Source organism: Patiria miniata, unplaced genomic scaffold, assembly GCF_015706575.1.
Source record: "Patiria miniata isolate m_02_andy unplaced genomic scaffold, ASM1570657v1 HiC_scaffold_29, whole genome shotgun sequence".
Classification (NCBI taxonomy): domain Eukaryota; kingdom Metazoa; phylum Echinodermata; class Asteroidea; order Valvatida; family Asterinidae; genus Patiria; species Patiria miniata.
The window spans coordinates 14,815,141-14,876,088 of NW_024037068.1; the positions used below are offsets into that span (position 1 = coordinate 14,815,141).

General features: G+C 40.0%; 3 protein-coding genes and 1 long non-coding RNA gene across 4 annotated transcripts; 3 read left to right on the forward strand and 1 right to left on the reverse strand.

Moving 5' to 3' along the window:
• The first annotated feature begins 12,986 nt into the window (after positions 1 to 12,986).
• On the forward strand, positions 12,987 to 14,511 carry LOC119736025. The gene is made up of 3 exons (XR_005272259.1): positions 12,987 to 13,012; positions 13,456 to 13,728; positions 14,368 to 14,511. It is a non-coding gene; the product is annotated as an uncharacterized LOC119736025 (long non-coding RNA).
• Positions 14,512 to 15,713: 1,202 nt separating this feature from the next.
• On the forward strand, positions 15,714 to 23,825 carry LOC119735201 (tyrosine-protein kinase receptor Tie-1-like). The gene is made up of 8 exons (XM_038208905.1): positions 15,714 to 15,907; positions 16,500 to 16,610; positions 18,375 to 18,562; positions 18,942 to 19,064; positions 21,427 to 21,538; positions 22,263 to 22,359; positions 23,082 to 23,181; positions 23,748 to 23,825. The coding sequence occupies exons 1-8, from the start codon at positions 15,766 to 15,768 to the stop codon at positions 23,823 to 23,825; spliced, it is 951 nt and encodes a 316-aa protein (XP_038064833.1). The 5' UTR covers positions 15,714 to 15,765.
• An 8,651-nt stretch (positions 23,826 to 32,476) lies between these two features.
• Positions 32,477 to 60,696, reverse strand: LOC119736185 (adhesion G protein-coupled receptor E3-like). Its single transcript, XM_038210211.1, has 15 exons — positions 60,162 to 60,696; positions 55,839 to 55,958; positions 54,440 to 54,627; positions 53,042 to 53,091; positions 49,431 to 49,536; positions 46,664 to 46,761; positions 40,753 to 40,846; positions 40,294 to 40,450; positions 38,472 to 38,541; positions 37,041 to 37,107; positions 36,028 to 36,113; positions 34,841 to 34,967; positions 34,445 to 34,486; positions 33,706 to 33,781; positions 32,477 to 32,744 (listed from the first exon to the last, which is right to left on the reverse strand). Exons 1-14 carry the CDS (start codon positions 60,235 to 60,237, stop codon positions 33,725 to 33,727), a joined length of 1,338 nt encoding a protein of 445 aa, XP_038066139.1. The 5' UTR covers positions 60,238 to 60,696; the 3' UTR covers positions 32,477 to 32,744; positions 33,706 to 33,724.
• On the forward strand, positions 42,866 to 45,958 carry LOC119736184 (alpha-amylase-like). Its single transcript, XM_038210210.1, has 3 exons — positions 42,866 to 43,065; positions 43,580 to 43,806; positions 44,426 to 45,958. Exons 1-3 carry the CDS (start codon positions 42,929 to 42,931, stop codon positions 45,610 to 45,612), a joined length of 1,551 nt encoding a protein of 516 aa, XP_038066138.1. The 5' UTR covers positions 42,866 to 42,928; the 3' UTR covers positions 45,613 to 45,958.
• Positions 60,697 to 60,948: the final 252 nt, after the last annotated feature.

Below are 60,948 nucleotides of genomic sequence, written 5' to 3' on the forward strand. Positions count from 1 at the left end.
TCCGGTACAAGACGACATTAGCGTTTACAGATAAGCGTTTAACTCTTTAAGTGTTAATCTGTGTTGAATGCTTGTTTACTCACTTTATGAGATATTTACCTTTTTCACGGAGCCAGGCTACAATGTTTGCCTAATCGATTGCCTTTATTTTTCTTTGGTAGAAGTGGTAGAAATTTCGCAAACGGAAGAAACAACATCGACCAATAAATGTTTAATTATAAAATCCATCATCATCACAGACAGTAGCGTCCGTTATCCACAGTTGAAATTCAGCAGAACTCTTTTAACTAACTATAAGGCCAAAAAAAAAATATTCGGTCTCTGGTCAGACCAAAGTTCCGGAATCGACCCTGCGACGCGGCTTTTTTTTTTTTGGCTTTTTTTTTTCTTCAAGCTTGGATTGTACAGACAAGGTGGGGTACTAGTACTAGTACATAAATCCAAAATGGCCGACAATTTTAGGACTTTCACATTGATTTGGTCATATTTCTTATACTCGATAGCTTTTTCAGGTACTTAAAACGACAATTGTAGTCCATTTACATTGATTTCATAATTATTCTAGTCCTACGTAACTTTCAAGATCCCCATGTTTCCCAAATTTGCTATATGCCGTATAATAATTTGCATAAATGCAATAATAAAATAGCATAAATTAAAATTAAAATTATGGCTGTCATGTGTGGACGTCACAATTGAATTTTCCTGATAATCCAAGTTCAGTTATTTAATACATAAATATCACACCACAGTGCATTTCTATAAGGCCCCTAAAAAAGGTCCAAAAATCCAAGTGGTGGAAATATGCCTAATTTGCATAAATTCAAAATGGCCACTTAAACCATGATTTTCATATTGATTTTGCCATAACTCTCGTCCTACATTGCTTCTTGGGGTACTTTAAACAACAATTTGTCCTTTTACATTGATTTCATAATTATGCAGTCCTGGGTACCTTTCTAGGTCCCTATGCATGTTTCCCAAATTTGCCAAATGCCGTATAATAATCTTCCCATACAAACGGACAAACCGCCAGCACCACCATCACTAATTGAGGTCATCAGATGTGGGTGTAAGAAGCGTTCTTTCGTTTTGGACGGTTAATCATGACGGTTCGTGACAGCTCGTCATGACGGTCGTCCTGGCAAATCACATTCCTCGCTAAAACGAAGGGGCGTGATCAATGGATCTTGGCCAATCAACTGGCTCCTCTGTACGGTAAACTTTGTTGTTCGGGAATAAAGACTTTAGATTATTATTCACATAATTATGGAACACACACACACACCTACCTGCCAGGGACTGCCACGTCGAATGCCATGGGCGTCGCCAGGATTTTTTTCTAGAGGGGGGTAATGCACATTTCGCCCCCCCCCCCCAAAAAAAATACCTGTACTTTTGCCAGCATATTCTCAATTTATCTTTTTTCGAGGGTGGGCATGGGGGCATTTACCCACCATTTTTTTGATGATAAAAAGTAGTAATTAAATAGTAAAGTCTGTCAGGGGCAAGTGTGGCCCATTGGACCATGGGCAGCGCCGGCATTTATCTCCGGTTTCAGAGAATATTTCTATTCCCCCTGGATGGGATGCTAGTCCATCGCAAGTTACTCCACAGCTAATGCCGGCACCCATTTATACTCCTGGTTGGAGAGAGGCAAGTGTGGATGAAGTCTGCCGTAGGACACAACATAATGGCCAGCAGCTGAATGCGAACCCCTGACCCTATGATCATGAGTCACAAACCCTAACCACACTACGGCACAAAAAAGGAATTTGATCACTGCTTGCTCAATTGGAAGTTGGTTGCTGCCTCGGCAAATAATATGGAAGACATAATCTAACTTTTGAAGCGCTTTTCTGGTGCTGCACATGGCTACCCGAAAATAAAAACGTCAAACTTCAATTTGGAGATTGACGGATCCTCTAAAGTCCTTGGAGTTAATGTAACACATGCCTGTCATCTAGAAATACACAAAATTATGGCTGTTTTGTCTTTGCACAGACGTAATAAAATTTTATTCTGAATTATCGAAAGAACGGTTCGTGGCTAGACTGTACGAATCATAATTTTCTGCATAAGCAATCAAAATTATGCTTATTTCTAAAAAAAAGAAAAAAAAAAGTTTGCTCTGTTATTTTTTGGTCCCATTTTAATAGTTTATAAAATTAGGCAGCTGCTGAACGGCAGAGGGAATTGCAACCACCCCCTCTAAATCTGATACTGTAGAAGGAGGCTTGTTGGAAATGAGAGGCTGCAATTATAGTCCATTTGTCTTTTGTTGTTCCTCGTTTCTACTCATGAATATTGATTTGTGAAGACAATTTTTTTTAAAGCCAGCCGTCCAGTCAAAGTATGAGAAGCAGAAAAAAGCTGCCTAATATGGGAGACGTGATCCACTTTTTTTGGTTCAAATTATGACTACTCAAAAACATAAGCAGTGTCGGTAGACTTCAATTTGGAATTTGACAGAGCCTCTGAGTCCCTGGAGTTTATGTACCATATGCTTATCATCTAAAAATACATGTTTTTTATTATGGCTTTCTCGTTTTTGCAGGCCGTAATAAAATGGTTGCTCTGAGCCAACGAAAGAATGGTTCGTGGCTACATTGTACGTTATGTTGAAACTAAACTGGTGAGGTACCATTGCAATCAGTTATGGCGAAAAAAAGAGAAGTGTATGAAATAAAAATAATTCTTGTTATTTCGCCCTAAGGTTGTGGTGCGTGTGTCCTTGGGCAAAGCACTTAATTTGCCACTCATTTGGCCCACCCAGGATTTTTTGTAGCGGGGGCAAAGCAAATTAATTATCCCCCAAAATCCTTGTATTCTCTCTAGCATATTCTCTATTGATCATTTTGTTTTTGGGTGGGCGGGGGACATTTTCCCACCCCACCCCCAGTGACACCCCTGCAGACGCCCATTTTGTTACATGTGTATTAAATTAATAGCAAATATGACTTAACCTAGGCAGGAGGCACATGTTGTGCAATGTTTAGAATTCTGAAAGAAAAGAATTGAGAAAAAATCCCTCTTCCATGCAGGCACAGATGAAGTCGCACAGAAAAATGGTCTCTCTTGTTCAACTGCTTGCACTGAAAACCGTGGCACTAGTTGTGTCAACTCGCCACCACCAGACATTGATCCTAAGGCTGCTGAAGATTATAGTCTGCCTCATAAGTGTTCATTCTAAGATACAATGATGTACGTGTAGATGACAACAATCAGACTAACATTGCATGCTAGCCAATATGGATGATAGGCCGCCAATATGAATCTTTGTGATATTTCTGTATTCGTAACTGAACTTGGATTATCAGGAAAAGTACAATTGTTTTCTCCCTTCACAGTAATCATATATGATAAGAAGTTAAGCTACGCTTTCATTTCATTTACTATTCCGTATTTTGTATTTTGAGTTGCATATTCGAAACTGATATTGTTAAGTGATTTAGGGAGAATCACTTAAATAATTGCGACTTTAAGTATGATTGTGTTTTTATTTAATTGACTTGCCACTTGTTCCTTTTTAGTTGTTAAGAATTAGTATTTAACTTTGTCATTCTGTTCTTCGATGGAGATTACTCAATATGTATCTTGCGCCTCTTAAATCAGACTCAATAAAAGTGCAAAACCTGATGAATAGTAACCCCCGCAACCCATTTTCAATGGCCTAAGTCCCAACATGGGTCCCAATTGTGCTGTAACTTCAACTTTACTTTACTTTATTTGAATTTATGCAAATTAATATAAGGCATCTATGCAAATTATTATACGGCATTTGGCAAAGTTTGGAAACATAGGGTCGAAAGGTACCCATGAATAGAATAATGATGAAATCAACGTAAAAGGACAAATTGTTGTTTAAAGTACCCCGCAAAATAATGTAGGACGAGACTTATGGCCAAATCAGTATGAAAATCATATAATAAGTGGCCATTTTGAATTTATCCAAATTAGGCATATTTCCACCACTTGGATTTTTTTTTTACTTTTTTTTCGGGACCATATAAAGATGCTCTGTGGTGTGATACATAACTGAACTAGAAGTTATTAGGGAAATTCAATTGTGGAATGTCCACACATAACAGCCATAATTTTAATTTTAATTTATTTGCAAATTAATACGGCATTTATGCAAATTATTATACGGCATTTGGCAAAGTTGGGAAACATAGGGATCTAGAAGGGTACCCAGGACTAGAATAATGATGAAATCAATGTAAAAGGACAAATTGTTGTTTAAAGTACCCCAAAAAGCAATGTAGGACGAGAGTTATGGCCAAATCAATTTGAAAATCATATAATTAGTGGCTATTTTGAATTTATGCAAATTAATCATATTTCCACCACTTGGATTTTTTTGTACTTTTTTTTTCGGGACCATATAGAGATGCTCTGTGGTGTGATATTTATGTATACATACATGTAACCGAGCAAGAAGTTATTAGGGAAAATTCAATTGTGATGTCAACACATGATAGCCATAATTTTAACTTTAATTTATGCAAATTAATATACGGCATTTATGCATTTTATTATACAGCATTTGGCAAATTTGGGAAACATAGGGATCTTGAAATTTACCTAGGACTAGAATAATGATGAAATCAATGTAAAAGGACTAAAATTGTTGTTTAAAGTTCCTCAAGAAGCTAATAGTATGAGAAATATGACCAAATCATTGTGAAAGTCCTAAAATATGCGGCAATTTTGGATTTATGCAAATTAGGCATATTTCCACCACTTGGATTTTTTTGGACTTTTAGTATGTCATTTTAGGGACCTTATGGAAATGCACTGTGGTGAAAAAAAATTCTGTTGCAATTTGTTTGAGGTCAAACCTTATATTGCCTGGACTATAAGTGACAGGGATAAAACACAACATTTATTGATGTTGAGGGATAGCTTCCAAGTTGAAGACCAAGACATGATTCTGTCTAAGTCACCCTGTAATGAGAATGCATCCTCAGGACAACCGATCCTGCGGAGATTTGTTTTTAATAATGAGCATTCAATGAAAACGTGCGCCTAAATGGGTACGAATCAATGCATACATTTCTGGACAACACGGATTAACCCCAGCAGCGTATCCAGCTTTTGATGTTCGGGGGGGGGGGGGGGGGGCAAACGCACATCCGCGCCAAAATGTAGACATGTTTTTTTCTCCGGACACTTGCCCTCCGTAAAATCCAAATCAAAAAGCAGGATGAGGGTAAGGGGGGGGGGGATGGGGCTGGTACCCATCTTTCAAATGGGGGCGCTCTTCAAAACTGACCATTATTATGCATACTACATATTAAGGGACATTAGCACGGCGCATTGTAATGGTTGTTGAGCGCGTTTTCTTTGGTGGGATTGATGTAAGAAGAAGTCTATTAAAATTTCTTGAAATTTTTGCTGACAAAAAAAATTGCGAAAAAAAATCCGCCGGGGGGGGGGGGCAAAGTGCCCCCCTGCCCCCACTGGATAGGCCACTGATTACCCCCCCCCCCCTCAAAACCACTCAGTCACAACATTCCCCTCCCTTGGAAAAAAAGGAGCTGTGTTTTATTTCAGAAAAATGTCTAAATGAATAAACCATGATCCAGTATGTTTTTTATCGTTAAAGGGAATATACAACATTTGCAAACATCGAAAAATAAAGCTACCAAGTTTTTGCGAAATACCTTAATAGGATGTTGGTAAATGACAGTCTAAAGCATCCTGTAAAATTATGGCACCTGGTATACTGTCATTTTCAAGAAAAGTGTTATTTTTGTATCAATTTCCAACGCTGATCGGCCGATCAGCGTTGGAAACAACTGGCTTTTTTTTCAAATACTGGCCCCAATTTACCATTGCACTTGTTTGCAATCGATTACAAACCTATGAACGGGTACGAGCCAGCTAGACTGGTTCCCTGACCTTACAATTCCCCAATGTATGTAAACTGCTCTGTTTCTTCTTATATGGAGTCAGGGAACCAGACTACAGGAAAATGATCGTTTTTCTTGGTTTTTATAGCATTTTCGAACCCAAAACCTCCAAAAATTCAGTGTAGCTATATTTGCTTTATATTTCCAAACCCCCAATTCCATCCATTTCTGAAAATTACAGCAAAAGCAAATGATGTATATTCCCTTTAAATTGATAAAATGGAAACAGTTTTGGAGGAAGTGCAATTTTCCTGATCTATACACTGCCAGTGGGTGAGTAGAAGGACTTTGTACGCTGGCTGTATGTCTTCTCCCCGGGTCCGCTTTCATTTCGGAAATAAATCATAGCTCAGTGAGTGCCTTCAATGTACAGTGATTCGTGTGTCGTTGACGTGTAGCTTTTGTATGGGTTTTGCAATGAGTATGAATGTACTACAGGAATAGACTCCACGATGCATTGTAACTCCGCGGATACACATCTTTGTACGCGTATTTTTTTTATGACTAAACATCAAGTTCTATGCAAGAGCACAACGACGTGTTTTTTTTTTTTATAAAAAATAGCCAGCCAGCTGCATCGACCTTTCCCCCTTGAAAAAGGTACTTGTATTTTCATGCCTGTTTTCGTGTTGGTCTAAAACATATAGATGATATCACACAAGGAAGTACTTGCGTTAATATTTCGCAATTCAAACACTTTTCTTTGGACAGTCAGACAGTAATCAGTATATCAATCCACTCATTCCAACAAACAAGTAACACAAACTTGTGGTAGCTCGAGTATCTTCGTTTGGTCATTGTACCTGCAAAGTACCTGCTGTTTTAATCTCGTGATAAATAGCTTAACGAGATCACGGAAGACACGGGATCATCCAAAATGGCAGCACCTCTCGCACGCTTCATGACTATTGCGTGTTATTGCTACCTACTTGCACAAGGTTAGAACACATTATAAGTGTATCTGTATTATCCCTGTAGGAAAAGAAATGCATTACGTGCTTTGTAAAGAGAGATTGGTTTTTCTTTTTCATAATACAGTGCGAGTCAAAAATGAAGTAACCGAGGGAGGGGGGGGGGGGAATAAAGATGAACATATTTAGTTAAAATAACATAGGAAAAACGTGCATGTTTTTGACTAATAACAGTGAAAATTCCACGTAATTTACATACTCTGTACAAAGTTTATTTCCATTTATTGGAAATAACACTTAATGCAGCTATTCATTACTGATACGCATTCTTTTATTGTATTTAAAGAGTATTCATCAATGCGCATTGATGACAACTCTTTAAATACAATAAAAGAAAAAAAAGCAATACTATATATATCTTCAATACCAAACACAAAATCGGACAAAACAAGTGTTTTAGTCTTCAATGACATTACATCTCATTTGAATTTGAATGCCCGTGTGCAATCTCTGGTTCTCACTCAGTTTGATAGCCTCAAAGCATTCAGCAGTCCACTCACAAGCTGTAAAATGGGTTCTTTTAGTTAAAAAAGGCATAAAGCCGAAGCAATGATCATTTGCGGTCATCACGTTTTAGATGAGTGGAAGACCATGCTCATTCACCACGTTCGTCATGTGCTTGTAATGTTTAACCCTCCGACGCAGAAACTAGCCCTTTTGGGGACCCAATTTGGTTAATTACCTTAATAAAAAAAAAAAAATTCAAACCAATTCTGCTGATCTTCCATCTAATCCTAGCCAGAGGCACCCACTACGGATATATGCAGTCACCTTTAGTGTGTGACCCCGGGTGAGGCATATCTGAGCCTGACAACCTGGGCTGCCCATATACACGTGCACAAAACAAAGTCACTTGCGGGTAGCCAAGTGCACGACTTGACCACAGACTATGTATACAACATCTGTTTCCTGTCAATGACCTCCTTATTTATAGTCTACAGACATGTCGAGATTGTATACATATAGATACAGTGTTGTGTAGCCTCAAACCAAGGCGTTAAATGTCTGGGTCCCCGGAGGGACCCCTTACTGTAAGTGTGTTAGTCAATGGGCCGTCTGCGTCGGAGGGTTAAATGATTTTCAGTGGTAGACATCATTGCCGGCCCGGCGCCCGGCCAATTAAACCGCTCTTCCGGGCCGGGCCGCACCTGCGAACTACAATGAAATATTCCCGCATGCATTGTCGGAGCATGCCATAAGAACAAACAGGCCTTTTTTTACTACCAATCTTATCAAATTTTTATTTTCAGCAACGACATGGTAACGTCAAAAATCAACTTTTCGATCGCAAGTTTCTTTGGAAAACATACGGCAATTTCGCCATGCATGATATGGACGGATCATCCAATGGGGTGCTTTTAATACCATTTTTTAAAGTTTTACATCGTTTCTCGAATATATTCTTTACAACAATTATATTGTGATGATGAGGACCTTTTTTTCTAACATGAAAATGTTTCGGACTTAATAAAGAGTATTTTGTATAATTTTGGAACGCTGGAAATGCTAGTAAATGTTTTTAAAAAGAACATGGTACACCCCTACAGTAAATGGTGTGATCCACATTGGTGACATGCACATTACACTGTGTACTGCAGCTAAGCACGTGCTTTTCATTGAAGAAATTTTCATGGAATATGCCTACACTGTACGTACCTTGCAGGGTGACCGTTTTAGCCGACTGTCGGCTAACTTTGACAGATTTTTTTGTTAAAAAAAAAAATTGACAGAAAATTGGACAGATTAGATTTTTGGAAAGATTTCTGACAGAATTCTGCAAAAATGGAGATTTGACAGAAAAACATAGCAAACGTGAAAAAAAAATGTACATTTATTTAAAAAAAAAAGCTTCAATCCTTTTAAACAAACCCTTGCATAATGCGAAAGGCCGGGAACAGGTGCTAAGGTTCACTGGGAACTGGAGTTTGTCATGCCGCAATCGCATTTTGCTTTGAATTTACGCAATTTCATAGCATGTGTATGTGACTATAGATTGCTAATAATATAATTTGAAACTTAATGAAGGCAATACTACAACATCTGCAGGTGATTTTAAGTGTTTATATTGTATTTCGAGTAATTCTGGGGCATTTGGCAGATTTGTGACGAATCTGACAGATTTTTAAATTGTATTTAGCAGAATTTGGCCACGACCTTACGGTCACCTTGGTACCTTGTTGGATAGCAAAATAGACGGTTGTCTGTTTTGGAGGATAAAAGTTGGTGAGATTTTCCAGGTTCAGCATACGCGAAGTTGGTAGTCTTTCAGTTGGAACATTTTCATGGAAAATGCCTTCATGTTCGTTCGAACGTTTCTGGAAAATGGTTATGTTTTTGAGGATAAAAGCTGAATTTCCAAGCGCCGCGAATTAAAGTTGTGTGTTTTTCAGTCATGCGACGGCCCGATCGACACACTGCACACCCAATTATACATTTTGCATCACACACTGCGATTACTTCCGAAAGTTCGGAGTACTTGAATATTGTGTCGCAAAATGCAAATGCGATTCAGGGGGGAAAAAAAGGTGGGGTAAGTTCAAACAACCCGCTTTTGTTCTCACTGGTTGCTTTACCCAGAGAAAAACGTGAAACCCCGGGGTTTTCTCCCTTAACCCTACTCCCGAGCAGGGGTAAATACATATCCCTGGGAAAAGCTATTTCCCAGGGATCGACACACTGCATACACTGCACAGACGAATTTCCCGGGGTATTCCCGGGGAATTCGTCTAGTGTAGCGAACAACAAGCCTCGGGTCACGATGTGTGGGCGATGTCATAATTTGTTGTTACATGTACATGTACATCACAAAGGTTTCGTTTACACGTTTTGTGTGGTGTACATATAGGTAGCAGACCAGTGAATAAACTTCCATAGACCCCATTGGTAAATGCTCCCACTTCAAATTGAAGCTTATTTTAATAACCTTTCATTTTCTTTTCAATTTTTGGGGGGTCAACTGATGACTTTTAGTAGAAATTTCCAGCCGAAAATGATCACCCCTATAAATAGTTCTGAAGCCCATCGCCATTTTGAAAAACGATGCTACTCCATGGCAAAATAGAGCGCTTTTAGGGTCCATATTACATCCAAATTACACAGAACTGCAAGCTCCCAGTCCTGTGTACAGCTTCCACCCATATTTTTTTTACAAACCCTCAAGTTCATGGCCCACAATACTCTCAAATACTGAAGATTTTCAGGGCATGCAAATCGTGTTTTGGTCGGTGTAGGCAATTTCGGGGCAACATTCAACCATAACAGTTGAACGTTCGAAGGAACATGGTCTTAATCATTGGAATTAGATTAACAAAAGTCGTCCATGCGAGTAATAATAATAATATGTTTAGAGGAGAATAAGCTCCGTATTTTATGCTTCGTATACTGTTTCTTGTATCTTGCAGTCTGCAATGGAAACAACATTACAATATCAGTGCAGTCTGGCGTAGCAGCTTTGCAAGGAGAAACAGCATCGATTGAGTGTAATTATACATTCCCTGATAGTTCGTACGCTTTAGTTGGCCTGTGGTGGACGAAAGGCACAGGGGACGGCTATTACGGCAGTTCATCCAACTTAGCTAGCTTCAACGCTGACACGGGATTTTATTCGTACCCTAATACTGGCTACAAGCATAGGATGTCTGTAGACACCCTCAACAAAAGGAGTGTTCTAACTATTTCGTCGTTGGAGTTCCCTCCTGATCAGGGCAGATATTGGTGTGCGGTTTCGTTTAAAACACGTGGAGTTCAAGCTGATTATAAGTATAGTTCAACGCTGTTGATAGTAGAGGGTATGTCAAGGAAGCATTCGAGTATTTTTTTTTCAGTATGGAACCAGACATTTCATCGACATTTTGGACAGATTTCCATATAGTCCTATGTACGACACTAGTTTTTCCCTGCATTGACTTTTCAGCCATCAGAAAGCGGTAACATGTCCTAAAAAGTGAAGTTTAGCAAGGAAAATATTGAAGCATTTAAGGAGAAAACACTACGAATTTTCAAACCAGTCTCTTTGGGTTTGTTCACAGGGTGTCGTCCTTATATGGAATTCTTTCCGAGATGTGACATTGTTCCTCTGAATCCGCTGATTTCCAAAAGCATCAACTTAACCTTGTATTACCCAAGACCATACAGCAGTTGAAAACGAAATCGTCTTCAATTTTTGAGACCCTTTGGGTGTAGAACGTTTTGTAAAACAATTGAAGTTCGTCAATTAATTACATTTTTAATCACAAATGTAGCATAATATATGTTACAAAAGGTGATATTTTATACATGTACAACGGCTATATGCTTGTTTATGTTCAACGCGCATGTTCACTGCACATGTGCACGCGTGCGTTTGAACAGGTGATGTGTACAAATTCTGACGCTGTCACCAAAACGAGCACATCTACTTCATCGCTCTTGAAATAAATGATAACTCGATTGCACAAACAAGATCCATTTTTCTTTTTTGCTAATGGCCTTTTTAAAGTGCCACCAAAGGTCTCCACCATGTCACTGTCTGACTCAAGCGGGGATTTAATCGCTGGAGATTCAGTGAGTGTTGATGAAGGTACATCCTACACCTTTACATGCCGAGCCCAGTCCAGACCAGCAGCTACCATCCAGTGGGATCTTGGTACCAGTACTTGGCCACAGAGTACGATCGGCCCGACCGTTGGAGAAGGGGACGGGTTGGTTAATGCTTCGAGTTCCTGGACATTCACTCCCGGCCGAGCCAACCACGCGCAGAGTGTGAAATGCCTGGCGAGCACGGCACATTCACACCAGCCATACCCCTCGGTTATGGTCACATTGGATTTACACGGTATGTCAGTCTTATCACCGTAGAGTATTTGATACTAAAAAAGGAAGTACAGTTCAACCCTCCACATATTCAGATTTTTTTATATCAGTTCCTAGTTGAAATGAAAACCGGTATCATTTAACAATTGTTGACAGCTGTGGTGTAATACATGGCACATTTAAACACCTAAAACGGATGCATGGCACCCACGACCAGAGCGTTAAAAGCCCGATATTACGTTGTTTACACGGTTACAGCCCGATAGTCCGAAGGTTCGGTGGTCCGAAGGTTCTTCAGTCCGAAGGGTCATTAGTCCGAAGGTTCGTTAGTCCGAAGGTTCAATAGTCCGAAGTTTTGATAATCCAAATAGGTCACTCAATAGGTCACTCAAGCTAGAAAACGTTTTTTAAGACTTATAAGATACCAGGAACACATGCAAACATCCATCATTCTATTGACTCAAAGTGTGGTAAGGAGTTGTAAGGGTACATACCATTCGCAAACTGAGACTCTCGGCTAGAGAAGTTTGAAACGTCCATTTGAATCGTGTCCGGGTCAATTCCTACTTTCAGGAAAACCAGGCAAGCCCAGCAGAGTTGAAATAACCGACCGGAGGGCAGATTCTCTGACTGTGAGGTGGGCAGCGGGCTATGATGGCGGAGAGGAGCAGTCTTTTCGCATCAGCTATCTCGAGGTATCCGGATACACTGAGATATTCTTCAAGGAGGATGTAACAGGCGGCAAGAGCACTTATAAAGTGGCAGGTCTGGATGCATACACAGAGTACGAGATCAGGGTGTATGCCAAGAACGTCGTAGGTCAGAACGATGATTATGGTCGGGTAGTGGGTCGCACACTCCGTAAGTATTTTGTGAAAACAAAATGCTATTATATTATTTTGCGTTTGTTTAATGGGAAATGTTTGACGCACTGGTGTACTTTACTATAGGTCAGCTCATACCTGTTTACCTGTGTCAGATGAGCAGGGATGGGGAAAAATAGAGACAACGATTAAGTTATGCTATTATTAAAAGCTCAGTTCGGATCTAAAAATTCTCCTCTCAACGTCATTTTTTAACACTATATATCAGTTGTTCCTAAACTGGAGAATATAAACCGATAATTTGGCGCGTTCTTTATGTTTTCAAGACAATGTCCTTAATTAATAGAGAAAGCCAAAGTTCATTTTTCATTTCAATTACGTAAAATCAAGATGGAGAATTAAATTACTCTATATGATTCTTTCTATTTTTTCTGTTCACATGGTACCATGCTCTCCCTACTTATCCGTGTCTTCTGTACATCAGCGGCAATTCCTAATCCTGAATCAGGTAAATTATACAACATCAACATCTTTCAGAAATTTTTCTTCCTGAATTAAGACTACATTCGGGTTGAATTATTTTGATATTGGTGTTGGCTTATTTTCATTCAACTCTTGGCCCTCGGGACAAATTGCAACAATGATACAATATGAAAACATTACAAAAAATACACAACAATATAGTCCAATGAGACTTGAGGTTTGCATGGTGGAAAAAAATGAGAGGTTTGCTGTAATTAATATAGTCCAAAATAAAAACAAAATTATGTTATAGTTATGGTCCAGTCAAAATAACGAAATATAAAACAAAAATTGCACACATTAAGTTAGATTAATTAATAAAATTAATATAATTGACCTTAAAAGATGGCACAGCCCGCAGGAATAAGGAATAGGATATTGCTCTTAAATATTATAGGTGAATGAATTCTATCAATCACTTGTTTCCAGGAATCGTTGTAGAGTTCAGTGTCGATTTCGGCACCGTGACAATTGAAGGGTTGAAAGTGGCTAATGGATGCATCCAGTTGGAGGTGATACGCGAAGGCAGCGCAGCCTGGCAGGAGTGTGGGCAGTGTATCGAGTCAGACCAGACGGTGAAGCTCTCTGAATGGTGTGCTTCGCCACAGGAGCGAAGAAGACGAGCTGTAGGAGACTTTATAGGTGTCCGTGCCAGACTTTGCATAGATGGCTTGTGCAGTGACGTAGCACCTGCCAAACAAGGTAAACTGTAGTGCAAGGGCAAAACAATGTGATGGAGTAAAAGAAAGAAGATAAATCCAGTTTGAGCACAAACAGCTGAGAAAATACAAGATGATATGCTATAACGTTTTTGTACAGGTTGCTATTTTTGTATGAAATACCTAACAATGCGTCCTTTTATGTAGTATCGAGCAAAAGTTCAAGGTTATGATATCAAATTTACAGATGAGAACCCACAACATTAAATTGTATGAACACATTTATAGAAACAATCAACGCTTATTTTTTTTTTATTGAAAATAATGATAGGACCGCTTTTTATTGAAAGTGTACGTAAAAGGAGAGCCTGTTTTTTTGCCTTGAACATTGAAGCCCGGTTCATACTTCATGCGAAAGTGAAAGTGAACGCGAATCTGTGACGTCATGGCAAGTATTCGCGCTGCAAATTTGCAAAAGTTGAACACATTTCAACTCGGGCGAATTTCGCAAGTTCGCAGCGAATGTTTCATGACGTCCAATTCGCTTCGCATTTGCAATCGCATTCGCATGAAGTATGAACCGGGCATATGAACCGGGCCTTTCATAATACAAAATCGAAAGAACTGAGCTATTTGACGAGAAAGCATTAATAACTTAATTCTTGTCTTTTGTTTTTAAAAGCAACACAAGTAGCAGATCCACCTGCAGTGGCGAACAGCGGCTTTAACGAGGTCATTGTTGGTGTCAGCGTTATTTTGGGGATTTTATTCTTAGTATTTTCAATTGGTATTGGCGTCTGCGCAAGAAGAAGGTCAAGGGAGCGGAGTACCGGTAAGATTGATGATAGCCAATTCCCTTTAGCAGCTTCTCACATAATTCATTATGAGGAATCATACGTTTATCAACAAAATTGAGAAATTAGCCTGTTACGATGAAGTGGTAAGTTGTGTTTGATATTTGTTTTCTGGAAATGAATAATTTGATTCAATAGGTTGTAAGAAGGGCATTTTACCACCACCAACAGCGGACCCATGGGTTGTTATTACTGTTAACAATTTTATTATGTCTGTTATAGTTAATTAAACAAGTCTCAGTTATATTGGTTACGATTCGTGGGGTTTATTCCGTGTAAGCCAGCACACAAAAATGTATTGTTCGCACTCAACTCGTGTGCTGTTTTGAAAAGAGACTACTGTTAATTTGTGCACATTCTGTATCCTTGTGCCACCACACTCCCCCGCATAGTGTAAGTCGTATGACGGTCGAGTATTTTCACGATAACAACTGTTGGCTGAGACCCACTTAAATTGGAACTAATAATATAATTTTATTTTCTATTTCTAGAAGAAAGAGAAATGCACAGACCGAGAGAGTGAGTCCATAACCTCCTTGTTTTATTTTGCAAGCTTCATACTAACCTGAACGCGAATGCCGATACAATCGTAACTTGAGCATTTTTCAACCTTTGTTTTGTTTCATCAAAACTAAACCTTAATTATACTTTATATTATGCCCTGATTTTGTTGTCGATTTTTTTTCTCAAAGGGGAGTCCCCACACGACGTCGCTCTGATCCACTCTTTGCGTACGAAAACGACACACTTGGTATGTGGATGCACCATTGACGTTTGAAGATATATCATGGAAATCGACCATAACTTTAAAACAAGAAGAAGTGTGTGTCAGATTCAAAGACATTGTCTCAAAATTACTCAGGCAGCCAGAGCACGAAGAACACCGGACTGTGGTAACCGTCCAAGTTGGTCTCGAAACCAGTGACTACTCTTTTCAAAATACTTGGTAGCGTTAATCGTTCACAACGTTTACCAAGTTGTACTCTACAACTTGGAAGACCTGACATTAAAGTTCCAATGTATCTCTAAAGAGTGGCAATTTAATTTGGAGTGAGTGTTGCTGGAGTGAACTTACAATTGTGCTCGGGACACGTAACATTAACCAAAGATACTATAATTATAACCCCTAATCAATCTTAAAATTCAAAACTGCTGCTTTAATTTCAGGAAGGGACGACCTAGGTCTACCTGCAGATCAAAACCAGGCAAGGACACCTCGCGTATCAATGGGGCACCTGGCTATCCCGCGCGATCGGCTTAGTAATTTCCGAGAGCTCGGGCATGGTGAATTTGGTAAGGTGATGCTAGCCGAGGCCAGGGGAATTACACAAGGGTCAGAGGTTACGGTTGCCGTCAAAACCCTACCAGGTTAGCAGATTTTAATTATATCATTGCAAGTCATCGCAATTCAATTAGTCATCAGTATTGCACGTCATCTAGTTTATTATCGAAATTGGTGTCCCAGTTTCGTAGTCCATCCTCTTACACGTGAAACACTGACCTTCGCCGTGTACTTGTGATTGAAATGTAATTGACTTATAATTAACCAAATTACAACTATATTGACGACAACAAATGGTAGCTTAAGAAGGAACAGTTCTTTGGAAATTATGGAGTTATTTTAGTGTCTTCTAATAAACTACCATTACGAAAACAGCTTTTAATTTCGCAAGTTGGTTAAAACGATATTTTAGGTTGAGTAAAGTTTGATTACCGATTTCGGGGACAGAGATTATTTTACAAATGGGGTTTGTGCACAAATCTATAATATACATGTATAGTAAAATCTCCCTGGTGTACTACCATTTCGGTTATTATTAAATGAAACCTCATTATATGGAGAACAGACAATAGAACATCCCAATCATTATAAATAATTATGTACCTCACCCAACAAGACAAACTAGGTACAGATACATAAGGACGGTGGTTAGAGATCGTTTCTTCGTATCATTTTAAGATGAACCACCAATAAATGGTAAGAAGGATCTGATGAGGGAACTCGATCTGATGACGACGCTGCCGTACAATCCTTACGTAGTCAGGCTCCTCGGATTTTCTGTAGAGGAAGGTTAGATCTAACTTTATTGTGATGAAAAAAGCGAGGTGTATTGACGTACCTGCAGGCTGTTTATCGATCATTAATTGTGACCTGCCACAGCATAATAAGGAATAACCCCCACCTTTGATTTTGTACATCATGTTAAACCGCAGGTCTTTGGCGTTCCAATGATACCAAATTAATTTCTGAAGCTGAATTTATTCCGAAGATATGCTGCAGGAACTTCAACAGTGTCCCGCTAATCTTTGTCAACCTCATTTAAGGCGAGCCCTCAAATTAGAATCCCTCCCCAGACCGTTCGGGGTTGAGCCCGCCCAGTATGTTGAAGGGATTGGGACCTTGCATGGAACCGATCGGCCTGGATTAACTCCACCAGGCTTCTGCACCATGGCTCTGGCTCATCACAAAGGAACCAATTTGCGACGCGCTAATCCTCCAGTAGGCAACAATGGCTGTGATGAGCTTCATAGAAGTTGCCGCTGGTAATCCGAGCGGGCCGAATAATCCTCCAACAATGGCCAGACTTCAATTTATGTTGCCTATTGTGAAACCCTGAGTCACCAGTTTGGACCGATTGGGGCGTCACGCTTCAGTGACCGGGTGGCTTCTGGCTTCGTACCGATTGGGGTGAAAGAAATTAGCATACCGGACCCGGTACCTGAACGGTCTGTTATCTGATGGCTCGCCTAAAGAAAAACGGCTTTGAAAGATACGCATTGCGCTGCTGTCAGTGATAAACGTTCTTCACTTTTTCCGCTTTTAGTGGGGTATTTTCCCCCACAAAAATGCATAGTGTGAATCTTGGATACCTTAATTACTCAAAAATACAAAACAACCAATATCAATTTTTACATAATTTTTACTACTATATCCGAAATAAGGCGTAGATTACTCAAAACAAGGTTTTGGGGAACATTCCTCATTTTGCCTCAGGAGGTCACAATTTACCTTGATGACCATGTCTTTTAAAAAGGAAATGTTGATTTCAAGCGTGATGTACAGTGTTTGGTGATACATGTCTTTCTTAAATTATAGTTACTATCACATCATCAAGATATATTTTGGTTTGTAAGATTATTCGAATGCTCTGTGCAAGATCTTTCCTAAACAAGTTAAAATGTCTTATTGCAGAAAATGTGCTGAATGCGGCAGCTGATTAATTCGACATAAGAGTGTGGCTTGAACGCATCTCTAGATTCTGCAATAGACCCTTTGCATGGTGCGCCATGACAATGGGTAGGTCTGTGTCCCTGTGTGATACACTTGATTATGTACTTTGTAACTAAATGTAAATTACAAACCCACCCACTGTCATGGCGTACCGTGCAAATGGTATGTTAAAGTTTTCATGCTTCAACCTATAGGCCATCAGCCTCGGTCCAAAACTTTGGCAACCGGTATCACATGAGGAGATTAATCGTCATAGCGATTTTTGGCAAGGTATACATTGCCAGAGTTGGAAAATATGTGATAGCATTGCAGCGGTGGCATCCTTTTAGGTGTCATCACCCTGTTTTTCAAAATGTGCATCAAAATGCTTGTTACCACTCCAGGGGCGGTATACCTTGCGCATGCGCACTAAAATCATTCATGCCCTGATTTTATACTGACCAAACTCCCAAGCTGATGGCCTACTACATGAATAGTGTATAATGCCTGCGTTAGCGCTGTTAATAGAGAATGGACATCATAAATCGAGACTTAGGATTGAAAATGGGCTTGAACAAACTTGACGAACAGAAGGATTAACTTTCATCCAATCCTTCTCGTCAGATCCACCGTATATCATCCTAGAGTATCTTTCACGCGGGGACCTGAAGACTCTTCTGATAGAGAGTCGCAGTAAGGGTGCACATGCCTACGACAATTTGCACGGAGACAGTACTTCCTTGACCGCCAAACAGCTGATGCACTTCGCTAGAGACGTGGCTGATGGAATGAAGTTCGTCTCATCCCAATTGGTAAACAGATGACTGGCTTTTTGATTGGACTGTGTTACAAACCCGTTTCTCTCAGATATCAGTATTATCAGAGGTTTCAACGATTTATACTCTGAAAGGTGCCGGTGAAGATGTGACCCAGAACCCATGTCAGATTTAAGCAGATGCCCTGTAACTTCAAAGTGGCACGTTTTCGATTAGGATGACAGTTCTCAAGTCAAAACGACCCTAGAAATGATAACAGCAGTAGAAATGATAACAGACCTTTTTTGGCCATTTTGCCCATTCACACAAAGATGTACCAGGTGGTACGATCTCTCTTCAACCTATGTTTAAAGTTAATGAATGCAAACTCTCGCTGCTAAATCCGATTAGTGAAAATATCTGAATTGCTCCACAGTGCATTCACAGGGACCTTGCTGCCCGTAACGTGCTTGTGGCTGAGGACATGACGTGTAAGGTGTCTGATTTCGGACTCGCTCGTGACGTCAAGAACATGAGAGTTTACGAGCACCAATCAGGGGTAAGGAGATCTTTTGACAGAAGTGCAACAATGTTACAAGTTCAAGACACGGGATCCCAAAACATGCAGATCATTACGGATTGGTCATTCTATAAAGTTTGACCCTTTTCGTGTTTACTTTGAACCGAGACATTTTCCATTAAAGGATCATTAGGAAAGACTTGAAAATTACTTTTATATTCTAAGGAGGTAGTTTGCTATTTGGGTCATTCCATGTCAGACCAACGCACTTTTTTACCTCATGTCTTCCGATTTTAATAAAAATGCTGTGCTTGTAGGTCCTAATGAGCAATGAATACACACCAATTTTTAGCCCGATCCGACCTACCATGTGGTCAGGGCAAAAGCCACAAAAAATGGCATTTTTAGAGTAAAATACCACCCTTTTGGTATAAATATGTCAAAACTATGGCAATTTTCATCAAATATATGTGAATTTGGTATTAAAATAATGAGGATTGCATGCTCAAAGCACTTCTTTTGTCAAAATTAAATTTTGTGAAAAGTAGGTCACGTGACCTTTAATATGCTATCGTGACCTTTGACCCATTTTTTGTAATAATGTATCATTCCGAAAATCAACAAAATGAAAATAACTTGCTAGAGCATGTCTTCCTCTATCAGAATCTACTAAAAATCAGTTGGGGTCTTCAAAATTTACAACTTTATGACTACTTTTGTACAGTTGGTAGGTGACAAATGAGTCAATTTATAGACTTTACATAAGAAATACACCAACACAACTTACTATTCTGTTTCTTAAGTTACTAAAATTAATCTAGATTTTTATGTATAAAGTACAAAGCCAGGAAAAACAAAATTCTACCTTCTGATTTCAAAGAAACTGTCTAATCAGAATATCTGGACTCGGAAGTGTGCTAACTACTAACAGTAACCAGGCCTTCACCCAGTACAGCGGACTCACGTCCAGGTGAAATAAACAAAATGCCAAGTCTGTGAGAGTCATTAAAGTTCAAGAAGCCCAAAGAATGAGTAAAGGTAATTTTGATTGTAATATTAAGTTTTATCTTCAAGCAAACTTGAATCCTAGACCCTGATTAGTCCATCTATAGCAACAACTGTGTGATTTTATATAATATTGCACAGCTATATTGCACCCCAGATATTAAAAATGTACGTGTACATATGTTGTGTTATTTCCTGCTGGACGGACCAATACACTACATGTATGCACGTACATCTTCACCGCGTGTACGCATTTGATATCAAGTTCGCTTGAAGATAAATTGGTTATAAATCCCACTTGCGCTCGTGGAACACGGAATTATGTAGTGCATTGAGTGGCATATGGGTCACAGCAGCATTGCATTATTTCATATTCCAAGCGCGCTCGTGGGATAACTAATTATCAGTGGCACCGGGGGGGGGGGGCTTGAACCCACCCCCAACATTGTCAATTTGTTTGTTTGATTTTAGGCTAGTTTTTGTTGGTCCAATCTTTTACAGAAATTTGAACAAAAAACGATTTATGACCCCCCCCCTCCCCCCACCACCAAAAGCCACTCCTGGGTGCGCCACTGCTGATAATTTACACTATGAGTCTGGTTAGACCTCATCAGCCCTCAGAATGAGAAATTCACAAACCAAGATATATTTTAGTAACTTTAGAAACAGAACAGTAAGTTGTGTTGGTGTATTTCTTATGTAAAGTCTGTAAATTGACTCATTTGTAACCTACCAACTGTACAAAAATAGTCATAAAGTTGTAAATTTTGAAGACCCCAACTGATTTTTAGTAGATTCTGATAGAGAGAGACATGCTCTAGCAAGTTATTTTTATTTCGTTGATTTTCGGAAGGATACATTATTACAAAAAATGGGTCAAAGGTCATGATAGCATATTAAAAGTCATGTGACCTACTTTTCACAAAATTTAATTTTGACAAAAGAAGTGCTTTGAGCATGCAATCCTCATCATTTTAATAACAAATTCACATATATTCGATGAAAATTGCCATAGTTTTGACATATTTATACCAAAAGGGTGGTATTTTACTCTAAAAATGCCAATTTTTTTGTGACTTCTGCCCTGACCACATAATAGGTCGGATCGGGCAAAAAATTGGTGTGTATTCATTGCTCATTAGGACCTACAAGCACAGCAATTTTTATTAAAATCGGAAGACATGAGGTAAAAAAGTGCGTTGGTCTGACATGGAATGACCCATTTATAACCACTCTTAGAGGTCTACAGCTGTATGAAAGATTACATCCAGATCTAAAAAAAAAATCATAGATGTCCAATGTAACTGGGGCAGGAAAATTGAACTCAAAATTTATACCATGGCTTATGTTCCAAAACTTAAAGATATGATTTTGAAAAAGCATTAATCTCTTCCAGGATAATTTGCCTCTTCGATGGATGGCAGTTGAGTCTTTAATCGACCACACGTACACGACAGAGAGTGACGTATGGTCTTATGGTGTACTCTTGTGGGAAATCGTCAATTTGGGTGAGTTGAGTCAGAACGATGTCTGAAGCTGCTTAAAAAGCGAAGTTGTTTGAATTTGACAACAGTTGGTCAGTTGACGGAGAGTGTGGATGACACAACTATTAATCTTCAAACGAGTCAATCTTTATCGCATACCTGTTTTCGGGCTGGCTAGCGCATGTTGAACCACAATGTGACACACACAGGTATAATAGCGTGAAATGTAAATTTGTCGCTATTGCCTCAGCATGTACCATGCCAAAAATGCAGGGCTGGATCAGCTATTTGGTTATACAAAAGCATCGGTACAGTATTCCTGAGGTTCTTCAATTTGTCACTCTTCTTTGTGTATCCTGCAAGTTCTGACACGATATCAAAAACAATGTAGGATCTTTTCACGGTAAAGGAGGGAAAGTAACAATGTAAGCCAAGTTTGCTTTTAAACAAACAGTTTCAACGTCGACACTTGTCTTGATTCTAGCTTCAGTATTTGTTTACTACGGGTACATACACTATGTTTCGCAAAACCTGTTCCCCAATACCGATTTTCCCAGTACCGATGTTCCCCAAACCTAACCTTAACCCTAACCCTAACCCTAAACTTAACCCTAACCCTAACCCTAACCCTAAATCTGACCCCAAACCTAAGGATATCCGTGAATATCGGTATTGGGGAACACAGGCACGGGGGAACATCGGGTAGACCCCTTACGTATAGGCCACATGTGTTTTCTCTACATTGCAGGTGCTGATCCGTACCCAGCAATAAACCGTGAGGAGGTGAAGCAGGAGGTCCAGTCTGGCTACCGCATGCCTAAACCAAAACACTGTCAGCAGGAGCTGTGAGTCATTTGGTTGTACATTAAGGCCAACATTTCAGCATAGTCTGTCAATACGGGCGATTCCCAATAGTGCGCCTCCAAGAGTTTGCAACGCGTTGGCCAATCACAATGCGCAAAATCTGTCGACCCAACGCCCGTTTGGAAAAGGTCGACTGATTTCGCGCATTGTGATTGGCCAACGCGCTGCAAACTCTTGGAGGCGCACTATTGGGAATCGCCCGTATTAAAACAATTGCTGAAGGTATTTTGACGACATCAGCTTTCCAATGAGACTTGCACAAACAACGACCAGCGACATGTTACTTTTTTAATTAGTTTCGAATTTGAGTTAGGAACATATCGATTTTGTAATACAATCTGCTGTACTCTCATAAACGTCAGTCACTGGCACACAAGCGACAGATAGTCCGTCAGTGGCCCACAGAGTATAGTTGGTTGACACTACTCGAACAGCAGGGGCTGCGTCGGTGAAGTGGGGCGCAATTATGCCGCTCAACAGCTGCACGTTCGCCGGTTTGCCGACGCCAGGGCGCCGGAGCACAAAACATTTTTGATCATCCGTATGCCAGTGTAGTGGTTTTATCCGGCAGAGGGATAGTATTTTCTACCGGACCCTTACGACCCGATCCTTGTGTGTTCCGAACTTACTGTATTGAAGACAACTTCTGGAAGCTTCTTGTGTGCGGTTTTTCTTTACATTGAAGTTGTTTTACTAATTCTAGATACGACATGATGTTGAAATGTTGGCAAGAGAAACCTGAGGATCGACCCTCATTTGCATTTATCGGCAACGAGTTGAACAGACTTATGAATGTAGGAAAGGTAAGATCGCAAACATTACCAAGGAAAATCCCAAAACATTGTAACTTACAATTATACATTTTTGGTCAGCAGTTGACCCCAGGTCACATGTCGAGCAATATCTATCTAATAAGAACTAAACAAAATAGGATGTCACTGGGTCGTGCGTCTTTTGAAAGGGTCGTTGGTGCATATACAAAAAAATATTTTAGTTAGGTTACCAGTGAGATTTGGGGCAGAGATTGCATGTGCCGTAATTAAAATGTTAGAATGTATCTAACAAATTGTCAGCTTGAAAATTGATTGCAATTGAGACATTGCAGTGTCCGAGAAACACATTTTTCGAGAATGTTCTTTTTTTCCTGATAATAACGGTGATCAAAAAAACAAAAACAAAACATGGCCAAATAATTATTAAGGGGTACAACAACAAGACAAAACATCACATTTTAAATATTGAAAGAATAACAAAAGGCCAGTAACAAGATGTTAACCACTGGTCTTGAGCTTCCAAATGCAGTAGATTGCCTTGTTCGTGTCGGGGTATATTTTGATATCATGGTGGTTTTTTTTTATTCAATTGACAGGATTACATCTCCACGACAAATTACGATAGAACTGTCTACGAGATTTCTGACCTGATATGCGAACACGAAAGGGTGTAGATCACTTTAACAGACAAGTCATGCAGACATACTTCGGGCGATTCACAATGTAGTGCGCCACCAAGAGTTTGCAACGGAGCGTTCATTTTTTTCCCCCAGTGCATTGTGGGAGATGGTCGACAAATTTGCAGCGCGGGACATTGAAATCGACAATTGAAATGACATTAGTTTCGTTAGCGTATGATGCAAGTACATGTTCGCCCGTTTCTTTTCTTTTAATCGATATGGTGTTTTTTTGTAAGGCGACAAAACACTATATGCCCCAATCTTTAACAAATTAGCTCAAGTTGTCTAATGACACTCGTTCAAATGGGCCATATTTTGTCGACCGTAAACTTGAAAAAATGGACTCTCCATGGCAAACTCTTGGTGGCGCACTGCATTGTGAATCGCCCGAATTATGCTGCCCCAGGAACTTCATCTCATGCCATGTCCCTTGAGGTAATCCTACACGATAGACGTGTATAATGTTCCCTTGTTTATAAAGAAAAACACCTATAATTTCCTGATTGAGTATGCCAATAGTTTTTCACTTTTGAAAAGCATTCAGCTATGTCAAATATAAATATAAGTATTTACACTATTTACAGCAAAAGTGACATTTGGCCAACACTATTTGTGGAAACTTCTACCATCTTGTTTTTTTTAGCGCTTCTTTCTCGAATGTATTATTTGCGCAATTAATTGAAATGATTTCTGTATTATAAATATAATGGAGCTAATCGGAGCAGTCGATTTTAATTATGTTAATCAAACTTACGAAAGAAATATTTGTGTACTTACTCAGGATTTGTTTAATTTCTTTAACGTAATTTTTGAGCCGAATATCAGGAAATAAGTGTATTAAATTTAAGAGTAGTTGTTACAAGTAGATGTTGTTACAATATTAGTAACTCACTAAGAGTTTTAGTTTTTATCGCTTATGCATGTTACGTGTATGCATGAAGAATACTCAGAAATTACTATAATTTTTTATTTTTTTATTTTATTTTTTGGAGCATATTTAAAAGCTATTTGCTCGTTGAGGTATTTTATATACGCTCGCAGTAATGATGATATGGCATATAACACTTATTAAATGGTGAAAGGGTATTAATTGAAGCGTATGCGAACAATTAGCTGTTAATGTGAATTACATATATATATGACCACTGAATTGCTATATTATAAACACAATTGCAGGTTATGAGAGCAGTTTATTTTATTTGTTACTGAGCTTTGCAGACAAATATTTCAGTTACTAGTTCGGTATTTGTTAATTTCTCTGTTATGTTTATACTTTTGTCAAATATCAAAAAAATAAGTGCATTTTTATGTTAGAGTATTGTTACAAGTATATGTTATGACTCGGTGCATTTGTATCTAAGAGGGGGTCCGCTAATAAGTCCGACGCCTCATAGTTCGACGCCGAAATTTCGGACTTATGAGTCGTCGGACTGATGAAGCATAATTTTTATTTAAACAGCGTTTTGTCCGTTTGTCGGACTTATGAGGCGTCGGACCTATGAGGCGTCGGACTTATGATACGGCCCCACTCTTAGTGTAGGTATTTTTCTGGCCAATTTCCTCAAATGTTCATTCACTTCTGAAAATCGGTCATTCATTTTCGACTGAATTTCAGAATCGCCCTGAACACGACCAGAGCATTCGATTCCATTTTAGTTCAATCAATTAAGTGATTGAGCAGCACCTTTCGTTTATGTCCATTCACTTCGTTTACAAAACTTCATAGAAGGCGATTTCAAACATATTCGCCATTCTATTTCACTTTTAGTTTAATGCCATCCGCACCAGATACAATTAGGGGTTTCTTTTTTCCTTAACCATCAATTAAATTAGCTGTACCTGCAATCAATTTAGAAAAGGTATTCTTGCGTAAATTAATGCACAGTTAACGTAATTGGCCATCTGTTTCTCAATAATTTCTTTTTTTTCTTCGTACCATGATACCATGATGATGGGACAGATAACAATTGTAAATGGTGAAAGGGTATTATTTGAAGCGTATGTGAACAGTTAGTTATTGATGTGAGTTACATACATATGGACATTGATTTGCTGTATTAAAAAATACAATTGCAGGTTATGAGAGCAGTTCATATATTTTTACTGATCTCCATAAAAGGAGTTGTTTACATCTTATTCGCGAGCTGGACACTCCATTATTTAGCTAGAGTGGTATTCAAAAAAACATGAGGTGAACTTGTTGTACAAAATTGGATTTTTGTTACCAAAAAGTTTAGATTTTTTGCCGAAAAGGTATTTATGAATGGAAATAAATAATGTGTTTGGTCGGTATTAATCACTCTGTTTCAGACCGCTTCGAGTCTGGGTGCCGATAAGTACCCTCGCCTTTGGCTCCGATAATTATCGGCACCCATACTCCAAGCGGTCATAAACAGAGTGATTAAAACCTCCAAAGCACACATTTATTCCCTTAACTCGCACTAAGAATGTATTCATGTTCTCATGTGCACATTATTGAGTATGTGCGAAAACTACACAGATGTTATGTTTATCTTTTGGGAAGTTATTTGCACGTTAATTGGAATCTTTGTTTTTTAGGGGTTGAATGAGCTCTAAAATGACGTATAACTCAAAATTAAACATATTATGCAGATTTGATTAAATGCTTTCACGTACAGGAAAAGTGTTTTGTATATTGTGGATACTGTTATCATTGAGTCATTGTTGTGTTTTGTGTTGATGGTTTGTGTGGATAATGGTCTTGGGTATCACTATCCATATACATGTAGTGGTTACTTTGTAAGTTTGGGTGTAACGTCTATGTTTCCGGTTTGCCCTACTTCTTTGGTATATCGGCAATCTTCAATCTTGTATTGGTACCACTATCGGAACACATCACATGATATCTACAGGCTACGAAAGCCCTGTAGTGCCATCAAGTATATATTTCGCCAAGTTCGTTTTTATGAGTTATATATTTCGCCAAGTTCGTTTTTATGAGTTATATTTCCCTAAGTTCGTTTTTATGAGATACATTTTCTCGAAGTTCGTTTGTATGAGATATATTTTACGGAATTACGGAGTTTTATGAAGTTACGGAGCCCCTAAAGGGACATCCAAAATTATTTTTTTATCTCGTGCGCACGACATAATATCTCGTGCGCACAAGATAATTATCACTGGCGCACGACATATATCACGTGCGCAATACATAATATCTCGTGCGCACGAGATAATTATCACGTGCGCACGACATATATCTCGTGCGCACGACATATATCTCGTGCGCACGACATATATCTCGTGCGCACGATATATATCTCGTGCGCACGAGATAATTATAAGCATTAACGGAGCTTGCTGCACGTGCAGCGAACGAGTTTGTGTGTAACGAAAGCAGCGTGTCAGGTACGGAGCCCCTAAAGGAACATCCAAAATTATTTTTTTATCTCGTGCGCACGACATAATATCTCGTGCGCACGACATATATCTCGTGTGCATGTCGTGCGCACGAGATATATGTCGTTGGGAAATATATAACTCATAAAAACGAACTTTGCGAAATATATAACTCATAAAAACGAACTTGGACAAAATATATACTTGATGGCGCTACAGGGCTTTCGTAACAGGCTATTATAGCTTGTAGATGTATCATTATTCATTGATGATTTACGGTGGTCAGGTGTACCGCCTTACGTTTTCGGTTTGCCCTGCGTTTTGGTATTCCGGTGAAATTTCTTAAAGAGATTGTGGAATGCTCGAAGACATTTCCGTCATTTTGGGGTATTATGTAGCCTCAAATGTGATGAAATAAAAACGACTATTGTTTCTGTCATGCAATGACTACAAAAGGTACTTTTTGAGAGCTATTTTTCAGGTCCTGTTTCGACCCGAACGTGCCATTTGTGCAATAGTCGTCGTTGCGGGCAGCAAACAAAACACAGTAAATCGTGACGTAATAAACAGGACTCGTTTATGCTACTCTGCATCGGGAGTCCTTTTTATTACGTCACGATTTACTGTGTTTTGTTTGCTGCCCGCAACGACGACTTTTACATAAATTGCACGTTCGGGTCGAAACAGGCATGACAGGACTTGAAAAACAGCTCTCAAAAGTACCTTTTGTACTCATTTTATGACAGAAACAAAAGTCGTATTTATTTTATCACACCTTAGGCTACATATACCCGAAAAATGACGGAAATGTCTTCGAGCATTCCACAACCTCTTTAAATTATACTTGAAGCTGTGGCACATACACACACACACAACTTGGGTGTCTGTCTACTTTAGTTTGCGTATAATAAGGGAATAATGATGCTGTGGGCTTGTATGAGTGGTCTACTTTAAAACTGGGTATATTATAGGGGCCTGGTCACCGAGGTAAGGGCTATAATTGGCTACCAGGTCCCTACCTGGTTTTAAACCAGATGCTTGATACTACAATTAAAGCCCAAACAGGTTAACAATGTAGCGTGGAGTCTTCAATGGTGCTAAGGCCAAAAGAAAATTACTCGGTCTCTGGTCAGCGCGCGTACCAAGGAATGGGGAAATTGCACCAAGGCAAATGATAAAGGGCACCAAGGCAAATTATGGAGGACACCAATGTATAATGAGGACACACACAAAGCAAAATAGTACCCACCTTGTCTGTACAATACAAGCTTGAATAAAAAGCCAAAAAAAAAAAAAAAACGCGTCGCCGCATCAATTCCGGAACTTTGGTCTGACTAGAGACCGATTTTTTTTTTGGCCTAAATAGTGCTAGTCTTAGTGCTATCCCGTGAAATCCGTTAATTCACAAAAACATTCGAAAGAGTTTAACATTTAACATCAATGTGCAGATGTCTTTGAATAGCAGAGACTTTTATTTAAATTTCCAAAATACAAGTTTTAAATGGTCTGATTATGTTCTGAGCTATTCATTAGTGAGAAATGTGAATAAAACTTTCAAGTACTAACCAAATTTGTGGAAAAAAATTGGGTGGTTTCCATTTTATATAGGGAACCTTTTATTTGGCTTTCAAAAATTATGCTGAATAGCACCTTACTGCTCAGAAACGTGCTTAAACAACCACAGGAGTCAAAACAAACCTAAAGACTATTCTGCATTCCTTACCACTTATACTTCATCCCAAAAAATGTCACAAACTGTTTCCCAATTCATGGAAAGACCCACGTGTATAATTTCTAGGAAGTGTTCATTCGATAGTAATTAAATTGAACAACTGGACAAAGGCAGGGAATTCCGTTCCAAATCTCCCACAGACAAAGCTATCACATCATTGCATTTTTTTTCTTTTAAATGTAACAAATAAATGGACTGGAGTGTTGTTTGACAATATGGGAAACTCTTAACATAGGGCTGAAATGACAGAGGCCACATTGTTCACCTACAAAAGTCTCGTTTGGAAGCACGAGGAAATATGTCCACATCTTCTCGATAAGTTGTGATGTGTCAATGGTGTGATTATATAGTTGCCTGATTTGAAAACTGTACTTGTGGGATTTGTTCAGACTTTGTCCCTAAGAAAAATCAATGGCCATTCCAATTTTCAATTTACTTAAGCCCGGATCATACTTCACGCGAAAGCAAGTGCGAAGCAAGTGCGAAGTTGTCGTCAACAATTGAGGATGCGCTTCGAACGTATTGTTGACGTCACGAATTTCGCTTCGCTTTCGCTTTCGCGTGAAGTATGAACCGGGCTTTAACCCTGAATCAAAAACTGCGGACTTTTTTTGGTGAAGGTTCATTTTGTTTCCTTATGTGCATATGTCTCTTTAATCATGGTGATATGGTTTGGTTTGGAATAGCTGAATATCATAACTAGTTAATTATGTTGTGTAATATGGAACATTTAAAAACAAATTAACATTCCACTTTTTACTCTAGTCTTAACCAGTAACTAGAAACATTTGTTTTTAATTTTCTTGTTAACGTTTTATTGTCATTCGAAACAAAGTTTAACAAAACAAAGTTTTAACAAAACAAAGTTTACGGAATAAGAGCAATATGTTGTTTTGGGGATATTTAAAAAATTTAACATAAGGCCAAAAAAAAAAGTCTCCGGTTTCTGGTATGGAGCTTGCCCAAAAAGTGGTGCGGCGACGCGTTTTTTTTTTTTTTTACCTGTTTTTTTTTGCTTCAAATGTCGGCTGATGACTGCAAATGGTGCCCGACTAAACTTTAAGTGCAAATATATGGGAGTCCAGAGAGGCCTCATAAAGCTTATTCTCGACCATAACCCAATCTAAAAACACGTTAAAATTGTGCAGCAGCAGGATTCCAGTCAAACCAGTGAGTTTGGCGGTTTGGAGACATCATCTTTCATTGAAAAAAAAACGTTTTCATTTTGCCGACGCGCATGGCTACGGCGACGCGCGCGCATACCAGAAACCGGAGACTTTTTTTGTTTGGCCTAAAGCATACATGTACAAGTCTGCTTACTATTAAAAGGTCAACTTAATCCCTCATGGGGTTAATACATCCCTGAACTACACCCAACACTTAATGAAGAGGTACACTAGTTTAAAAACAAATCACTAATTAAAACTTGAAACTTTGCCCCTTGTTAGTGGGGGGATTTCTGGTCTATTTGATTTTTTTTCGTAGAGGGAGGAGTTCCGTTTGTGAGGGGGGATTTAATAATTGTAAATTAAGATGTTTGATGTCAGGTGCAGTACTGGTCTTGTAAATTTGGCGTAATTCCTTTTTGTAGTTTATGCGATGATGTGAATAATGAATGTCGGAAATATTACATAAATGTAACATAATGTCACACATGATTTCTTAATTGTTTTTTTTAAATCTGAAATTGGATGATGATTTTTTTTATTTAACTACGTAAAAAAATCTTTGGAAAAAGAATCCTCTGTTCTAAAAATGTGTTTTAAAAATATGTGTTTGATAAAGTGTTACTCACATTTTCAGTGTTAATTAATTAAAACAGTTTTAGTTGAATAAAAAAAAAATGATAGACACATTTTGCTACTTAATTATTGTGTAATTGTCTCCACCACCTCATTGTTTATATGCAACATTTTTATACAACAAATAAATCACCTTGGGATTTATATTTCCTTTTCGTTTAGTTTCTATCATTTTAATGTATGCATGCATTTTGCCATCAGATGAATCTTCATTTGAATGGAAGCATCAACTAGTACCTCAAGTACCAAAAAGGAATATTCATTAAACTCCAGATGTGTTCATTCAGGTTGGTCGTACCAACCATTTAAATGACCATGTCGTTGTCAACTTCCCAGCGAAACCAGATCAAAAGAGAGGAAAGGATCCAATTTTCAAGCATCAGTCGGAATATTACTTTTATTATGTTATGCAGATATGTCTTTACCTGTTGACAAGCATTATTTTATATAAATTAGTTGAATAATATCATCATACGACACTAGTCACAAATATTTCCAATATTAAAGATTTGATAAAGCTGCCATTTTAGATGAAAAAAGGAAACTTGTAAAGACAAATCTGAATATATAAAACGCGTGTATCCACCAGTATGGGTGCTAAGGCGCAAAAAAGCACATTATTAATAACTTAATGATGTAAAGGTGCTACATCATTACAGTGTAGTTCAGTACAGTACATACACCAGTATGGGTGCTAAGGCGCAAAAAGCAGTACATTATTAATAACTTAATGTTGTAAAGGTGCTACATCATTACAGAGTAGTTCAGTACAGTGCATACACCAGTATGGGTGCTAAGGCGTAGAAAGCAGTACATTATTAATAACTTAATGATGTAAAGGTGCTACATCATTACAGAGTAGTTCAGTACAGTACATACCGCTATTGGTTTGCATTCCCGTAGAATAAAAATAACATCAAAGAAGCAACGGTTACAAAATACCTTCAGCATATTCAGCATAATAATATTGATATCCAAATAAATTAGTTTTTCAAAATGTCTTCATTGATGAACCATTCACGGTAGAGTTAGCCATTTTGAGGTTAATAATTACTTTTTCACAAGCATTCTAAAGGCATTTGTGTTTAATTAGTACCACAGCCGCATAGTGAGAACGGATAATGAAGCAAACGATGATATACTTGTACAGAGTCAAAAAAAGCGGAACCCAAACCCCCCAAAATATATTTCATGTTTAAAAAAATATGTAGCACCAAACATAATAATGACTGGAAAGCCAATTTCATAAGCTACTTTTAGATGAAAAAATTACTGAAATTGGTCAATCCGTTCAAAGAATATCACCATTTAAACACAATGACCCTAAAACCTGTCTCGTCCAAAAAAATGCGATTTCAAGAATCGTCGTCACAATTGTCTTCAAACATCACCAGCGATAAAATCTCAGTTTAAACGTTAAAAATATTCAACGAAGTCTTTTTGAAGGCCCGTCTTTTTTAAAAAAAAGTAGATTTTATATATCATATTGTTTGCCTAACCGGGGTTGTTAATAAAGATATTGTGCACTACAGGTGATGACAGTTGTTGAAACAAGTATTCTGTGTCATTTTCTTTGTTGTTCCAAACAGTCAAAACACACAATAAATTGCTTTTTTGGACGAGAAAGGTTTTAGGGTCGTTGCGTTTAAATGGTGATATTCTTTGAACGGATTGAGCAATTTCAGTATTTTTTTCATCTAAAAGTAGCTTATGAAATTGGCTTTCCAGTCATTATTATTTTTGGTGCTTCATATTTTTTTATATATGAAATATATTTTGGGGGGTTTTGGTTCCGCTTTTTTTGACTCACCCTGTATATACTGATATTTACATACAGGTGTTGATGGTACAAGCTCATACGGGGCCTCTAAGAGGCGTCTTAAAGAGATACGTGTAACTAACTGATACATAAGGTAGAGTTAATTGCAATAACCAAATTCTCTTGTCTCAAGACCATCTGTCTAAGGCACTTAATTCCGGAGTGCTCGCACGTAGGCTAACACGCTCTCTTCCTCGTGGCTGTAGGTGACAAAAGAAATAAGAATTAAAGTGAGGAACAAATGATTGATTTATTTGAGTATGTTTGTTTACGCTTTTGTGAAATAGATGTTTCTTAATTGTTACTGGGGCTGGTGCCTGACGATTTCAAAGGCGGGTGCACATGTTTTTACCAATGTTTGAACAAAGAACTTGTGAAATGTTAATCTTTTTACCCAGAACAAGTAAAACATTAGAAACTACAAAAAGAACTATTACCGTCTGTGCAATGAGATTCTTAAAAAGCACTTTAAGATTTAATGTTGTGATGGATTTTGCTGGTCTGGGGTGAGTTTGTTAGGGCTGTGTAGGCCAAATCCACTTTCTATTATGCTTCGTGTGGCAGGAACTGAAAGCGATTCAAATAGTTCGACTTGTGTGCTTGGTTACGTTTTAGTGTGACTTTGTTCGCTGGAGTTTGGCAAGGCAGTAGGCCTACTGGGCTGGCCTTGGTTGGGCTATAGGTTTGTTTGGATGGGTTGCTCTGGGTTGGCATTGATTGGCTGGCTTGGTTATGGCCAGAGCTGGCCTGTGTTTTGAATGGTTGCGCTCAGATAGATGGGCTAGTATTGGCGTTTGGCTTGGCCTGGATTGGCTGAGCTGGTCTGGGTTGAGCTTGGTTTTGGTTTAGCTGGATAGGATTGGGCTAGGTTGGGTTGAGCTGCTATAGGGGAATGGGCTAGCTTTTTACGATGAGCTGGGTTCGGATGGACTGGGTTACTGCTGGGTTCTGAATAGTGCTGGCCAAGGCTAAGATGAGCGAAGGGCTAGGCTGGCTTTGATTGCGCTAGGGCTAAGTAAGAAAGGACAGCTCTGCGAGCTTAGCTAGACTGGGCAGAATACCCAGCTGGGCTGGGCTGGTTGGCTTGGTTGGGTTGGGATAGGAAGATTTGAAATGCTAAGGGGGGGGGGGGGAAATCCGGTAAAATGTAATGTAACTCACCTGCAGCACGTGGAATGTTTCATTTCTCAATTGATTCTGTGCTCGAGTCCCTTGTCGCGTTTAATTCCTCAGAAACCTGCGTTGAAACGAAGGAATGGAATTGCAATTCGTGAAATTTTTAGGAAAACACACAAATTATATCTTTGAATAAGTTCATCTGGATTGCTTGACAGAATATTTACGAAGGTTCTTTTTGACAAATCCAAACAGAGATTTGTGCAGATGATTAGTGACGTTTCACTGCTAGCCTGGCAGCTTCCTCAGACCGACAACCCATACCATGCCACACCGTCCCTTTAAAGCTGCTTCAAGCTGCCGTAGAGGGCGTGGTATGGACGAGTTGGTCAAAGATGTTGTTCAGTTTGTAGGCCCCCTCGTCCTTGTTGAGAATGCTGTTGTCTCCCCTCCGGTGTATCCAAATGGCTTCTGTGACTCGTCTGGTGGTTCTGTCCAATTTTCTAGGGCAGTTTCAAGCAGCCAAAAAGGGACAGTGTCGAGTAGTTTGGGTTGCCAGTCTGAAGGAGCTGCTAGGGTAGCAGTGAAACGTCACTAATTTGTGAATGACATCTTCAAAAATTTCTTATATGATTAGTCAAAAAGAACCTTCATAACTGCACAAATTGTATGACTTCAAATGTCTGTTTACTTTGTTGTTGTTGATAATTTGGGGAAGTTATTTGGAATTTTTTTTAAATGTCTCTTGTCTGTGTAAGAAGCAGTGAAGGAAGTTCAAACTTACGTCATCTTCCATCAAACAGCTGGTGCAAAACACGAAGAGACCCTGTTTTATTTAAGAAGAAAGAAGAAAGGTTTAAAAGATAACATTAACTTTCTACAAAATAATGTTGGACCGTCCAATCAGCTTCTTTATTTTACTGTCTTTATTGAATAAAATGATGTCGCACTATTTTTCGTTTTTTGTTTTAACAATGGCGTTATATGGATCAAACGTAGAATTATATGGGCCTTTTGATGAATTACTTATAAACTTCAACGAATAAAAATATGCACTCTATTGAAATACGAGTATATTATGTAATGAGTGTGATGATAACGACAAATAGGTCAGCGAATGTAAACATCGGCACGAACATAATAACTCTGTACGACCGACAGAATGCTTCATAAAACGTACCTGTAGGCTATTCAAGGTCACGAAGGCATGAGCTAAAAATATGTTGCCATCAGTAGAGTAGGAAAGACCCAGGATCCACAACAAACAAACGAACGGCTCGAGTACGACGACCATCCGTAGTCCTGATCTGTAAACAGGTACGTTCAGAAAATCATTGTACGCTAGATTATATTGCCATAGTTTAAATTTGGGAACCAGTTTAAATCAATGCCTTGCGATTCATCCATCCAATGAAACGGACTTAAAAATCAGGATTTGGCAATTTCATTCTGAAAACCTTTCTTGTCAGAATTGTTACTTGGGCATAGACTCTAAGCGATGTTAAAACTGAATATTGGCGTTACTAGTATATTTGCCACAAAAAACAAGAAAAAGAAAATAAATTCATATGGTCAATGGGAACCTGGAGGTCTTGCAATCTCTGCCGATATGACGCCACAACGCATTTTGTTCACGACGAGGCACATGCACTTTGAAGCTTAATCAAAATATATAAACCTCCCGGCACATTAAATGAAAATACACTAAATACCCGCTAATTTAATCGCACAGGCGTCTATAGCACAACCGTTCATAGTAGAAGTAAATACATCCATAGGCGTAGCCCGGTAGGGGGGGGGGGGTTAAGGGGGTATCCCACCCTAATATTTTGTAAAGACTGTCCTTATTTTGTTAACAAGTGCACCTTTTCTGAACAACTGCCCTTCTGAAAAATAGTCGTGCACTTTTTTGTACCGGCGGCTTTTACGAGCGCCTTTTTGTTAATTTCGCACATGCAACACCATGAAAAGCGCCATATATTATCCGATAGTGTGCATACTCGTCGATTTTAAACAGTGCCCCCATCGACAGATGGTACAAGCCCCCCCCCCCTCAGTTTGTCGAGCTAAACATCCCAAACGAAAAAGGAAACCCAAATATTTTCTTTAAACAGTTACGCATGTAGCACTTTCAGATCTAGGATGTGAAAGCCAAATCAATATGCTATATTTGACTAAAAGAATCATTCAATTCACTCAAGTACTGTTCCAGTTGCGAAATTCTGAACCCAAACCCAATTTTAAGGTTTTGTGTCATCCTGTATAACTCTTCCAAATTAAAGAAAACGTTAATTCAGTTACTTAACAGGCATTAGGGGCCTATTGATAATCAGTCCAACTCTGATTTCATTACTTTTTTGTTCTTACCTTATTTGGACCGTCTCTTGGCTGTTCAGTTTTCTCTCTTTCCATCCCATTCCCCCGGTCAACCGACAGGTTATCAAGGCCTTGATCTGGATAATACGCAAACCATAAAACATTATTAGAAACATAATCGATCTATGTTCCGACAACCCTATGTTCCGACACCCCTGTGTTCCGACACCCCTATGCTCCGACACCCCTGTGTTCGGACACCTGTATCTTCCAACACCCTTATCTTCCGACACCCCTATGTCCCGACTACTCAACCTGTGTTCCGACACCCATATGTTCCGACACCCCTGTGTTCGGACACCCCTATCTTCCGACACCCCTATGTTCCGACTATACTCAGCCTGTGTTTCGACACCCCTATGTTCCGACAACCTCAACACAAGATTGTGTTACTCCCGGTGATGGTCAGGGATATAGGGTTACGTTTAGGGTAAGGGTTAAGGTTAGGGATAGGGATAAGAATATGTGCAGTCGCAACATAGGGTGTCGGAACATAGGTTGAATAGTCGGAACAAAGGGGTGACATAACATTTGGGTGTCGGAACATAGAGGTGTCAGAACATTGGTTGAGTTGTCGGAACATATAGGTGTCGAAACATAGGGGTGTCCGAACATAGGGGTGTCGGAACATAAAGGTGTCGGAACATAGAGGTGTAACCGACTGCCATAACAGGTACTTCTACTTCAAACTTGTTACACATAAAGACATGTTATCCACAGGTATACGGTGAGAGTAATTTAGTCAGTCAGTCAGGTATAGGCATAGCTACAGAGAAGGCTATAGACCATTATCATGTTGCGGCCATCTTGTTGTATTTCCCGTTCAATTCAACGTAACCAAAGCGAGGCTGGAAGGAAAAATAGTCTGGTTACTTTTTGCACAAAAAACAGTATCATTCAGTACTGTTATTGGATACAAGGAACATGACAGAAATGGTGGCAGCATAATAACGGTCTAAAGCCCGGTCCCTATTTGGACCAGCAAAACATATGTTGATACTTACAGCAAACATGTATACAATAGGACCCATGAGTTGCCAGACAAAGACATCATCACTAGACAACCAGCAGCTAGGAAAGAAGAAAATGAAAGATCGTTATGTTTCTTATTAACGTAAAGGTATAAAAATGTGGGACACAGAGGGCGCCATGATGTGCCACAATTATAACTTATTGTTTACAACAATTCTTACAAATTGACGGGGATATCTGTTCATCGTACGTAAAAAAAAAATATAGCGACGGTTTGTCTTTCGTTCTTAAGGAATTTTTCTCTTCTGTATTGTGTATCTTGTATGGCCAATCTTGATCAGTTTTTAAACATGTTTACATGCTAAACATTTTTAGCACGAGGCAATAGCAAGAAAGTGTTTAGAATCGTGTTTACTCACAAAACATAAGTAGGCCATGCAAATGTCCACACCTGGCAATTAGGCTACCTTAGTTTGTCTCAATGCTTAAAATTGAAAACTTGGTCCCATGGTCAATTTGATCTTTCTTGGAAAATTACTCATAACTCTGTCAAACATTATCAGATTTGGACAATTAATGTCTCATTTTAAAGTGAAAAGGCGTATCTTTCAAACAATACATATATTACATTATAACACCTCACCAACGGATTCTGTGTCTTGATTGGCCGAGAGCGAGTCACACGATACTTTCTATTTTTGCTATTTTTCTGTGCACGGCCAAAAGTACTATACCCGTAGCAACCAAAGTACTATACCATTAGCAACCAAAGTACTATATCCACGGCGCGGTATTTGAAGTTACTTTCAACTGTGTTCAGATTTAAATAATTTAAAATATTAAAACCAAGCAGATTCTGTCGGTGAAGTGATATAAAACAAATATTGAATGCTTTATCTCGTGGTGAAGTAAACCTAGCCTCCCTCGGTGATCCATGGAGCATTCTATTTTCCCTCAGCTTCGCCTCGGTAAAATAGAATGTCCATGGATCACCTCGGGAGGCTAGTTTTACTACACCACTCGAAGCATTCAATATTTGTAAACTATGTTGGTAACACAATATGTCTGGCATTCCGTTAAATTTTGTTTGATTGTTTTATATATACACACTGTACATGGCAAGCACATTAAAGCTGGCATTAGAATACACATTATTTTATTGAATTGATTCAAAATGGCTGTTCAATGGAATTATGTTCAACACAACGGGTCTAAGTATCTGGTGTACACACTGGGCCGGGTTCCGCCCATTTCGGGTAATCATATACGATAGCACTGCCCAGCTCTCTTCAACAGCAAAAACCGGGCTAAGTCACGAGTGTCAATGATTCAGCTAGCCAATGTGGCATTCTGCTGCATAGGTACACAGACAAAGAAGACACTAGGCTAGCCTCTAGGACAAACCAAACTAGCCCGAGTGACAACTTTCACGTCCATGTGAGAAGCTCTCAAACAGTCAGTACCTTCCTGTGCTTGTTGCACAACCACAAAGACCAACTGCCACTGAAGCAACCGCCCCCACTGCAGCGCACCCTGCATTAAAAAAAGACCGAAATGATTGGTATTAATATTAGGCAGCCTTTGGACGTGTCTGTTTCATAAGGCGGTGTCGCTTGTCTGCGAGCAGGAAATTCAGACTGTGGCTAGGCTTCGCGTTTACTTACGAATTAAAGGGCGGGTGGCGAGCACTGATTTGAGAACATACGCGACTGATTGTAATAGTTGTACACAGTGATACCTCTATTGGCGTATTTGAGATATGACAGACACATAAGAGGGCGCTATTTGGTTTGGGTTAATCCAAAAGACTTTAGTCAAATCAAACAGCGCCCTCCTATTGTGTCTGTCATATCTGAAATAGGCTCATATAGGAACATACTGATCCATGCAGTGCCGCCCACTGCCCGAGTGGGCTCAAACACTTGTCAATGCCACACTGCATTTAGCCAATGAAAAGATCTGTTTTGCACGGTGTTCTTTTCACTGAAAGGAGCATCCGTTCGGGCTGATCTATAGATCATCAATGCATGCTCCTGTATCCCGAATGCCCCTTCGCTAGCAAAAGCATTGCGCTAGATATTGTCATAATTCGCCATGAGCCCGTAGCTTCGCACAACAGCCTCAACAATGCTGTCGCCATTAAAGGGGGCCTCTTGTCGGCATAGTAATCACGTACCCGGATGCGTCTATAGCAGGCGCGGTTCTAGAACCAATATTTTTTTTGGGGGGGGGCTAGCACGGTGGATCCAGAATTTTTTTTCAGGGAGGCGTGCTGAAATGTTGACCGGTTATTTTTTCCAGACACTTAGGCCTCTGAAAATCAATAGGTGGTGGTGGGGGGGGGGGGGGGGGGGGGGCTCATGCCATAGTTTCAATGGGGAGCGCCAATATAATCCTAAAATCATTCACACTATAGCAAGGGCGGATCCAGAACACAATTTTTTTTGTGGGGGGCCAAAAAAAATTGTGGTCCTCCAAAAATTGGGTCCAAAAATTACGGCGTGGGGTTCGGGGCCCGCTTAAGGAACCCGAACAATTTTTGGATTCTAGATGCTCTGTGGTGTGATCTGAGGCAATTTCTGACCACTTTAACCAATTGTTTTTGAGGAAAAGATGGTGGTGTACTCATTGCCTGCCTTTATTGCGATGTCACATAAATTGGTTTTTTTTGGGGGGGGGGGGGCATGGCCCCCTTTGCCCCCCCCCCCCCCCCCCCTCCTGGATCAGCCCTTGCACTATATTAACTAATGCACCCTTGTCACGGCTATTTCTTCTTTAGGGGGAGACCGTTCACATGTACAACACAATCCTTCTTTTTGCTAAAGCAATTTTTTTTTTACGGAATTTATTTTGGGGGGGCTAGACAAAATTTTTGGGGGGCTACAGCCCCCCCTAGCCCCCCCCCCCCCCCCCCCGTAGAACCGCGCCTGGCTATAGATCGAGGGATTTTCAGCTTATCCAGCTTTTTGAACCAAAAACTGTACAGCATCATGCCGTTGTAAAGTAGAGTTAAGTGACACCGCAACTCACCAACCACTTCCAGGCCTCCTCCGTCAATATTGTTTATCTTACTTCAATAACGTATAACAGCCCGCATAGAAAAGGCAAGTAGAGTTATCTAAGATCGAAACGGTCTCATGGACGTTGTGTGGGTAATATTCAGATCATTTTTCGCAAGAGGTATATCTGTTTTGGGAAGGTCCTATATTGTTTGTCTTCACTTGAGGTATGTTGTTGACGTTCATGTATTTTTGTTTGGTCTTAGTTAGTTATACGATTCATTACCCCAGCCTATCAGCAATAATGCACGTGGTCGGATCCGTGAGGTAGATGTGTGCTCATCGTGTGACGTCAGATAAAAGAGAGCGCCCGCTAGTGCCATCCAAATGAAAGTAGCTTGCAAAAAGAAGTGAAACAAGATGGCGACGGTGGTGCTGATAACCTGCAGGAAACAAAGAAATTCAAGAAACAATGACATTCAATGCAATTATTTTAGTGTTTATGTAGTATAAAATGAAATGTGGCACATTTTCAGAAAATAAAATAATAATAAATAAATAAATTGTGTTAGTGATTCTCGAGTACTTGGCATTTTGATGCGGTGAATTAACATTTTAATGAGTAATTTAAAACGACTTGAGCTTCAAAACTTCGTAGTTTTTTTTCAGATTCCTCTTGTTCTTTGCGCAGGTCCGTTAGCGAACCCAATGGTTGTAAAACGTCAATTAAGCCTTCTTTCCTTACCGGATTTTCATCGTCCCGGAAAAAGACCGTCGAGTATAATGCCACCATTGCCAACGATAGACTTGCGTGGGTCACAGTACGACAGCTGGTTGATCTGCAGAAGGAGTCAATTTTCCATGAGAATAAGATATAAATGTTTTAACAATAATTTCCAAATAACATTATTGAAATCCGGGAAACAGCACGACTGTTTTTTTCAATTAAGGTCTTACTTCTTTCATCTAAAAATACAAAATATTCCGCTCCTGCCCTCCATCTTGTCTGTGGGTCAAGCCGGGGTTTATGGAGCTCTTATTAACAAATTTTGTATCAATTTTTGATTTGCAGAGTTCACGTCTCATTCACGGAATAAAGCGGCGTTTTTATTTGCAGCACACATCGTCAATGGATCATGATTATCCAGCTAGTCGATGTTAATTCGTAAGATGACGTCACACCATTGCTACACTCAGTCGTACATGTACATTAAAGCGTTTCGAAGAACGGCTTTCGTCGAGCTGCCACGGTGGCCTAGTGGATAGTGAAAAGAACTTTGGATCGCAAGATCTGTGGCTCGAACCCATGTCCATTTTCATCAAATATTTGTGTTGGAGTGGGATAAGTATAATTGAAGTGAAAAAAAATACGGTGTCCACACAGCGAGATAAATATTCATATTAGGGTACGTGATGTGATTGGTTAAAATACGATGTATGCTGCAAATAAAAATTCACAAGCAGGCAATGTGTGGTGCGCCGGAAACTGGGCATTTTCCATTGATTTGCAGCTTTAAAAAATGATCGTGAGTGCCATTGAAGCCCCATTATTTCGTCTTTGACACGTGGAGAAGCCAGTTGAGTAGGCGCTCTGTATTTTGTCATTTTTTGCCGTGATTTTTGGCAACTTTGTGATGTGGATCTTCGTGAAAATACAGCATTCATAGTTTTCGTGGTAGGGGCCCTTTCGGCTGGGGCGCTAGTACTACTAACCAAACTAGGGGAAAAAAGGTCAGTAGTCAGTTTCGAGGTCTATATAGTAGGCCTACGTGCCAACGATTGTCCTTTTTGGTTTATTCTTTATTGTTCATATAACTTTCAGTTTCAACATACGAAGACTTGGTGCTTATTACGATACATAAAAACAGCGGCGGCGGAACGGTTTTCAAACGGGGGGGGGGGGGGCATCAACAAAAAGGGGCACTTGCGCATCCGTGCTGGGGGGGTGGCTGGTAACATCTTCCAAAATAGGAGGCGCTCTTCAAAACCTGCCATTTTCAGGGCGCATTGTAAGGGTTTTGGGTCTTGGTTTTCATGTTTCTCGTTCATATCAGAACTTTCTAAACCATTTTGAGAAATGGCAAGTGCAGCCTCCCCCCCCCTCCGGTTCCGCCGCCCCTGCATATATACCAAAACTACTGCATGACAGAAGGTTGTTTTTAACGTTCATGTCTACTGTCTTCTGTCTACTCTCTACTTATCCATTGTGAAGTGTGTTGGTACAATTCCATGCATCTTTGCATTGCATCGTTTTGTTGTTAGTTGTATTATAATTATATTCAGGTTGTATGGAATGCCGAAGGTAATTGGATTATTTTGTATAAACACACTCCAATTATGCTGTGACTGCATTAGTAATGCATGATTATTCGCCTCGTTGACCACGGGACGTTGCGTATGGGAAACGCGGCTAGTGTGCACTGAGATGCTAAAACTATTAAATAACGATGCGGTTGCAGAACCGATGAAACGCTACACAGATGATAGCTATTTAACATAAAACCATACAAGCAAGACAAAGTAATATACAACTAGAATTTCGATATTATTTCACCGCCCAACAGCCGCGGAGAACTGCCAATTAAGTGAAACTGAACACGGAAATAAGTTTCAGGTATCATTCTTATAATGGATACTACTTCAGGTCTGGTGTTGTGTTACTGGACCCTAAAAACAAAGTGGTAATGCCGAATACAGTTGGAATTCCATGTTTAAAGAGTGCTAGGTATTGATACTAATACGTGGTATGGAATTGAGTTTCGTTAGTTGTGTTCGTGGTACAACACAAGCGGTAACCTTCATATGGAAGAAAGGCTTGTAGCGTTTGCAGTCGTCTGATAATCAAGCGAAATTTTATTCCTCCCGTATCACCATCCCAAGTTCTCTTTACATTTGTGTTTCCACAGGCCCTGCATCAGAAAATGAAGATGTTTTGTTTGATAATGGTTTTATTGTGCTCCTGCTCGGCCCAGTGGGACCCTCATACTGTAGACAACAGGCAGGTCATAGTTCACCTGTTCGAATGGAAGTGGACCGACATTGCAGACGAGTGCGAAAGGTAGGTGTGGCTAAAACTGACAATGTTGGTTTTCGTGAACGCGGTCAAAACACACTGGCTGAAACCTCGAGTTTATCCGTGGTCTTTTTTTAAACACTTGAGCCAACCTATTGTTCTCAGACTGAAAAATCATTGACTGAGAATGCCACGTATAATAACTGACTGGCGGGCTGATGATTGAACAAACTGACTGACTGAGTCATTGAGTATAAATCATGTCCTTAATTGAAATTTTCGATTTAAGCCCAAATAGTTAAGCCTGATCTTTGTATAAATTGTAGTCCGTGTTACATTGTAGTTCTTTGAACTTCTCCCATGTAGTTGTGTTCTACAGTAATACCATATAGGGAGGCTGCGTCAGTACACACTCAATTTGGCTAAATTTTAGATTTTAAGAAAGCAATCAGATTCTCAGTCAGCAAACGAATTGTGAACGTAGGTTCTTAAATTTGCCAGGTTCGTCTGAAACAAAAACTCAGCGAGACATTAAAGCGAGAATCCTATAAACCCACAGATACCTTGGACCCTTTGGATTCGGTGGAGTGCAGATCTCACCACCCAGCGAGCACCGTGTCATCAGGAGCCCTTGGCGGCCGTGGTGGGAGCGATATCAACCCGTCAGCTATGAGCTAACGAGCCGCTCAGGTACGGAGATACAACTGAGGGATATGATTCGGAGGTGTCACCAGGCCGGTGTCAGGATCTACGTTGATGCTGTCATCAACCACATGGCCCGAGGAGGTGAGTCGGAAACTATTTCCAAAGATGTTTTCATTTTTTTATGGTGGTTACGAGACTACTGCATATTCAGGCAATAGGTATATGACCTACTATACGTGTGTAACGTCCTAGTTTTGCATTTAGAGTGTGTCCTGACTGGGCCCATCAAATCAAGGGCACTAAAATAATGTGTATTCAAAAAGAAAAAGAAAAATTAATTTACAACATATTTATATTGAAAATATTGCGAATTGATGGTTATTATAAAAATTAAAGTTGTTGATCTCAGCTTCCGTTCAATCGATCACTCAGATAACAAGAAGGGGTAAAGTCATAAAAAAGAGTCTGCGACTAGATTAGTCAGTGTTTGGTTCTAAGACGTTCAAACACAAACATGAATGTGGACTGACGAGACTTGCACGCTCTATCCGGTTCGTAAGTGTAACGTCATTTTCATATAAGCCACGCCCACTACATACTTTCTATACTCCATTTTATTTGGCAAGCCTTGTTTTTACCAAGGACAGCAGAGTCCCAGTAGTGTTCGGCGGAATCAGAAACTGGAAAAACGCAAAAACATGACCACCCATAACGAGTTTGAATATTCTTAAGTTTACTCCCTTGTTTACTTAATATGCAGATTCTGGATACGGAATAGCAGGAAATTGGTACGACGTTAATACGCTGAACTACCCCGGTGTGCCTTATAACATCACGGATTTCGGCAGAACCAATAACAAGTGCAAGTCCGATAGCGGTAACGTGGAAGATAACGATGACGTAAATCAGGTCCGCAATTGTAGGTTGCTGGGTTTGCCCGATCTGGACACATCCAGAGATGACGTCAGAGCCAAGATATCTGACTACATGAATCATCTGATTGATATGGGCGTGACTGGATTCCGCGTGGATGCTGCAAAGTACATCTGGCCCGAAGATCTTGGCAACATACTCAGGAGGCTGAACAACCTGAGTACGGAGTATTTCCCCAGCGGACGTCGTCCCTTCGTCTATCAGGAAGTCATCGATAAAAACGGGGCTGGGATACGGCGAAACATGACAGAAGCCGAGTACGTACCGTTCGGTAGGGTGACCGAGTTTAAATACGGACCGCAACTGGGAGAAGCAGTGAGGGGTCTTAGAAATCTGAGCAATATCAATAATTGGATGAAGTCGGAGGGGATGCTCGATGATTCCTCCGCTTTGGTCTTTGTTGATAACCATGACAACCAGCGTGGACACGGAGGAGGAAAAGGCATCATCACCTTCAAAGAACCCGAAAAATATAAGATATCCAATGTCTTCATGTTGGCCTACCCCTATGGCTTCACTCGGGTCATGAGCAGTTTTGTCTTTGATAACACCGAAGCGGGTCCACCTGCCGACGCCAATGGATACACGCTGACTGTTACCGTGTACGAGGACGGTACATGCGGGGGAGGCTGGGTGTGTGAGCACCGATGGAGACCAATCAGGAACATGGTGGCGTTCCGTAACATCGCAGCCGGCCAGCCTCTAAGAAACTGGTGGAGTAACGGTAGCCAGCAGATTGCATTTGGTCGAGGCGATAGAGCCTTTGTCGTCATCAACAACGATGATTACCGACTTTCACAGGCACTGAATACCGGCTTACCGACCGGGGAATACTGTAACATAATTGTAGGCGACTTTGATCCTTTGACCGCTACGTGCAGCGGGCCAACCATCCGTGTTGACCAGTCAGGTAACGCCAACTTTAGCATTGATACTAGCGCGGATCCAATGGTTGCAATTCACGTTGGGGCTAGGGTTGACCAGTCTATTTTTGGCAGGCCCAGTGAATGTTAACTCGGAGTTACAAGATGAATACATGTTTCATATTGTCCTTTACGGTATCCATGGGATGTGTATTGCGGGAAACGATTGATGAACATATATTTTCGGTTATTCTCGTATTTTTATTACTTTTAAAACTAGGCCTACATAATAGTGAATGCCTATAGTATATCTAACTGATTTATTAACGTAGTGAAATCTGGAGCCATTTAGGGATTTTTGTTTGGATATAGATTATGATTCCGATTGCATTTATTTCTGTATTGAATGTGCAGTGCCGCAAATAACTTATTTAAAGATGTACCGCCCATGCTATTTTTGAGTATCACCCCCCCCCCCGAAAAAATGAATGATTTCTATTTTTTTTGGGGGGGGGGGGGAATACCAAGGTTATTCACTTTAAAATGAGATATCGTAAATAACCGGTCAACATTTAAAGACAGACTAATTAATTTTCCAATTTTTAATTATTTGGGGTCCGAACATGGGCGTCGCGAGGGGCAAGGGGGGAACTTGCCCCCCCCCCCCTGGAAAACGCAAAAAAAAACCAAAAAAAAGGGAAGGAAAAAAAAAAAGAGGTGCGAGGTAGGGCAAATGCTCCCTTGCTCAATCTCGGAAAAATGATAAATTGAGAATATAATGGACAAGTTAAGGAATTTTGGGGACAATTGTGCTTTGCCCCCCCCCCCCCCCCCCCGCTGGAAAAAAATCCTGGCGACGCCCATGGGTCCGAAATCAATTTAGCTCTTGCACGTTAGCCTGGTTCTCTCCCGTATCAGGAGGACCGTAAACCGGTTCACTTTCAAGGCAGATACGTTTGGACGCAAAAACGACCGATAATTTGAAAAACCATTTTCAGAGGGTTGAAGAGCGGCAACAAACACACAAAAAAAGATGCAAGCCGAACCTTTTTTTACGAGATGAAGAAAAAGGAATTTGTTGTAGAGCGTTGAGAGAAACCAATGGCGCGTGGTGTTTTACCTTCCTTCACATAGTTAACCAATGAAAATAAGAACGTGTGGCTTATGAATATTCATTACGTGAAGTGTAACTTGCAACTCACCGAGAGAACCTGTAAGCCAGCAGGACTACGCAGAGAGTTGCAAAGGATAGAACCAGGCCGAACGGTGTTAGAAGGTCCATCCCTGGAGTGTTAGCCTCCTACAAACACAAAAATTACCAAGACAAGCAATTATTTATTTGAATGTAAACCATATTGCAGATTCCGAGCACATATCAGCCGAGCCTTTTAGCTACAGCCCAAATATATTACAGAAGCCCCCTTTAATGGCTAAAACATTGTGCTTGTTTTGGTCAGATAGCCATGGAACAGTTGCTCTGCGCCAGTTGGTCATGGGTGCAGTGAGAATTTAAGTGAGAATTTAAGTGAGAATTTAAGTGAGAATTTCTACGCCAGCCGATTAGCATAAAAAGTGACCCCACAATTTCTTTTAAAAAAGGAGACTGGTTGGCGTTAAAAAAGGTGGAATTGTGTACATATAGCTGAGGATCAACTCCCTGGTTTTTGGGCTTCCATCTGAGAGCAGATTTGATAAAATCACGGTTTAAAAATGGGTCCTATTTGCCTGAGAAAGTGGATGGATGCCATTTGTAAAATGGCTGCATGTAGTATTGGGAAGTACCACTTTTCGGGAGGTGATTATGTTTTGTGGTGAATAATTAAAAATGTAATCGGCTAACCCACCCAAAATTGAAAAGAAATAGGCAGATGAAGGATTAGAAAATAATTAAATTTTTGTTTCAGAAACCCCAGTGATGTCGGCTTGCATGTTATTTGGCCCTGAACTTTGTGGATTTTACACTGTTTTCAATGGGGCTTGAATTGGTTCAGTGCACCCTTATAGCGCCCACTTGCGTCCGGTTAGTACTTCATCCCATGGGCGCAGCCATCTTGTTTCATTAAAGTGTTCCTCTCGCTCAATACGTATTGTGTTTGGCCGTGATTCATTCGTGAAGCGCCCTCAATTATCTTCTTCAGTGATGATGTAGCCTACAATATACATGTACGAAGCACAATGATTTCGCCATTAAAGGGCCTCGTGAATGTATACAGTGATCACGTGCACATATTCCTGCGAATACTCAGGTCGCGACTGTAATCAGCCACACAATTAACGCTTTACACTATCCGCTCCGTTCACAAGTACCCCCTCACCGGCAAAGGAAGTACAGTTGGGGGTGCGCTTCGCTCGTACCCCCCGCCCTGCAAACAGGACGCTGGGATACTCTGATGAGCTTCACAGAATCGTGTGAAGGAAATGGCGTATGACCTATGTATAAAGCATCTTGCTGCAGCTGTTCAAGACCGCAGTTAGACAATGTGCGCAAATGCTATCCGAAAACTTTCCATAGAATTGCGCATATTCCATACCGGATGTGATTTCTGTTTCATTGCGGACCATGTGGGCAAAATTTTGAGCGTCGCATAATGCAATCCGACCGTTCGTGATTCGAAACGGAGTCTGAGCGAGTGACGCGTCGACGGGAAATGTAAATTTACAACACAGATAAGTTTTACAGAATTTCCTACATTATTACGCTTTTTAACGAGAAAAAACATCTCTAAACTGGAATAAAAGAGTAATGAAACAATATTAACGGCCGTTTCAAACCTTGCAGAGTCACGACCTTGATGACGCGCAGGTCGCTGGTCACACAAAATCCAACCAATCAGAGCGCGAATTCATCAGAGTATCCAAGCGTCCTGTTTGCAGGGCGGGGGGTACGAGCGAAGGGGTGCGCGGCCACTGCGTGTACATAGAACAAATCCCCTGGTGTACGCGCGACACACAAGGAACGGTGCGCGTCAACCAGCGAAATGTACCGCCCATGGGACGTCGTTGCTAGGTAAAAGGGCGCCCTCTTTTGGTAGTGCACGGAACTCATAGCATTATAATGCCATATCCCCACCGGCAGATTAAGTCATAATACGACTGCAGTAAATACTACACACGCAAGTTACTTGTGACTACGTCGGTCGGCCTGCAAATTTTGTTTCCGGAGGCGGGATGCTCCAAAGTCAGGCATAATTCAGTTTTTCTTGGAATCCCGTTCTCTTTTAAGCTCCCCTCAACGACAAATTCAGAGAAGAAAAAGCAGTCGCTGAAAATGAGCAGCGACGACGGATTCGATCCAGGGATCCATAGCTCATCCACTATAGGCTCAGACTGTGTGGTAGCTCGACTACGTCCGTACTTTAAAATGTTTAACAGGTTGACTATAACAGCAATGCTTTTGATATCATTGTTCTGTTTCATGAATAAACATACTGGCCCGATCGAAAATATTGAATTATTCATGACTGTGGAGCATCCCGGGAAAAAAAAATCGCGGTCGGCCTGCACTGTGTAGTCTTCGCTCAATGCGCCATTGGCCTTAGCTTCACCGTTCGGATTCGAATTAAAGAGACACGATTACCGTGTGAAAACGGTTATCACAGACTAGCATTCAACTATTCGGAAGAAAACTTCATTACTTGTGTATACGCTTAAACGTTATTGATTCGCGGGTTTTTTGGCTTTCCTTTTACGTCTTGATTTCAAACCTGGTCTCGGTGTAACACTGGATTCAATGTTAGTGCCCTTACGCAGCCGCTCCCTGACAAGCGCAAAGTGAAGCAGCCGCGGCGATAGGGGGCGCTATCAACAAGACCAATTCAATGAATATTGGCAGCGCGAATACAACTGTTGAGTATGCAAAAGGCCAACAATTTCACACCAGCCTCTTCCTGTAGGATTAATTTCATGTACAATAATGTGATACAAAAGTGGTAGAATCCTTTAATAAAAAAAAGACAAATTTTGACGCACCTTATTTGGTTGCAATAGCAGGGCATAATTGGCTAAGAAACCACAGCTACAGGTGACGTCATCGTTCGTGACGCTAGACACTCGACAACCTTTGGTATACCATTTCCTGCATGTAGAAGTACAAGAAATATAGTCCCTTGGCGTCATGCCGACATACAACTGACGAACTCAAAGCATTGCTGTTTTCTAAATTGAACTGGATTTAACATTTAAACCAACCATATTTAAAGAAAATATATATTTAAAGAGATATGTTTTCATTAGAGAATAGAAAAACTGTATTAAGCAATTAAACATGTTTCTAAACACTTTCTTGCTGTCATTTTGTAAACATGTATAGTAAGCATTCTAGAGTATTGATGGGAAGTATTTAGTAATGACATTGATCTTTAGGATACATAATGTTTAGCTTCCGAATATGTTTGCAAAGTGAAAGCAAGATTGTGTTTAATTGCTCAACACAGTTCTTAGAGTGCGGAGCGGTTTGTTGAAAATCTGGATCATGTGACTACAAAATAGGACTACAGTTTCATAGAAAGTATGGCATACTAGTCTTAATGGGATTTCCTAGAAGTAAAAGGTACTTCACAAAACAAACGTAAACAGTGAATGAATGAGGATAGATATTTGGTGCCGTTCAACTGTAATAAACAAGGGTCGTGTTTTTTTACCGGAGTCTTCGATTGTTGCTTATAATATAATACTTTCTTTGCTTTTACACTTTTCAGCTACATATACACGTCTATAAATCACGTGTTTGTAAAATGCCGCTCAAGACGCACAAGTCTAGAAATCCGACAGTGGTAGATAGTGACGAAGTGATACATCACTATGGCAACGTGTTGCATATCATTCCACTTCGTTAAGGCCGACCTCCAATCCAACACAATATACCGTATTGATTGGCTGGTACGATATTGATCGTAGCACAAAATTCCGTGGGTTATCACGTACTGCTACCTCCCCTTTTGTTTCGCCCGTTTGGGTATTTTTTTTTGGCCATGACTTGTTTATTGGCGCTTTCAAAAAGGTACACAGAAAACTCAGAGTGCTGAAAACTTCTTCAAATGATCCAAACCGAAACGATTTGTCATTCGTGATTAAACAAACATATATGTAGGTAAATGTTGGTAGATAGTTCAGGAAGGATCCAAAGTTTTGGTTGATTCCGTTCTTATTATGTAGGGGGGGGGGCAGCAGATGACATCCTTTCAGTAACGTTTTACATTAGCATATACTGATATCAAAATACTGCTGTCAAAATGACATGTGCTGATATTCTTGGAGCAAATTGATAGGAGCACGATTTTGAAATTAATGTGTCATTATTCGCCTCTTTCGATGTACATGTACAAACGTTTACACTTAGAGAAAAGTATTTGTCGCAGTTGTAAGAACAATGATTTGGCGCCGTATTTCGGTTGCAATCAGAGAACCTGTTGCTGGATTCTGTCCTTGACCATTTCGCGCAAAAATAGCAACCAGTCGTTCACACGGTGTTTGATTGTTGTATCGCAATAAAAATGACCAAGCGGACTCACGGACTCTCGCATTCACTATACGTGGAGACCGGCGAAATGGTCCATTGATCCATTATACTTGAAATTTGACCATGCAGTGTCAACCATGACAACTGGTGTTATGGAAACGCATACAAGCTATATACAGCATGCATCGCACAGGTTTAAATTCTTATTAACAAGATCATGATTATCAAGGCTTCATTTCATGACTCTGCTAATGTATAAAGCCCAGGCGCGGTTCTACGGGGGGCTAGGGGGGGCTGTAGCCCCGCCCCCCCCAAAAAAATTTTTTGTCTAGCCCCCCCCCCCAAAAATAAATTCCGTAAAAAACAAATTGCATTAGCAAAAAGAAGGATTGTGATGTACATGCGAACGGTCTCCCCCTAAAGAAGAAATAGCCGTGACAAGGGTGCATTAGTTAATATAGTGCAAGGGTGGATCCAGGAGGGGGGGCCAAAGGGGGCCATGCCCCCCCCCCCCAAAAAAAAACGAAACCAATTTTTTTTTTTATGTGACATCGCAATAAAGGCAGGCAATGAGTACACCACCATCTTTTCTTCAAAAACAATTGGTTAAACTGGTCAGAAATTGCCTCAGATCGCACCACAGAGCATCTAGAATCCAAAAATTGTTCGGGGCCCTTAAGCGGGCCCCGAACCCCACGCCGTAATTTTTTGGACCCACTGGGGGGACCAAATTTTTTTTCTGGATCCGCCCTTGCTATAGTGTGAATGATTTTAGGATTTTATTGGTGCTCCCCATTCATATGGCATAAGTTCCCCCCCCCCCCACCTATTGATTGTCGGAGGCCTAAGTGTCTGGAAAAAATAACCGGTCTACATTTCAGCACGCCTCCTTGAAAAAAATTCTGGATCCACCGTGCTAGCCCCCCAAAAAATATTGGTTCTAGAACCGCGCCTGATAAAGCCCGCCGCACACCTTTCCGATTCCGTTCTATAACCAGTCACGTGGTGATCAGTCACATGATGACCAGACACGTGATGAGAAAATGACAACCGTCAATTTTGAATCATGTGACTTCCTTCCTGAACCTGATTCGTTAACATAAATATCGCGTCAGGTGAAATCAGAGTGGTGCCTCGTACACCTTTTTCGGTGACATCGGATCCGGCGGGTGAAATTGGATGCGAATGTTTTTTGTAATGCTTGATTTCATCCGAGTCGCCCGGTGTATGGTCAGATCGGTCCGATTTTTTCAGCGCAAACCTCTCCCACCTGTATGTCCGATGATCCGATGATCCGGTGAACCGATAAACGCAGAAATGCGTTCGGCGACCTTTAATTATCAGCTTCACTCTGTGTTCAAAGCGTTAACGCACAAAATCTGCACAGCTGTTGGCACAAAATTCGCCTGTTGTGCGATTTACGCATGCGCACAAACCAGCACCCACGGGTGGATACAAAGAAGTGGATCCGCCAATGAATCGGGCTTGTCATCCCGTGATAAATAGTCATGAAATAAGGATCTGATCAGTTAAAGTCAGTAACGATTTGTTAAATATTTCGAAATTTTGGACACCTGCGCAGAAAGTGAGTTTGTAACATTATCTTCAAATTTAGAGTATAATAATGATTATTCCATTTAATTATACTGGAATTTTGCATAATTAAATCAATTTGTACATTGGGTTTATTTTTTTTCCAGCTCATCTGCATAAGTCCGCCATATTCAAACTTAAAACTTCATTTACACCAGCCCCCTAATTCCAGCTACTTGGACTCAAATATTGTTCGCACTGTGACGGACGTATGCCGTCCAGTGCGTGGTGTTACCTGTTTAACTAGTCCTCTTAGCGTATTTACATACGTAAAACACATGCTTTGGACGACAGGTTTACTCAAAAGTATAAATACAAACAAAAGAATAAGGGGCTGACTTTGTAGAGCCGTAATCGAGCCGAGAAATGTCTGGCAACGGAAAAATAATTGCTTATTAAGGCAAAACTGGTTCTTAATAATACTCAGCAACAGTTTGGGCGTCAAAACTTGAAATCCAAAACGTGTACCCGATCTTAACATGTCCTTGATTCCCCCGAACTCAACGAAAGTAATGAAAACTAAACTCACATTTTGTCGGCTGGTTGGTTGGCACACACGATGTTTTCCTCTGAGAGAAACTGGAAAAAGAAAAGGGGGAGGAGCAAATTGCGACCTTGTTGGAAATAACTATTGTTGTCTTTTGTTTCTCAAAATAAGATTCGATCCAATACGATTTGCTGATTAGTTAGCAAAAACCGCCGACGACTGTTTCATACCTCATTTTAAGGAGACAACTAGAAGAAAAAACACCGACAAACAGACAACAATCCCACAGACATGGACAAAGCGACGAAAAAAAAAATAATCATCAAGGCAGACAACCACAAAGCTGAGTAAAATGAGGAAACAATCAAATATGCAAACGAGAGAGCACATAGGCAAATAAGCCAAATAAAAATTGTCAAACAACAAACACGAACAGCAAAATACACCATGTGTGACTATGTGTTCGGAGACAAGCGAAACAAATACAAACCGAACAGGCCGACGATTTGCAATTCGAACTGTTTGAGGTGTGATACTAAGTAAAGTTACTCTTGGTTTTTAAAAAGTAAAAGCACATGTCTAGAAATCGTCGAAATGTTCATGTTGTAGATTGTTTTAGGCAAACTTATCCTATTATTTCAAAGGTCTGGTTGAAAGGAAACTAACCTAATGTCTCGCTGTTCCTGAAGCGGCGGGTATTTTGTGGCATACGTTCATGCATTTCCAGCCAAAAAAATATATGTCTCCTTGAAGAAGAGCCCATGCACACCCCCATTTCTGTGTCCAGGATGTCAGACAATTCATTGTACGTCTTGCGTGTAGGTGTTCAATATATTACCGGCACCAATACACGAGTGTGGAATATTTATATTTTTTAAAGAATATTTTCAAAGGCACATGTTCGATTGGACCCACGAGTTGCACGCAAACAGCTCAACTTTTGACTTAGATCGTTGACCCCAATAGTTGCTCTAGCAAGAATAACACAAAACGGGCAATGTTTAAAGTTTGGTTGTGTGACATGTATATTCTACTCTTACATGTAAATACTATTTCCAATTATTATCATTTCGTTAAAAAAAACAGAATTACACAATAATGGGCAATTTTTAAGGTTTGGTTGTGCGACATGTATATTTTACTCTTACATGCAAATACTCTTTCCAATTATTATCATTTCGTAAAAACAAAAACGCCCGATGCGGCGCTTCCTGGGACGCAATGCCCCTTAACTTGACTAAAAACCTGTTTTTAAAAAGTGGAACCATTTTTTTTTTCAACTTTTCAAAAAATTGTCATATTTCAAGTTGTCAGTTTCCCTTAGTGGTTCGTTTGAAAATTTGATTAAAAACTTTCGGATCTAAATCAAGCGTGTCTTTTATCGATAATGACAGAGCCGACAACTCGATATTGGTGTAATCGATACTGCCATTAACCGACCTCTAGACGTGGAAAGGTGACTTCAATGGGTGTCTCGTCAAAGTCTGCCGAAATCTTTCCTCCACTTGCAGTGATCACTTCCAAACCGATTACTCGACTGCCAAATCGAGTCGGTTCATCGGAATCGCCGTCAAGGATAATCGCCGTCTCCTCGCTTGGCGCATCAGTTACGTTCATGACAACAAGCACTGCAGGAAACAGTTATTTTATTTCAGAATTATGCAGTAACAGACCGATACATTACGCCCCGCCCAGTGCGCACGTTGGCAACAGCAGACGCGCGCGTCATACGCGCGTGCACGCCTGTCGGATATTAATTACTGCTGTGATTGGTCAAAACATCATTGGGCGGGGCTTAGTAAATTGGTCTTTTGCGTTCATCTTAATAATCATTATTAGTTTTAGGAAAGAGTACCGAAGTGCGCCGCGTATTCTGGTTCTCGCGCATAGCTTCAGTTTGTAAAGACGTCAGCAAGACGAACCAGCGCGTGAACCAGAACAAAGACAGCAGACTTCGGTACTCTATTATTGGAAGAGGAATCATATCGGTATTGCAACTGCGCATGCGCACATTTATATTTGATTGTGATTGAATAGAAATAAACAATCCTTTGTTAAAGGCGGGGTCATTCATGCTAGCGCGCCATCAACGAACAAACGAAAAAGTCTCGGTCTCGGAGCGAAAACAATGTTTATTTTATTCAGAACGGCTATTCACAAATCTTTTTTCATGTTTTACACTACAGATTAAGCCCATTGGCGTAACAGGGTAATCCTATACAATACCACTGCCCGGTTCACAGTGACAGTCAGTCAGTACGTCAGTGAGTCGGGTACATAGAGGACTAGACTGCAGGTGGCCCTCAGCGACTCTTGTTTTGAAAAAAAAATAGGTTTTACCATATTTTTTCATTTTCTGTTGACAGCATAACAAATTGAAGATTGCCGTATCGTTTAATTACTATAAACTGTCCAAATTGTGACTTGTCAACACATGCCTCGTTTGTCTATGTTTATCTCGAAGCGAAAAACGTCAAACAGACCCGAGACATAATGACGTCACGCTTTGTTTACATGTGCACTTACCTATGGAAGCCAGGCGGGGACAAGAGGCGATCGTCCCCACCAGGCTCCCATAGGAATGCATACATGTAAACACAGCGTGACGTCATTATGTCTTAGATCTATTCTGATGTGCAGGAAGGCCTTATGATGATATTGTCTAGGAAGCAAGCATATTGAATTTAATCCATTATTTTCTCATTCAATGAGGTTTCTAGAACTTCTCGCTCGATGCCAACACAACCAGAACAGTTATTTTCAAACAAAACAACTGACCGATTATTTTGTATTCAATTTCTTATACGTCCTTGAAAAAAAACCCCGGTAGAATACTGACCTAATTCTTTGGTTGGTGCCCACACGTTGGGGATGTTTGCCTCGTATACCGTTACGTCAATAGCTGCATACACTTTGTTAAATCGACCAGTGCTGGCCGTCAAGGGCAGAACCACCATCGCTAGAAAGGAACAATACCACCTCATACATTCATTAAAACACTCTCTTATTGAACCAAAGATCGCGTGTGTTAAAAATCACAAACCAAAACACGATATTTATACATCGTGTTTTGGAGGGAGAAAAAAAACTGCTGTGAATTGCTTACTGCATGGATTGACCTGAATATACAAATCAAAAGCAAAAAGTGGACGACCTGACGTGTATTTTTTGTTAATAGAAAATTAAAAGAAAATTCAATAGGATCTCGTTTTCCTGTGGTAGGATGGCTTTGAAGAGGTGCTAGTCACCTGTTCCATCTTGCCACTCACTGGCTTAATCCGTATTCTGGCATAAACTCTTTTTTTTTTAAAAAATATTTATTGTAAATTATCTGTATTTTTAATCTGTGATTCTGTTTATCTTGTAATATTTTTTATATCAGCCAGTGGAGAAGTGTAATAAAATAAAATAAATAAAAACTAGGCGGATCTCTTGTTCGCAAAGGCAAAGTGGGAAAAGAAAAATAGAAAGAGACAAAGAGGCCAAAAAAACCCACATTCGGCGTCCTTGATGGACGAAAATACACTGGGAAATATTCTGAGTACACAAGCAATTTGGAGCAGAGAACGTAAGGGAAGGTTAGAGTGTGATGCAAAGGATTACAGGGGAGGAATAAGCAGCGTGACAATGGGTAAAGATAAAAGGGGGAGGGGCTAGTGGTGGGAGGGGTAAGGCAGGGGAAGGAACAAAGGAGTGTGGGAGCGGATAAAAATCAAAGTGGGAACAACAAAGATGTGAGAAGAACATTAGGAACTATAATATTTTTTTCAAAAAAAGCAAACAAACTAAAAACAGGGGTGAAACTGGAGAAAATAACTTGAAAAGCATCATGACAATAAAGCAGCGTTATTTATACATAATTTATATCGTGTCAGAAGTACACGCAGAAACACAAATTCACAGCAGTTTTAATAATTTACTGGGTTTTTTTTTAAGTGAGCCAACCCAGCTGCGCTTTAAATTATTCCTAAACCTGCTGAAATTGAAAACAAAAAAAATCAAATCAAATTGAATGAACAAAAACTATTCAACAGAAATGAAGCCTTCGATATCTTTTAAAACAAATTAATGAAAAGTTTCAATCGATGGTAATAATATCATAACCATTATGAAACATATACTATACTGCAGATTAACGCAATACGATATGCACAAACATATTTATTGTTCCATGGTACATGAAGCAGTGGCGCCGGGGATCCAGGAGGATTTTCAAAAGTGAGCAGGGGGGGGGGGGGGGGTGGCTTGAGTGTAGACGTCCAACATTTTTCAAGGGAGGGTCAATGAGGTCAACACATAACAAGACCAAATGCCTGAAGCAGTGGATCCTGATTTACAGTATTGTGAATCAAGGAGATAAAAGACATTTGGGATTATTTCCATCACGTTCTACACTAGTCAGGCGAATGCGGTTGGTTATTTAAATATAGTGCCCCCTCCAACTATAGTCCCCCACCCTTGGGTCGGTCCGTCTTTGCAAATTGCTCTTGCATGTACACCCCTGTTACTGTGATATGGTCATTGTCCCCAGTTACAACGGACTCTTAAACTGCCAGAAGACGTAATGGGTTGTTCTCTTCAAATAGACCCTTTGCGTTGTAGCCAACTTTGAGGTACGTGATTTTTTTCTACGGGTGAGAGCATGAGTTGTCAATCTGTACATCCAGTGTTACCGATTGAAATTTGACAAATTTTAACAATAGTACAAATCCTGCAAACTAAATTGTGATTTCATGGCAACACTGTGAATTCGCATCGCGCGTTTCGGTTTGGGTTGTATCGATTTCATTAATTTGCTACGATTTCAAATACAAATGTGGCAGGCCCCCTGTGAAAAATAACCGTTAAAATAATGACATATAAAACCTGAAGCTTTCTGTAGGTTTGTGCACGACCACGGATGCGCTCAGCAGGCTAATTTGCGTAAAGCCAGTGAGCTTTTAAGTAGTTATATATTTTGTTTAACAAAAATAATATTCTGGACAGCTGGTCGTAGGTAAATCAAGAATTTACAGCCAATATAGGCCTGATTTTGCATTTTATTTATCAACATAATAAATCAACCATAAATTACATGGACGGTACATGGAACATCATCATCATTAAAGCAGATGCAAATGGCAGTTTGTGATTTCACGGATATGAAAACAAAAAGTTGTGAAAATGTTGCGTCCTGCATTTGTTGAACTACACATGCCAAAAAAAATCACGCTTAGAGGCAAAATAGCAGTTGAAAAACTTATAGCCACAGGCTTTCAAAAAGGAAACAAAACAAACCGAAAATTGAAAAACAAAATTATATTTTATTTGCTCTGCACAGAAGTGTTTGTTCTTTAACAAAATACACCTCAGTTTATGTATAGCTATAAAAGCAACCGAAAAACTATCAGATCACCTATTTTCAAGCCAGCTCTTCGTACACAAAAAATCCATATTTTCCTGTTAGCGCGGATTGACTGCGTTCGCTAGAAGTTGCAGTAGATTTGAGACACACTTTGGTTATATGCCTTAGGCCCCCCAAAAAGTATCCGGTTTCTGGTATGGAGCTTGCCCAAAAAGCGGTGCGGCGACGCGGCTTTTTTTTTTTTTTACCTGATTTTTTTGCTTCAAATGTCGGCTGTTGACTGCAAATGGTGCCCGACTAAACTTAGTGCAAATAATGGGAGTCCAGAGAGGCCACATAAAGCTTATTCTCGACCATAACCCAATCTAAAACCACGTTAAAATTGTGCAGCAGCAGGATTCCAGTCAAACCAGTGAGTTTGGCGGTTTTGAGACATCATCTTTCATTGAAAAAAAAAACTTGTTCATTTTGCCGACGCGCATGGCTACGTCGACGCGCGCGCCTACCAGAAACCGGAGACTTTTTTTTTTGGCCTTACCGCCATACTACTGCATTTGAAAACACCATTCGTGTTCGATTATTTGGTGAATACTCAGAAATCACGCAACCTTGCTAACTGCGATATGTAATAAAAACAGACAGTATCTCGGATTAACACCAACATAAGTTAACTCCGGGAAAACTACATGTGCGTCTAATCTATATAATTCCTATACATAGCATGTTCAAGCTGGACTGTGGTTGTTTTATCAGTCTCGGGACTGGGTTGAAATGTTTCCTTTTCACAAAGATATTACGTAACATTATGTTTATTGTGTTTTAACGACACTCGTGTACACGAGAGGCTGGACTTTGAACCGAACGATTTCGAACATTGGCTGAAAACAAATAAATTAACACCAGCCATGTATGTCCTTAATGCTTGTTGCCGCTGGTCTACCGTCACTCACCAATCACTTCTGAGCCAATTGTCAAGTTGAATTCAAGTTTATGTGACCAATTTGGAGCATGTTCAAAAATCCCGTGAATTAATATCACTGCACTGTAGCTCAAATGGCAACTTTTTTATCTCAAAATAGTTACCCATTCCCATACAAAGACGTAAAATTGTTTGAAACATTTCACCTCAAGATATCCCACAATATTTACTCCTCAAACAGAAGGAGGCAAAGAAATTCGAAAAATGTCAGCCGGCTAAAAAAAAAATGTATCTTGTAATTTCAAACGAAAAAACCCTTGATGTTGCCTCTGAACTTAAACAAAATTACTTGGTGACAATTGGGTCGCAAGAAACATGAGGGGCCGGTGGGCTGAATTAAGTTGGGTGAATTAATGTTGGCAATTTCATGGTGAAGACCCAAGAAAAGGAAAACTGAAACCAAAATGAAAACGAGGCTCGATCAGATCATGTTTACAATGACAACCCATTAGTGGTCGCCGGACTGAATTAACTCATAATTTCGAATTATTAATTCGTGCGAACTCATATGTTACGAAACATTCGATACATTCAAAAGTCGGTGGATTTCCTCTGGAATAATAAATTTGATCACAATTTGTACAGCCATAGGTATACAACTCTGTAATTTAGCCCAAAAGGGACAGGTTGAATAAAACTGTTTACTTCTCTCGTACTGTTCTTAGTTTCCCTAATTCCAGCAACAATCTCAGATTTTCCTCTTTGGAAGATTTGATCTGACTTGCCGTGAGGTTTGCCGGTGAAACCAAGTATTCTCACTTCAACAGTGACTGCCCTTTTGCGGATCCAAAACTCCATAAAAACAAATTATAAAGGGGGTGAAATATTCTGAAATTTACCTTGTGGTTTGGTGTTGTTGGTATCTGCCATCGCTCCACCAAAAACAGCGAGTAACACCAGCAAGTACACCGTCATGACCACTGATTCAGCAGTGACACCTCAAAAACACGACGTTCAGTTCCCTCGGGGAATTGTAATGTTTGGTTTTTTTTAACGCGCACACCGCACGCCTTGTGAGACCACAGATTTGGGTTGATAACAAGCACTCTAATAATATTTGGAAGTCTGGTATACGACAGATCAAATTATCTGCTGTGATTAGCAGTGAGTTAACGATCTGATAATGAATTCGGACACTGTTCGCAACAAGATGACGATCTATGTAATGGAATGGATGCTCGGTGTTTCTGCCAGCACTGGGTTCCAATAACACTCCTATGGCTACGTCAGTGGCTAGTAACAGCAGCGAGTCAATCGGAAAGCCAGAGCCATAACCCTAACACATTCTCAACGGAAATACTCATAGTACTACGTGATTCTGAACGACCGTATAGTGTGTTATTCTCCTTTTCACGCACGCGTGGTCTTTGACATTGATAGTGTTTGTGTTTTCCATTCTATTCTTTTGTTCTGGGTTCGTTGCGCGTATTCTTTACGATAACAATGCTTACAAAGAGTGTCCATCAGAACAGTGTCCATCAAAAGCGATGGTCAAAGCACAGGTGCCAAACAAAATGGGAGGGTCATTTTGTTTTGTATTCCTTGGCAGCTGCCTGCCAAATTGGATTGATTGCAATCCGAATCAATACATTTATTTTATTGCTGAGAGTTACGGTTTGTTTTGGT

What these genes read in the sequence shown, in the direction of transcription:
- LOC119735201 (XM_038208905.1), top strand. Translation starts at nt 15,766, where the DNA reads ATGGGGCACCTGGCTATCCCGCGCGATCGGCTTAGTAATTTCCGAGAG. An exon ending in TTTACGAGCACCAATCAGGG is followed by an intron (nt 19,065 to 21,426) that starts GTAAGGAGATCT and finishes AATCTCTTCCAG; the next exon opens with GATAATTTGCCTCTTCGATG. An exon ending in AAACACTGTCAGCAGGAGCT is followed by an intron (nt 22,360 to 23,081) that starts GTGAGTCATTTG and finishes TACTAATTCTAG; the next exon opens with ATACGACATGATGTTGAAAT.
- LOC119736184 (XM_038210210.1), top strand. Translation starts at nt 42,929, where the DNA reads ATGAAGATGTTTTGTTTGATAATGGTTTTATTGTGCTCCTGCTCGGCC. An exon ending in ATTGCAGACGAGTGCGAAAG is followed by an intron (nt 43,066 to 43,579) that starts GTAGGTGTGGCT and finishes ATAAACCCACAG; the next exon opens with ATACCTTGGACCCTTTGGAT. An exon ending in CAACCACATGGCCCGAGGAG is followed by an intron (nt 43,807 to 44,425) that starts GTGAGTCGGAAA and finishes CTTAATATGCAG; the next exon opens with ATTCTGGATACGGAATAGCA.
- LOC119736185 (XM_038210211.1), bottom strand. Translation starts at nt 60,237, where the DNA reads ATGACGGTGTACTTGCTGGTGTTACTCGCTGTTTTTGGTGGAGCGATG. An exon ending in GGCACCAACCAAAGAATTAG is followed by an intron (nt 54,628 to 55,838) that starts GTCAGTATTCTA and finishes TGTTTCCTGCAG; the next exon opens with TGCTTGTTGTCATGAACGTA. An exon ending in TGCTATTGCAACCAAATAAG is followed by an intron (nt 46,762 to 49,430) that starts GTGCGTCAAAAT and finishes TTGTGTTTGTAG; the next exon opens with GAGGCTAACACTCCAGGGAT.